A 69,491-nucleotide genomic window follows, 5' to 3' on the forward strand; every position below is an offset into this window, starting at 1 on the left:
AGGCTGAGGCAGGAGAATCACGTGAACCTTGGAGGCAGAGGCTGCAGTGAGCCGAGATCATGCCTTTGCACTCCAGCCCAGGTGACAGTATGAAACTTCGTCTCAAAAAAAGAAAAGAAAAGCTTACCTTACAGTTACTAGAAAGCATAATTAACTCATCTTATGGTTACTGTTCCCGGAACACTATATACCATTGCATTCCCATGCTTTTGCCTTCTGTCCAATGATCTACTTCTCTTCCAAAATTCCATTAAAATGTCACTTCTCCACCTTGACTGTCCTCTCTCCTCTGCTTATAATTTTTTTTTTTTTTTTAAAGACGGAGTCTTGCTCTGTCACCCAGGCTGGAGTGCTGTGGTGCGATCTCGGCTGACTGCAAGCTCTGCCTCCCAGGTTCACACCATTCTCCTGGCTCAGCCTCCTGAGTAGCTGAGACTACAGGCGCCCGACTAATTTTTTTGTATTTTTAGTAGAGACGGGGTTTCACCGTGTTAGCCAGGATGGTCTCGATCTCCTCACATCGTGATCCGCCCGCCTCGGCCTCCCAAAGTGCTGGGATTACAGGCGTAAGCCACTGCACCCGGCCTGTAATTTTTTAAAAAATAAAAAATATTTTATCTTGGTGCTATTTCAAAACGAGATACCAAAAGCAAGGCTGGTTTTACTCCGACATTTCTAACAATGTATTTTTAATGCTTTTTCCTCTCTTCAAAAATGACACACTTCCTTAAAAGTGAGTTTTACATTTCCATTCTAGAACAGTCACAGAGGCACAGGAAGTACTCAACAAACCCCAGCAGAATCGAGAGTTCCAGCATGCAGCTGACCACTCCCTATACCAAAAGCTGTTTCTGAAGTAGCACCAAGTTTGTTAGAGAAGGAGCAGAGCTACAAGTCCCAGAGCCAGGCCACAGAGGCAGACAGGTTCCTCCGAACTGGGTTGTGCTGGGAAGGCTGCTGCTGTTTACCCTGCCTGTCACAGACACAGCTACTGCTCTATGTCAGCTGTCAGAAACAGAACAGGTCTCCACACACAGAAAAACAAGGATGACCTCTGTTGCGGAAAAAGCAAAACACAGTAGCGTTGGGGAGCTTTACAGTAAGTTCTCTTGCAGAAAGGCAAGCTATAGAACAAAGGTGACAGACATGGTGAAACAGCCAATCAAACAGCTCTGTGGACAGGTTACTTACCTCTTATGACAGTTTGACCCCTTTCTCAGTTCTGTCCAATCTAAATCTTGACTTTGAATATAAAGGCCAGGACTGTTCCTATTTCCCAGCACAACGAACACCACAGCCATAGTTCTTATCGCTAGCTCTCATCTACACCTGATAATTATCTCACCTGTCTCCAATTGCTGACTACTAAGCGCTAACCTGATTAATCACCACAGGACATATTTATTGAGGACCAAACTTTAATATTTCAAGGGCACCCCAAATGAGTTACTAGTGGGGTTACATAAGCTTTCATTCATGCCACCAAACCAAGATTCATGAATTCTGAAAGTTAAAGTTGATTACCTCTTTGGATACATAAAAACAATATATTAAAGCATGTCACAAAGTGCAAAAAAAAAAAAAAAAAGAGGCATCCAGCAGATGAAAAATAGGCTCTTGGAAAAGCCCAAAGCAGCAGGCTGATTGTCCTAACAGGAGGACAGAGAAACTCTTTCTGTAGGAAATAAAGCTGCCTCAGCCAGAGAGAGATCCAGACATGGGTTTTGATGGATTCTTATTACAACCAAAGACAAGCTCAAAGAAAGTGGAAGTTCAGATTTCCCACGGGTGCAGTTGGATCTCGCATCCAAGAGAACGCTTGGTTGACTTCTCATATGTAGGCTGAGCAAGAAGCAAGCAGCAACACTTAGCCAGTGATTCTGATTCCAGGCTCACATCTGTGTGGTTGAGCTCTGAGCTCCTCGGGCAGGACAGCCTGGAATCGCTCCTGCACCAGCATTTCCACAGTCTGCTCCTTTGTGTGGATATCAGGTCTCAGCCACCGTCCAGCAAGGTCCTAGAGATGCCTGAGGACATCCCTGGGGCCAGCTGCATCCTCATAGCAGAACTTCCTGAATCTCTGCCAGGAGGCTTTCTAGCATGGTCTTAAAATCTTCAACAGAGTGTTCACTGAGGCTCTCTGGTGGGAGCCCAGAAGGCTCTCGTGGAACCTGGACCTGGAAAGCAGGTAGTAGGACAACTTCTGGCTCCTCAGTCCATCATTTCATTGGGTAGTGATATCATTTGATCATTCTGGACTTCTGTATTTCTTTGTGTCTCTGGGTACACTTCAGTCTCCATTCTGGAACTCTAAGAAAAAACGTTTCAGACTTCTAGGCACAAAGAGAAAAGTAAGAATCAGCAAAAACAGACCATAAAAGCTGTTAAACCACTCTGATCTCATGGATCTGGTCCAGACCCAGGTTCCATCAGCCTTCCAATCTTAACAGGGTTTCTTAATAAAGCTACTAGAAACTCTATTTTTGTCTTCTTCTTGGTAGATCAATTAACACAATTGAGAAAACATGACAGTGGTTTACCAAAATAAGAAATGTAGGTTCTCAAAGCCGATTGAAGAATACTGGCCTTGCTAGAGAATCGTGCATTCATTTTGTCTCTCACTATGAAGTATTTTACCTTACGTTGAAACAAGAATTGCATATGCACATGATTTGCTTGGAAGAGGGCTTTAAAATCATGGGTGTTTGCTTCCTCCAACCATTTTTTTTTTCTTTTTTGGAGACAGTGTCTTGCCCTGTTGTTCAGGCTGGAGTGCAATGGCACGATTTCGGCTCACCGCAACCTCCGCCTCCCAGGTTCAAGCAATTCTCCTGCCTCAGCCTCCTGAGTGGCTGGGATTACAGACACGTGCCACCACCTCCAGCTATATTTTGTATTTTTAGTAGAGATAGGCTTTCACCAGGTTGATCAGGCTGGTCTCGAACTCCTGACCTCGTAATCTGCCGCCATCGGCCTCCCAAAGTGCTGGGATTACAGGCATGAGCCACCAGGCCTGGCCCCTCCAACCATTTTTATATAACATTTGCTGTGTCTACAAAGCAATTTATGAAGAAGAGCTAAAAGAGGAGAATAAGGTCAGTTCATTTATATCTAATCTACTGACTTTCTACCTCCCTCCATCTCTTTCATCATGATTAAAGAATAGCAAACATTAACAAGTACTTCAAAGGAGCAGTGCACTGATTGCACCTGTGAATAGCCACTGCACTCCAGCCTGAGCAACACAGCAAGAGCTCTTAAAAAAAAGAAAAAGAAAGCCAGGCAAGGTAGCTCATGCCTGTAATCCCAGCACTTTGGGAGGCCAAGGTGGGCGGATCAACTGAGGTCAGGAGTTCAAGACCAGCCTGGCCAATATAGTGAAACCCCATCTCTACTAAAAATACAAAAATTATGGCCGGGCTCTGTGGCTCACGCCTGTAATCCCAGCACTTTGGGAGGCCAAGGTGGGTGGATCACCTGAGGTCAGGAGTTCGAGACCAGCCTGACCAACATGGAGAAACCCTGTCTCTACTAAAATTACAAAAATTAGCTGAGGATGGTGGCACATGCCTGTAATCCCAGCTACTCGGGAGGCTGAGGCAGAAGAATGGCTTGAACCCAGGAGGCAGAGGTTGCTGTGAGCTGAGATCGTGCCACTGTACTCCAGCCTGGACAACAAGAGCAAAACTCCATCTCAAAAAAAAAAAAAAAAAAAAAAGGTGGATCACTTGAGCCCAGGAATTTGAGACCGGCCTCGAAGGGGGTAACATGGCAAAACCCTATCTCTACAAAAAATACAAAAAAAAAAAAAATTATCTGGGTGTGGTGGCACATGCCTGTAGTCCCAGCTACTAGGGAGGCTGAGGTAGGAGAACCACCTGAGCCTGGGAGGTAGAGGCTGCAGTGAGCCGTGATCATGCCACTGCACTCCAGCCTGGGCAACAGAGTCCTCGCCTCCAAAAAAAAAAAAGAACCCAGATTAAGATCAAGAATGAAGCACCTCTGATCAGTATATGAGACTTGTCAAAATCCTAACAGAGTACACTTCCAACCCTTTGGATATTTGAGAGCTCCAGGATTATCAAACCAGCTATAGTCGTTGGCGGGGGGGTGTGGGGGGGGCAAATTAAATACCTGTAAAATGTCAGAAAAAAAGTGTTTGCTTCATTTGGGCTAGGGCCCCAGTTCAAAAGAGGAGTTATTTATAGGAAAACACATCCTATGTTAATTAACTTTAAAACAAGAGACAGAGTTCAAATAACAGAAATGACTAAATTAATTCTCACATTAGGGTACAGCCCCATGACGCAGTCACTTTTCAAGGATCATCATTTTCTTTTATTTATTTATTTATTTATTTACCCAAATGTGTTTTTAATTATAGCATTAACAAAGATAAAGCAAAATCAGGGAAGTACAAAATAATTACATGCGAGTCTAACAAAATAAACATCATTTGTTCTTAGATTCTATGTACTTCCTCTAAACCTGCTGTTTTTCCAAATATTGGACCTTTTCCTCTTTACTAGTTTTCTTTTTTTTTTTTTTATGAAGTATTTATTGATGATTCTTGGGTGTTTCTCGAGAGGGGGATATGGCAGGGTCATAGGATGATAGTGGAGAGAAGGTCAGGAGATAAACACATGAACAAAGGTCTCTGGTTTTCCTAGGCAGAGGACCCTGCGGCCTTCTGCAGTGTTTGTGTCCCTGGGTACTTGAGATTAGGGAGTGGTGATGACTCTTAAAGAGCATGCTGCCTTCAAGCATCTGTTTAACAAAGCAATCTTGCACCGCCCTTAATCCATTTAACCCCGAGTTGACACAGCACATGTTTTAGAGAGCACGGGGCTGGGGGAAAGGCCATAGATCAACAGCATCCCAAGGCGGAAGAATTTCTCCTAGTCAGAACAAACTGGAGTCTCCTACGCCCACCTCTTTCTACACAGACACAGCAACAATCTGATCTCTCCTTTCTTTTTCCCACACATCCCCCCCTTCTTTTCAACAAAACCGCCATGGCCCACTCCCGATGGTCGCTGTCTCTTCGGAGCTGTTGGGTACACCTCCCAGACAGGGTGGCCGGGCAGAGGCGCTCCTCACCTCCCAGACAGGGCAGCCGGGCAGAGGCGCTCCTCACTTCCCAGACGATGGGCGGCCAGGTAGAGGCGCTCCTCACCTCCCAGACGGGGCGGCTGGGCAGAGGCGCTCCTCACTTCCTCCCAGACAGGGTGGCAGCCAGGCAGAGGCGCTCCTCACCTCCCACACAGGGCGGCCGGGCAGAGGCGCTCCTCACTTCCCAGACGGGGCGGCCGGGCAGAGGCGCTCCTCACTTCCTCCCAGACGGGGTGGCGGCCGGGCAGAGGCGCTCCTCACTTCCCAGATGGGGCGGCCGGACAGAGGTGTTCCTCACCTCCCAGACGGGGCGGCCGGGCAGAGGCGCTCCTCACTTCCTCCCAGACGGGGCGGCCGGGCAGAGGTCCTCCTCACCTCCCAGACGGGGCGGCCGGGCAGAGGCGCTCCTCACCTCCCAGACGGGGCGGCCGGGCAGAGGCGCTCCTCACCTCCCAGACGGGGCGGCCGGGCAGAGGCGCTCCTCACATCCCAGATGGGGCGGCCGGGCAGAGGCGCTCCTCACATCCCAGACGGGGCGGCCGGGCAGAGGTCCTCCTCACCTCCCAGACGATGGGCGGCCGGGCAGAGGCGCTCCTCACTTCACAGACGGGGCGGCCGGGCAGAGGCGCTCCTCACTTCCTCCCAGACGGGGTGGCGGCCGGGCAGAGGCGCTCCTCACTTCCCAGACGGGGCAGCCGGGCAGAGGCGCTCCTCACTTCCCAGACGGGGCGGCCGGGCAGAGGCGCTCCTCACTTCCCAGACGGGGCGGCCGGGCAGAGGCGCTCCTCACCTCCCAGACGATGGGCGGCCGGGCAGAGGCGCTCCTCACCTCCCAGACGGGGCGGCCAGGCAGAGGCGCTCCTCGCTTCCCAGACGGGGTGGCGGCCGGGCAGAGGTGCTCCTCACCTCCCAGACGGGGCAGCCAGGCAGAGGCGCTCCTCACTTCCCAGATGGGGCGGCCAGGCAGAGGCGCTCCTCACTTCCTCCCAGACGGGGTGGCGGCCAGGCAGAGGCGCTCCTCACCTCCTAGACAGGGTGGCCGGGCAGAGGTGCTCCTCATCTCCCACACGGGGTGGCCGGGCAGAGGTGCTCCTCACTTCCTCCCAGATGGGGTGGCAGCCGGGCAGAGGCACTCCTCACCTCCCAGATGGGGCGGCCGGGCAGAGGAGCTCATTTTCTTTTTTTTTTTTGAGATGGAGTCTTGCTCTGTTGCCCAGGCTGGAGTGCAGTGGCACAATCTCGGCTCACTGCAACCTCTGCCTCCCAGGTTCAAGCAATTCTCCTGCCTCAGCCTCCTAAGTAGCTGGGACTACGGTGCGTGCCACCAGGCCCAGCTAATTTTTTTTGTATTTTTAGTAGAAATGAGGTTTCACCATGTTAGCCAGGATGGTCTCGATCTCCTGACCTCATGATCCGCCCGCCTTGCCTTGGCCTCCCAAAGTGCTGGGATTACAGGTGTGAGCCACCGTGCCCGGCCCATTGTTTTCTTTAATACTTTCTTCCCTCAAAGAACTAATCCCCTCCAGACATATAATACATAGCAGGAGAGTTGACATTTAAAATCCCTCCTACCTCAGAGAATCTCTCAAATCCGTTTCCTGGGCAACAATTGACAGAAGCCAACAATCACTAATGCTGACTAGCTGCTGCCGTGCACCCAGCACCTAGTCATCCCTTCTCTAAAGGTTCCCTGACCCATTTCTTAGGAGACTTTAATTGATTCTAGACCCAGCAGCTTGGATATTCTTAGGAGTACACCAGTTCTTCTCATATTATCTTGGTTTTTGCTCAGTTAATAAGGTGTGCTCATCCCCCAAAGTAAGCTGTTGCTAACCTAGGGTGGTGAGTAGGGAAAAGCAGAATCACTTAGGGGTGACTTGGACTAAAATATTTCGTCCAAGAAAGGTTGGATGAAACATTGTGGGAAAGCAAAATCTTGGGAACGACCTAAGTGACCATCAACATGGAAATGATTGAAGTACAGTCAACCACTCAGTGGTGCCGCCATGTAAAAAATGAAGCAGGCTTATGAGTACTGGTAAGAAAGCTGTCCATATCACAACATGACTAAGGTCCCGACCGATGTATAGTATGACCCCCCCATCTTAGGAAATTAAAAATACATACATACAGGCAAATAAAACCTGATATATCCAAATAATAGAAAGTTATCAAAGAAATTAATTGTATTTACTTCTGAAGGGCAGAAACAGTAGAAGGGGGAAACACTTTTCATTTTACATCTTTCTGCATTGTTTTCCAACTACACACGTGTATTACTTTTATAACAACTCAAGAGGAAGAAAACTTCTCAGGCTTTCCCCTCCTGCCCAAAAACCTTTCTGAGTGAAAACCCCTAACCCACTTAGGAAAACACCCTTTTATTACTTCTTCTAGCTCCCAGCACCCAACGTCTTTACAACCCAGGTTTCTAGGAACAGACTGTCAGTGGGCCTTTTTCTTTGTTTTTTTTTTTTTTGAGACAGTCTCACTCTGTCGCCCAGGCTGGAGCGCAGTAGTGTGATCTTGGTTCACTGCAACCTTTCCGCCTTCTGGGTTCAAGCAATTCTCTGCCTCAGCCTCCCGAGTAGCTGGGATTACAGGCACCCACCACCACACCTGGCTAATTTTTATGTTTTTAGTAGAGACGGGGTTTCACCATGTTGACCAGGCTGGTCTCGAACTCCCGACTTCGAGTGATCCACCCGCCTCGGCCTCCCAAAGTGCTGGGATTACAGACGTGAGCCACCACGCCCGGCAGTCAGTGGGCCAATTCTTAAGGCTGGCTCCTAAAGATGAACCAGCACCACAATTTATCCGTCTTATAAATCCTATCAGCTTCAGAAGACGACTTACCAAACACAAACTTATCCTCACCAGTTAATAACTCCTTTTCTTTGCTCAAAAACCCAGTGACAAAAAAATAACTCCAGGCCAGGCACAGTGGCTCATGCCTGTAATTCCAGCACTTTGGAAGGCCGAGGCGGGTGGATCACTTGAGATCAGGAGTTCAACACCAGGCTGGCCAACATGGTGAAACCGTCTCTACTAAAAATGGAAAACATTAGCCAGGCGTGGTGACATGCGACTGTAATCCCAGTTACTCGAGGGGCTGAGGCAGGAGAATCACTTGAACCCATGTGGCGGAGAAGGTTGCAGTGAGGCAACATCGCGGCACTGCAACTCCGGCCTGGGCATCAGAGCGAGACTCCGTCTCAAAAAAAGAAAAATAACTCCAGTGCACTGCGCCCTTACTTCCTATCTAACATTGTGCCGAATGTTATACATAGATCTTCCTCCGTATGATCCTTAGTTCAGGATCATAAACTCTTGATAAATTACTGCCCCAGGAACCTCCAGTGACATCAACCGCTGCTACTATTTTTGGAATTCTGCCGCCCAGACACCCCACACTGCATTCCTTCACAACTGATCCTCCCGATAGCCCATGGGGTAGACACTGTTATTTCCATTCACAGATAACGAAGTGAGGCTCGGAGGGAGGGGACTTGCCCAAAGCCACAAGGATGAAAGGTAGTGCGATGACTCAACCGATAAAAATAATCCCGGTTGTGGTGGGGGGAGCTGAGCCCGACTCCTCCCACTATGCTGCCACGGCTCCGAAGGCCTAGCCCGAGTGCGGAAGTGGGCTTCTAGGGTTCCAGGACGAGGTCCACCTCCAGAGCTGCAGTGAGGTCCAAGTCAGCCCGAGAAGCCAGCAGGTCCCACATTTCAGTCATTTCCCTACCCCAAAAGCAGGGACTCCCCACTCCTGGGGCAAGCAGCCACTGTGGCCGCGAGCAAGCGTACGCGGGGTAGGAAGAAGGAAGGGGACAGGGGGAACGTTCACCTACGCAGCTGCCACCTCGGAGGACAGGGGAGCGGGTGACGAGGGAAGATCAGGATAATACCCTAACTCCCACAAATGACTCCGGGAAAGGGAGACCACCACTCCCCGAGCTTTGGAGCGCCGCGGGGGAACCGGAAGTCATTCCCCGCCCGGAAGTTAAAAGGAGGGGCGTAGGTTGGAAGGAGGGGCGCCGGGTCTCTCTAGTCTCCGCGGTACTCCGCAGCTTCATGGTTTTAACTCTTGGTGGTCTTTTGACCGTCCTCAGTCCTTACCGTGCGGAGTTTTGGATACATTCTAAGCAGCTTTTTCGCTCCGGAGAAGTTATTTGTCTTTCTGAGCCGCAGTTTGCCCAACTGCAAAATGGAAAGAAATGAAGCAGGAATTAAGATACTCTAGGAGCTCGCCCACAGCTGAGTCAGGGCCCCATTCTGAGGTTACACCCTTAAGCCTTTGCACCACTCGAAGGAAGGAAACCAAGAGAGAGGGGTGGGTGGCTGCTGTTTGGAGACAGTGGTCCTTGTATTGGCGCCCAGCGGAATCACTCCAGATGAGTCAGTGGATACAGTCTATAGGTCCCACCTCATTGGACGCAAACAGCAGTGGGCATATGGCCGTGGGGAGTTGATACAGCCTGTCCGGGGTGGGACTCTGTGTGTATGGGAGGCTAAATCTCAGCAGGACTTTTCCAGTTGCTACCAGACTACGCGCTGTCGCCTGATGGTTAAGAACTGAAGCTTTAGCCGTGCGCGGTGGCTCACGCCTGTAATCCCAGCACTTTAGGAGGCAGAGGCGGGTGGATCACCTGAGGTCAGGAGTTCGAGACCAGCTTGACCAACAAGGTGAAACCCAGTCTTTACTAAAAATACAAAAATTAGCCGGGCGTGCTGGCAGGCGCCTGTAGTCCCAGCTGCTCGGGAGACTGAGACAGGAGAATTGCTTGAACCCGGGAGGCGGAGGTTGCAGTGATCCGAGATTGCACCACTGCACTCCAGCCCGGACGAGGGAGCAAGACTCCATCTCAAAAATGAAGCTTTGAAGTCATACTGATCTGGTTTGCGTCTGATCACACAGGTTCAATGACACAGCCGGCTAGAGGAAGCAGAGATGCTAACCACTGCATCCGCGATCTTAACCCTGAAGGGGAGGGATTGAGCTGTTAGAGAGAGGTACTCAGTTGACTTATCCCTCCCTCTCTTTCCAGCTGGCGTATCCGAATGGGCTGAGCTACCGGATTAAGAGGGACACCCCAAAGCCCCCATTGCTGGGTTATTGCTCCAGAGCCAATGTCCTTGGGGAAAGGAAGATATGCCCTTTGTCTCCACTGCACTGCTGGTCTGTAAACTCCTAGACGGCCAGCTGGTGGTTCACAAACCAGGACTCCTTGCTCTGGCCCTACTCCTACCTACCAGAATGACCGTGAACCCTTCCCCACTCACTCCTACAACCAGGTTTCCATCTCCTCTCTCAGCTTAGGTTTCCCTAACTGTAAAATAAAAGGGTTGGACTAGGTTAAGGACTTCCAGCTGTTTCTCTCTCCCATACTCTAAGTTTCCTTAGGAATGCTTCAGAAAACAGCAGGGGTTGGGGCAAGGATGCCGTTTGAGCCCAGAGCAACTCCAATTTCATAGGTACATAAATTTATGTGAAAGTATATACGTTTAGGCTTGTGTAAGATTATTTTATCATCCCAGGTAAAATTCAGCCTTTGTACTTCATCTTTCCCCACCCTCCTCCTCACTCAGTTTGCTCCAAGAACACTGACCTTCTGGTTATTTTGCAAATCTGACAAACTCATCTTCACCTCTTTTTCTTTTTCTTTTTTTTTTTTTTTTTGAGACGGAGTTTTGCTCTTGTTGTCTAAGCTAGAGTGCAATGGTGTGATCTCGACTCACTGCAACCTCTGCCTCCCGGATTCAAGCGATTGTCCTGCCTCAGCCTCCCGAGTAACTGGGATTACAGGCACGAGCCACCACACCCGGCTAATTTTTTGTACTTTTAGTAGAGACGGGGTTTTGCCATATTGGCCAGGCTGGTCTCCAACTCCTGACCTCAGGTGATCCCCCCACCTCAGCCTCCCAAAGTGCCGGGATTACCGGTGTGAGCCACCATGCCTGGCCTTTTTTTGAGACAGAGTCTCATTCTGTCACCCAGGCTGGAATGCACTGGCATGATCTCGGCTCACTGCAACTTCCACCTCCTGGGTTGAAGTGATTCTCTTGCCTCAGCCTCCCAAGTAGTTGAGATTACAGATTTACACAACCGTGTCCAGCTAATTTTTGTATTTTTAGTAGAGACAGGGTTTTGCCATTTTCCCCAGGCTGGTCTCGAACTCCTGACCTCAAGCGATCCACCCACCTCGGCTTCCCAAAGTGCTGGGATTACAGGCATGAGCCATCGCACCCGGCCTCATCTTCACTTCTTTTGCTGATCTCTGCTTGCAGTGCTCTTTCCTGAGATCTGTTCACCCAGGTTCCAGTTCAACTGTAGCGTCTCCTTTTCTGCCCACCTCCTCTATCCCCCGACCCTGGGCACCCTTCCAATTCCTTTATAACCTGTTACTTTGCTTTTGTGATTACCTAGTTATTTTCTATCTCGTCCACTAGAGGCAGGGTCCACAAAGCTAAGGACCTTGTCTGCCCTGTCACCACCATGACCCCAGTACTTAAAACTGAGCATAGGCCAGGCGCGGTGGCTCACGCCTGTAATCCCAGCACTTTGGGAGGCCGAGATGGGCAGACCACAAGGTCAGGAGACTGAGACCATCCTGACTAACACGGTGAAACCTCGTCTCTACCAAAAATACAAAAAAATTAGACGGGCGTGGTGGCGAGTGTCTGTAGTCCCAGCTACTCGGGAGGCTGAGACAGGAGAATGGCGTGAACCCGGGAGGCGGAGCTTGCAGTGAGCCAAGGTCACACCACTGCACTCCAGCCTGGGCGACAGAGCAAGACTCCATCTCAAAAAAAAAAAAAAAAGAAAAACTGAGCATAGGAGCCAGGCACAGTGGCTCACGCCTATAATCCCAGCACTTTGGGAGGCCGAGGCAGGCGGATCACCTGAGGTCAGGAATTTGAGACCAGCCTGGCTAACATGGTGAAACCCCATCTCTACTAAAAATACAAAACTTAGCTGGGCATGGTGGCAGGCGCCTGTAATCCCAGCTACTCAGGAGGCTGAGGCAGGAGAATTGCTTGAACCTGGGAGGCGGAGGTTGCAGTGAGCTGAGATTACGCCATTGCACTCCAGCCTGGGTGAGAAGAGTGAAACTCCATCTCAAAAAAAAACAAGTAACAACAACAACAACAACAACAAACTAAGCATAGGCTGGACAAACACTGAATGAATGAATCAATGAGTGAGTAAAGGAACACAGCAGCTGGGCGTGGTGGCTCACACCTGTAATCCCGACACTTTTGGAGGCTGAAGCAGGAGGATCCCTTGAGCCCAGGAGTTTGAGACCAACCAAGGCAACATAGTGAGACCCATCTCTACAGAAATTTTTTAAAAATCAGTCTGGTGTGGTGGTGCACATCTGTCATCCCAGCTACTTGGGAGGCTGAAGTGGGAGGATCACTTTAGCCTGGGAGATTGAGGCTGCAGTGAACTGTGATTGAGCCACTGCACTCCAGCCTGGGCGGATAGAACAAAACTCAGTCTCAAAAAAAAAAAAAAAAAAAAAATGGTCTGGGCATGGTGGCTCACACCTGTAATCCCAGTACTTTGGAAAGCTGAGGCGGGTGTATCACCTGAGGTCAGGAGTTCGAGACCAGCCTAAGCAACATGGTAAAAACCCATCTCTACTAAGAATACAAAATTAGCTGGGTGTGGTGGTGCATGCCTGTGACCCCAGCCACTTGGGAGGCTGAAGCAGAAGAATTGCTTGAACCCGGGAGGCAGAGGTTGCAGTGAGCCAAGATTGTACCACTGCACTCCAGCTCGGGCAACAGAGTGAGACTCCATCTCAAAAGGAAATAAAAAAAGAGAAAGCCTGAATTTTGTGACAAATCCAATCTGATAAAGACCACTAGGGATATAGCTGTAGTTTAACAAAATTAGGCTTATTAACTTGTTGTAGCAAGAGAGACAACACACCAGAGAAACTGTGGAGGGTCTCACCAAACAAAGGAAGAAATGGGATTATCATAGGATTTGGGGGAGGTTGGAGTTTAGGTGAAATTGAAATGAAGCCGTGTTGATAGGTGCAAAGCAAAGCTGGCAATGTGTAAAGGGGTTAACATCTGGCGTGGGCTGAGAATCAGACTCAGAGTCTTGTTTCCTTGGACGCCACAAAGGTAAGACAAATATAGACTAATGTGTCCAAAAACCCTTTATCTGAAGCTCTGCATCTGGGTAGATACAGGCTATGTCTCTGTATCAAACCTGGCTCTTCTGACCCACTAGAGAAGACTGGGATGTTCTGCTCTCACTGATGTGATTTCAAACAGCAAAGTTTCTGGCAGTCTCTGATTTTAGAGAATGAGATTTCTTTTCTTTTTTCTTTTTCTTTTTTTTTTTTTTTTTAGGTGGAGTTTCACTCTTGTCACCCAGGCTGGAGTGCAATGGTGCGATCTCGGCTCATTGCAACCTCTGTCTCCTGGGTTCAAGCAATTATCCTGCCTCAGCCTCCCGAGTAGCTGGGATTACAGGTGCCTGCCACCACGCCCAGCAAATTTTTGTATTTTAGTAGAGATGAGGTTTCACCATGTTGGCCAGGCAGAGAACGAGATTTCTCAGCACTGTCTTTTTTTTTTTTTTTTTTTTTCTTTGAGACAGTCTCGCTCTGTGGCCCAGGCTGGAGTGCAGTGGCGTGATTTTGACTCACTGCAACCTCTACCTTCCTGGTTCAAGCAATTCTCCTGCCTCAGCCTCCACAGTAGCAGGGATTACAGGCATCCACCACCACGCCCAGCTAATTCAGCCTCCCAAAGTGCTGGGATAGCACTACATCTTTGATGTTAATTGAGAAAAGAAAGTTTGACAGATTCACCTTTTTTTTTTTTTTTTGAGACGGAGTTTTGCTCTTGTTGCCCAGGCTGGAGTGCAATGGTGTGATCTCGGCTCACTGCAACCTCCACCTCCCAGGTTCAAGCGATTCTCCTGCCTCAGCTCCCTAGTAGCTGGGATTACAGGCATTTGTCACCATGCCCAGCTAATTTTGTATTTTTAGTAGAGATGGGGTTTCTCCATGTTGGTCAGGCTGGTCTCGAACTCCCGACCTCAGGTGACCCGCCCACCTCGACCTCCCAAAGTGCTGGGATTACAGGCATGAGCCACTGTGCCTGGCCTCACCTTTTTTTTTTTTTTTGAACAGAGTCTTGCTCTGTGTCCCAGGCTGGAGTGCAGTAGCATGATCCTGGCTCACTGCAACCTCCACCTCTCAGGTTCAAGCGATTCTCCTGCCTCAACCTCCTGAGTAACTGAGACTACAGGTAAGTGCCACTACACCCAGCTAATTTTTAAATTTTTAGTAGAGACAGGGTTTCACCTTGTTGGTCAGGCTGGTCTTGAACTCCTGACCTCAAGTGATCCACTTGCCTCGGCCTCCCAAAGTGCTGGGATTATAGATGAAAGCCATTGCGCCCAGCCCAGATTCACATTTGATCTCAATCATCTGACCTATGTCCAGAATATATAAAGAATTCTACAAACCAGCCAGGCGCGGTGGCTCATGCCTGTAATCTCAGCACTTTGGGAGGCTGAGGCAGGCGGATCACGAGGTCAGGCATTCAAGACCAGCCTGGCCAACACGGTGAAACCCCGTCTCTACTAAAAATACAAAAATTAGCCAGGCGTGGTGGTGGGCACCTGTAATCCCAGCTACCCAGGAAGCTGAGGCAGGAGAATCGCTTGAACCCGGGAGGTGGAAGTTGCAGTGAGCCAAGATTGCAGCACTGCACTCCAGCCTGGGTGATAGAGTGAGACTCCGTCTCAAAAAAAAAAAAAAAAAAAAAAGGAATTGAAGTATTGACATTGTGCCTTCTTGAAAAATGCATTGTTGGCTTTTCACGATTTAGAAATCAAAAGTAAAAAATTATTGGCCTTGACATTCTAATCATTATTCAAAGAATTAAGTTATTGACTATATGGGTTTTAAAAGACTTGAATTGTTAAGACTTGGAGATTTGAACAAAGGAAAATTGAATTGTTGGCAGTTTTAGGCAAGATTCCCTGACTCTCTGCTGCCCATGTGTGGAGAGAACTGGGTCATCACAGCTCCCAGCCTCCCTCTGAGGATGAGTAGATGTCCCTTGGGGGCCCGCTGGCCAGCCACATTATGAAATTACATATATCCCACTGCCTTTTACTCTGAAACTATTTTGGAGAATTATCCAAGGGTTCCTCCTGACTCATTGGGAGTAAGTGGACACTCAGCCTTTGCAACCCTACTGTGCCTTGGCAACGCCTGACATTTACATGTCACCAGGCACTGTCTGTCTGACTCAATAACAATGATTAATGTGTGTGGTTTCAGAACTTCCTCCCCACCTCCCAGCACCCTCATGATGCGGAAGTCTCTGCTCAGCTTGACTCTATTTCTTCCCTGCTCTCACTCTGCCCTTGCCATACCAGTTCTCAGGCTTTGCAAGACCTGGAGCGTGCAGGCAGATCACCTGAGGTCAGGAGTTCAAGACCAGCCCGGCTAACATGGTGAAAGCCCGTCTCTACGAAAAATACAAAAAAATTAGCCAGGCACAGTGGCGCGTGCCTGTAATCTCAGCTACCTGGGAGGCTGAGGCAGGAGAATCACTTGAACCCAGGAGGTGGAGGTGGCAGTGAGCCGTGATTACGCCACTGCACTCCAGCCTAGGAGACAGAGTGAGACTCCATCTCAAAAAAAAAAGAGCTGGAGTGAGAGTAAGGACTGGAAGAGAGTTGTAGGGGAGGGCTGAGATGCCAGAAGTGGTTTGGGAGAAAAATGGGGCTAGTTTGTAATGTGTGGGGGCAGCGGATGGGAAAAGAAAAAAAAAGAGAATTTGAAGGAGTATTGTTGATAGAATCACTTTGGAGAGCAATTTGGCAATTGGTAAAGTTGAAAATGAGCATGTCCTCCCAGTTAGCACGTCTATTTCTTGGAATATACCCTAGAGAAACTCTCCCACATGTGCACCAGGAGACATGTCCAAGGCCATCCACTGAAGCACCGTTTGCAATCACAAAAAATTAGCTCTGCTTTAAATATCCATGAGGAAGGAATAAAGAATAATAAAAATTTAGGCAATGGGATATGCTACAAACAGCAGCAATGAACTAGAGATATATAAAACAGCATGGATAGACCTCAAAAACACAACATTAAGACCGGGCGGGGTGGCTCACACCTATAATCCCAGCACTTTCGGAGGCTGAAGCAGGCAGATCACTTGAGGTCAGGAGTTCGAGACCACCCTGGCCAACATGGTGAAACCCCATCTCTACTAAATATACATATATATATATAAAAAATATATAAATTAGCCGGGCATGGTGGTGGGCACCTGTAGTACCAGCTACTCAGGAGGCTGAGCCAGGAGAATCACTGGAACCCGGGAGATGGAGGTTGCAGTGAGCCGAGATGGCACCACTGCATTCTGGCCTGGGTGACAGAATGAGACTCCATCTCAAAAAAAAAAAAAAAAAAAAAAAAAACGCACAACATTGAGTGAAAGAAGCAATTTGCAGGACAGTCCATACAGCATGAAGCTGTGCATGTATTTTTAAAAACCAAAATAATGCAATATATTGGTTTTGGATATTTATATATATGATAAAAATATAACAGGACAGAATAGAAGGACAAACACCAAACTCATATTATCAGTCAGGATAGGTTAGGTCCATGCCTCTGTGATAAATAACACCCAGTCTTAGTGGCTTATAACAGAGTTTATTTCATGGTTGGGCTACATGTCCATCAGGGGTTAGCAGAGTCTCCAGTTCATATCTCACTCTGGGACCAGGCTGACCAGCAACAACCAGATGTCATGGCAGAGAGAATGAGAGCCTGACAAATTGCTTTGTCTCTCAATATTTCACCTTGGCAAGCCTAATGGCCAGACCCAACTTTTTTCTTTTTTTTCCCAGGTAGACAGGGTCTCACTCTGTCACCCAGGTTGGAGTACAGTGTGTAAGCACCACTCACTGAAGCCTCAACCTCCCAGGCTGAAACAATTCTCCCACTGTAGCCTCCTGAGTAGCTGGAACTACAGTTAGATGCCACCATGCCTAGCTAATTTTTTTATTTTATTTTTAGTGGAGACGAAGTCTCATTATGCTGTCCAAGCTGGCATCAAACTTCTGGGCTCAAGCAATCCTCCTGCATTGGCCTTCCAAAGTGTTGGCATTACAGGCATGAGCCATCCCATCCAGCCAAGGTGATAGATGTATTATTATTTTCTTTAAGACAGAATCTCCCTCTGTCACTCAGGCTGGAGTGCAGTGGCATTATCACAGCTCACTCAATCCTCAGTGTCCTTGGCTCAAGCGATCCTCCTACCCTCAGCCTCACAAGTAGCTGGGACTACAGGCATGTGCCACCATGCCTGGCTAATTTTTTACTTTTTGTAGAGACGGTGTCTCACTATGTTGCCCAGGCTGGCCTTGAACTCCCAGGCTGGTCTTGAACGCCGAGGCTCAAGTGATCCTCCCACCTTGGCCTCCCAAAGTGCTGGGATTATAGGTATGAGCCACTGTGCCTGGCCCAAACCTAACTTTCAGGGGGCAAGAAAGAAGTATCCTATTATGTGCCCAAAAGCAAAAGCAATAATTGATGGATAAAAACCCTGTGTCCATCATGGTGATGACTTTTGGGGAGAACACAAAGGTGCTTCCACTTTAACTGTGAAAACTGAAAATAAAATCCTAAGCCCTCAACCACTGAATGGGCCTCCTCTTGGCCAAGAGGACCCCAAAGAAACCTTAAAATTTGAGTTCCCAGCCATAACAGGATGGGAGGTCAGACACACCTCGTTAGACTTCCTTTTGGTGGTGTAGACACAACTGACCAGCATTAATGTTAAAAATTAGGCCGGGCACTGTGGCTTATGCCTGTAATTCCAGCACTTTGGGAGGCCAAGGTGGGCGGATCACCTGAGGTCAGCAGTTTGAGACCAGCCTGGACAATATGGCAAAACCCAATCTCTGCTAAAAATACAAAAAATTAGCCGGGCGTGGTAGCCCATGCCTGTAATCCCAGCTACATAGGAAGCTGAGGCAGGGGAATCACTTGAACCCAGGAGGCAGAGGTTGCAGTGAGCCTAGATCGCGGCATTGCACTCCAGCCTGGGTGACAGAGTGAGACTCCATCCCCCACCCCCCCTAAAAAAAATTAATGTTAAAATAGAGATCATACAACTGACAGAACAGATTCTCAGTGGCAGTAAGATACCAAATTATAACAAGAGCTAAGGTCATGCCAGATAAGGGTTAAGACATCTACACTTAAAAAATAAACTATGTTCTAACTGCCACAAGATTTTTCTTTCTCTTTTTTTTTTTTTGGAGACAAGGTCTCAATCTGTCACCCAGGCTGGAGTGGTACAGTGGTGCAATCACAGCTCACTGCAGCCTCAACCTCTCGGGCTCAAGTGATCTTCCCACCTCTGCCTCCCAAGTAGCTGGGACTACAGGCATATGCCACAACACCCAGCTAAGATGGGGTTTTGCCATGTTGCCCAAGCTGGTCTCAAACCCCTGGGTTCAAGCAGTCCTCCAGTCCTCCTACCCTAGCCTCCCAAAGTGCTGGGATTATAGTCATGAGCCACGGTTCCCAGCTGCCTGAGATTTTTCCTTTTCTCTAGCAGCTCAACAAGCACTGGCCTTGAGATTAATATTAAAACAACTGCAGCTCATCCAGCACCAGACCCTAACAGACCCCCTGCTCCTGCTCCAAAGCCATAACTACAGCTTTGATTGGTCAGGACACAGATTTCAGTAACTTTCTCCTGATAAAAAGACCACGGACCATGGACTGGTTCTGTCTGGTTTACAGAAGCTGCACTTGAGTGCCTTCATGTTCCTGCTTCACCTTTTGATGTACAGGGTCTTGTTTTCATGCTTAAAAAAAAGAGGTGGGGTCCAGGCTGGAGTGCAGTGGCTATTCACAGGTGCAATCATAGTGCACTGCAGCCTTGAACTCCTAGCTTCAAGCTATCCTCCTGTCTCCACCTCCTGAGTAGTGGGGACTACAGGCACATGCCACCATGCCCAGCAGTAATGCATTTAAATGTCAAATCTCCACCCCACAGTGAACATGGGACACATGTCACATATGTTTGTTCAGTACACATGTGTCAGGACCCCCTTTGTTAATATTTACAGCTCCTTCTTTTTTTTTGAAACAGAGTTTTGCTCTTGTCACCCAGGCTGGAGTGCAATGGCACGATCTCAGCTCATTGCAACATCTACCTCCCAGGTTCAAGCAATTCTCCTGCCTCAGCCTCCCGGGTAGCTGGGATTACAGGCGCCCACCACCACACCTGCCAATTTTTGTATTTTTTAGTAGAGATGGGGTTTCACCATGTTGGCCAGGCTGGTCACGAACTCCTGACCTCAAGTGATCCACCTGCCTCAGCCTCCCAAAGTGCTGGGATGACAGGCATGAGCCACTAGGCCCAGCCCACAGGTCCTTCTATAACCTATTGAATATGTATGTTTAGCCAACTCTTTCAGCTTCAAGCTTCCACTCCAATCCCTCCTCCTTTGGAGTGCCTGTTTCTGGTCTTTGCAGGAGGCTACACTTCCCAGCCTGTCAGCATGGCCACCATGCAGGCTATAACCCTTTATAAGATATAAAATCTCCTTTCCAAATTTATAGATCCTGGCCAGGCACAATGGCTCACGCCTGTAATCCCAGCACTTTGGGAGGCCAAGGTGGGTGATCACTTGAGGCCAGGAGTTCGAGACCAGCCTGGGCAACATGGTGAAACCTCGTCTCTACTAAAAATACAAAAATTAGCTGAGTGTGGTGGTGTGCACCTGCAGTCCCAGCTGCTTGGGAGGCTGAGGCAGGAGAATTGCTTGAACCCGGGAGGCAGAGGTTGCAGTGAGCTGAGATCATGCCACTGCACTCCAGCCTGGGTGACAGAGTGAGACTCCATCTCAAAAACAAAAAAAATCAGCCGGGCATGGTGGTGGGTGCCTGTAAACCCATTTTCTCGGAAGGCTGAGGCAGGAGAATCGCTTGAACCTGGGAGGCGGAGGTTGCAGTGAGCCAGGATTGTGCCACTGCACTCAAGCCTGGGCGACAGGCTGGATCTAAAAAATTATAGATCTCTTGATTTTTTTTAGTAAATGATTGTAATTAATAATTTTTAGAATATGAAGCAAAATGTGAAATTTGTTAATTCTGAAGGGAGGATACCTATCTGAGTCTCTGCTATATTATTCTCTATGTTGCATCTTTTTCAGTTGTAGCTGAAAGTATAAAGGGAGGCTACAAATGGGCCATTAGTATTAAAGTCATTTGTGTGTGTCCTTGCTGGGACAATCTTTCCTTTCATGGTGTTCAAAGAGAAATATGAGGAAAGAGATTCCTTTGTTTTTTGTTTTTTTTTTTTTTGAGAGAGTCTTGCTCTGTGCCCAGGCTGGAGTACAGTGTCACAATCTCAGCTCACTGCGGCTTCTGCCTCCTGGACTCAAGTGATTCTTCCACCTCAGTCTTCCGAGTAGCTGGGACTACAAGTACACACCACCACACCTGGCTAATTTTTATATTTTTTGTAGAGATGGGGTTTTACCATGTTTCCCAGGCTGGTCTCAAACTCGTGGGCTCAAGTGATCCACCCACCCTGGCCTCCCAAAATGCTGGGATTACAGGTATGAACCACCAGGCCCAGCCAGACTCCCTTGTTTTATGTTGCTTTTGTCTGTGTAACAGCATTCTTTTTTTTTAAGAAGGAGTTTCGAACTCATGACCTCAGGTGATCTACCTGCCTCAGCCTCCCAAAGTGCTAGGATTACAAGCATGAGCTACTGCACCTGGCCAGCATTCTTTCTTTCAAAACTCAACTGTTTGCTGGGCTCTGGGCTCGTGTGCAGCATTGTGTGTACCTGTGTGTGTATACCTGTATACCTGTGTGTACCTGTGTGTGTGTGTACCTGTGTGTGTGTCTTCTCCCCGCTGCAGCAAGGGCTCTTCCTAGGGTTGCCTGACTTGACTCTATTTTTCCAGCCCTGAACTTGCCACAAGACAGGTACCTAATACATGTTTAATGAATGACCCTGATATGCTCATGACATAACCATGTCCCCACCCAAATCTCGTCTTGAATTGTAATCCCCATAATCGCCATGAGTCAAGGGAGAAGGTAATTGAATCATAGGGTGTTTCCCCCATGCTGTTCTCATGATAGTGAGTGAGTTCTCACCAGATCTAATGGTTTTCTAAGGGGCTCTTCCCCCTTTGCTAGGCAATTTTCCTTCCTGCCGCCTTGTAAAGAAGGTCCCTTGCTTCCCCTTCATCTTCCACCATGATTGTAAGTTTCCTGAGGCCTCCCCAGCCATGCTAAACTGTGAGTCAATTAAACTTCTTTCCTTTGTAAATTACCCAGTCTCAGGCCGTTCTTTATAGCAGTATGAACACAGACGAAGAGAGCTATCTTTAAATAATGAGCCACCTCAGGGCAGGAACCATGTCTCCTTACCCCTCTGAGCCCTCCTCTAAAACAAGGAATAAGTGTTTGTTGAATGGACGAATAACCAAAGCCCCCAGCCCATCAATGGAAGCAGAACACACATTGTCCTTCCCACTCTACCATGAGCCTCCTGAGGGGCTGGCAGGGTCTGTTTACCTGCAGATTTTTACCACGTTTATATGCCTGCATTGAAAAGCTACTGACTTAGGTGTGACTATATACTAAGGCGACCAACTTGTCCCATTTTTCCTGGGACTTTCCCAGTTTTAGCATTAAATGTCCAGTGTCTTCACTCCTGAAGTTCCAGGCAAACCAGGATGGTCAGGTCACCGCAGAGCAACTCCCTTCTCTCCCAGCATCATTTTTCCCTCATCTTCATATGAAAGGGTTGGACCTGGTCCTGTCTCTGCATATGAGATCTAAGATTTTAGGAACAGGCCAGAGGTGAAGAGGTGAGTCAACAAAGAAAGATTCAACTTGGAATTTTCTGAGAGATCTTTATTCTTTATTCAGGATGTGGGATCGATCAGCACTGCCAGCTGGGCCTTGGTTCTAGTGGCTTGCAATGGTCTGGAAAAGTTGGGGGGGCAGACAGAATAGTCAATTTAGGAGCACAGGTTCTGGAGTCAGATGAAACTGGGTTCAACTTCCAGCCCTGCTGTGTGACCCTGGGGGAGGGATTGACTTCTGTGAGCCTCAGTTTCCTCCTCTATGTAGTAGGGATAGAACTTACCTCATGGGGGGGTTCTCGATTAAATTGTTAACTAAGATTCACTCTACAATGCCCAGCATAAATTTAGATGGGATGTGTGTGTGTATATATATATATATATATATATATATGTGTGTGTGTGTGTATATACACGTGTGTGTGTATATATATATACGTGTGTGTGTGTGTGTATATATATATACACGTATCTGTGTATATATATAAACAAAATATATATATTTTGGGGTTTTTTTTTTTTTTTTTGAGATAGAGTCTCACTCCGTTGCCCAGGCTGGAGTGCACAATCTCAACTCACTGCAACCTCCACCTCTTGGGTTCATGCCATTCTCCTGCCTCAGCCTCCCAAGTAGCTGGGACTACAGGCATACGCCACCATGGCTGGCTAATTTTTGTATTTTTAGTAGAGACGGGGTTCCACTGTGTTAGCCAGGATGGTCTCAATCTCCTGACCTCGTGATCTGCCCACCTCAGTCTCCCAAAGTGGTGTGATTACAGGTGTAAGCCAGGGCGCCCGGCTTTTTTTTTTTTTTTTTTTTTTTTTAAGATGGAGTCTTGCTCTGTCACCCAGGCTGGAGGGCAGTGGCACGATCTTGGCTCGCTGCAACTTCTGCCTCCCGAGTTCAAGCAATTCTTCTACCTCAGCCTCTGAAGTAGCTGAGATTACAGCCATGCACCACCATGCCCGGCCAATTTTTTTATATTTTTGTAGAGACAGGATTTCACCATATTGGCCAGGCTGGTCTCGAACTCCTGACCTTGTGATCCGCCTGCCTCGGCTTACCAAAGTGCTGGGATTACAGGTGTGAGCCACCGTGCCTGGCCTTATATATATATATTTTTAACATGGGTCAGGGAACCAAGGGATTAAATGGTCTATAAATCATCACTGTTTTTTTGTTTATTTGTTTTGTTTTTGTTTGTTTTTTTGTTTTTGAGATGGAGTCTTGCTCTGTCACCCAGGCTGGAGTGCAGTGGTGTAATCTCGGCTCACTGCAACCTCCACCTCCCAGGTTCAAGCAGTTCTCCTGCCTCAGCCTCCTGAGTAGCTGGGACCACAGGCATGCACCAACACGCCCCGCTAATTTTTTGTATTCTTAGTAGAGACGGGGTTTCACCATGTTTGCCAGGCTGGTCTTGAACTCCTGACCTCAGGTGATCCACGCGCCTCGGCCTCCCAAAGCGCTGGGATTACAGGCATGAACCACTGCACTTGGCCAGAAATGTTTTTTTTAATGGAAGGCTTCATGACTTTGCATGTCATCCTTGCGCAGGGGCCGTGCTAATTCTGTATCATTCCAATTTTAGTATATGTGCTGCCAAAGCAAGCACTACTGTTTTATTTTATTTATTTTATTTTTTTTAAGAGAGAGGGTCTTGCTGTGTTGCCCAGGCTGGAGTACAGTGGCTATTCACAGGTGTGATCCTACTACTTTTCAGCATGTGAGTTTTAACCTGCTCTGTTTCTGACCTGGGACAGTTCACCCCTCCTTAGGCACCTGGTGGTCCCCACTCCCAGGAGGTCACCACGTTGATGCCAAACTTGGTGCAGAACCAGATGGGTATAGCGCACTACAGCCCAGAACTCCAGGGCTCAACCGATCCTCCTGCCTCAGCCTCCCAAGTAGCTGGGACTACAGGTGGGCATCACTGCACCCAGCTAGCTATTACTTTTTTTTTTTTTTTTTTTTTTTTGAGACGGAGTCTCACTCTGTCACCCAGGCTGCAGTGCAGTGGTATGATCTCGACTAACTGCAACCTCTGCCTCCCAGGTTCAAGCAATTCTCTGCCTCAGCCTCCCGAGCAGCTGGGATCACAGGCACCCACGACCACGCCCGGCTAATTTTTGTATTTTTAGTAGAGACAGGGTTTCACCATCTTGGCCAGGCTGGTCTTGAATTCCTGACCTCGTGATCCACCTGCCTCTGCTTCCCAAAGTGCTGGGATTACAGGCATGTCTACACCGTGCCCAGCTATTGCTCTCTTTCTTTTTTCTTTTTTTTTGTTTAGCTATTACTGTTATCACAAGCGTTATTAGTCCTCTCTGATCACCCATCCCCAGATGAAGTCTGGGGCCTGGACTCCCCTCTCTTGGCTCTCATCAGACTGCATCATTATCGTTCATGTAATCACCTGTCCCCCACCAGGCAGCCTCTTGTCTGGCATGTCTCTCTATCCTCCCTGACAAGAGAGGACAAGACCAGAGGAGATACTTCATAAATACTTGTTGAAATAAGGAAGTTCAGCTGTAGTTCCAAGTGCCACCCAGAAACCATCAAGTTCCTGGGGTCACACTGTATCAGAAAACATCCCTAAGCCTTTCTGGAATGTCCCCAAGGGCCCTTCCCCACTGAGCTTCCAGGATCCTTTCAGGCTGTCCCCAGGATCCAATGTTTCTCATCTGTCACCTCTCAGAGGAGCCACCACCCTGAAGCCCTCCTGGCCGCCCTGCCCTCCTCACCTCCTCAATCCAGTCGATGAAGGCCGATATTCGAGTGAACACTGTGGGCTTCCAGATGAAGTTGCAGCCAAAGGCAGAAACAAAGCTGGTCACACCATGGACCTGCCAGCCACCATCCTCTGTGGGGCAGTTGAGGGGTCCTCCAGAGTCACCCTGGAACGGTCAGAGAGGAGTGGGTGGCTGAGCCATGTCTGAGGTTTAGGGAACTGGTTCTGAACTCTAGGGATTTCGAGAAACTCCGACATTACTTGACTCCTCTGAGCCTTAGCTCGCTCATTTTCTTTATTATTATTTATTATTTTTATTTTTTTAGATGGAGTCTCTCTCTGTTGTCCAGGCTGGAGTGCAGTGGAGCTAGCTTGGCTCATTGCAACCTCAGTCTCCCGGCTCCTAGGTTCAAGTGTTTCTCCTGCTTCAGCCTCCTAAGTAGCATTACAGTAGGATTACAGGCACCTGCCACCACACCCAGCTAATTTTTGTATATTTAATAGAGATGGGATTTCACCATGTTGGCCAGGCTAGTCTCAAAGTCCTGACCTCAGGTGATCCACCTGCCTCGGCCTCCCAAACGGATTATGGATGTGAGCCACCACGCCCAGCCAGCTGACTCATTTGTGATAGGGAATAGTAGTATCTGTCCAAGAGCCTAGGGAATTACATGAGATGATGCACGATCTTGGCACGATATCCAGTAGAGAAGAAGCACTCGATAAACATAGTTCTTAATAGTAGCACCATAGTTAGTTATTAATTCATACTCAATTACAATACAATGAGGGTATTTGATAGTATTCTTTTTTTTTTCTGAGTCAGTGTCTCGCTCTGTAGCCCAGGTTGGAGTGCAGTGGCGCGATCTCGGCTCACTGCAAGCTCCGCCTCCCAGATTCACACCATTCTCCTGCCTCAGCCTCCCGAGTAGCTGGGACTACAGGCACCCACCACCACGCCCGGCTAATTTTTTGTATTTTTAGTAGAGACGAGGTTTCACCGTGTTAGCCAGGATGGTCTCGATCTCCTGACCTCATGATCCGCCTGCCTGAGCCTCCCAAAGTCCTGGGATTACAGGCGTGAGCCACCGCACCCGGCCTTTTTTTTTTTTTTTTTCTTAGACAAGGTCTTGTCCAGGAAAGTGGCTCACATCTGTAAACACAACACTTTGGAAGGCCAAGGCAGGAGGATCACTTGAGTCCAAGAGTTAGAGACAAGCCTGGGCAACATGGTAAGACTTCATCTCTACAAAAAATTTAAAATTTAGCTAGGCATTGTGGCACACACTTGTACTCCTGGCTGCTTGGGAGGCTGACGTGGGAGGATTGAGCCCAGGAAGGCAAGGCTACAGTGGGCTGTGATGGCATTACAGCACTCCAGCCTGGGCAACAGAGCAAGATCCTGTCTCAAAAAAAAAAAAAAAGACAACGTCTTGCTCTGTCGCCTAGGCTTGAGTGCAGTGGCAAAAATCATAGCCCACTGTAAGCTTGAACTCCCAGGCTCAAACAATCCTCCCACCTCAGCCTCTCAAGTAGTTGGGACTACAGGCGGGTGCCACCATGCCTGACTAAAAAAAGTTTTTTTGTAGATGGGCATCTCACTATGTTACCTAGGCTGGTCTCAAACTCCCAGCCTCAAGCAATCCTCCCGCCTCAGCCTCCCAAAGCACTTGGATTATAGGCAGGAGGGACTGTGCCCAGAACAATGATGGTATTCTTAACGTTTAATCATAACTTCACAACCACAGAGTTGACCTGCGTTAGAGGTCATGGGACCAGTATCTCCTGCTGTGCTGCTGCGGAAGCCTGAGGACCAGGGACAGACAGTGACTTGTCCCAAGTCATGTCAGTGTGTGAGCTGAGACTGCAACCTGGGGGTCCTGACTCCCAGGCCTGGGCTCTGTGTCTGGACTGCGCTGATTTCCTCCAAGTCCTGCCTGGCCTGGAGGCTGAATGGAGCAAGCGGGCAAGATTCTTCCTTCACCTTCCAGGCAGTTGGCCCCATTCCAAGGTCCTGCACACCCAGCACCACCTCGGGCAGGTAAGAGCTGACTCACATTGCATCCGGAGCGGAGGAACCCTCCAGCACACACCATGGTCGTCTTCACAGTAGAACCCCACCAGTTCCACCTGGAGCAGTGCTTATAGTCTACCACGGGCAGCAGGGCCTCCTGCAGCTTGTCTGGGAGTGGCCCGTTGGCTGCAAGGATAAAAAGCACCGAGTCAGGGGTCTGGGGGCACAGGGCTAGGAGCCCCCGAGGAAGGGGGCATTCAAGGCACACAGTTCTTCTGCCCTGATGAGGACTCTCCTCCCACCCGCTAAATGGTCCTGCATGCTTTGTGCACCATTACACCCCCAGCACGTGGCACATAGGAGGTACCAAAACATGTGCAATTGAACACATTCGTGTTTTGGAGGTTGGTGGGAGAAGGCTGCAGCTGGAGAGAAATGGGAGAAAAGTACAAGGTCTGGTCTTGGTGTTACCTTCAACCTGCAGCCCCCAGGCCCTGTCTTTCTGCCACTGTCTCGGTGGCCAGCTAGAGAAGTCAGCACGTACTATAGAGACGGCCCCAGCCGGTGATGTAGCAGGGTGTCTTGTTGGGAAGGATGTCACCAGCAGGAGGGAGTGAAGCGAGCTGGACGGCGTCTCCCAGCTGGGCGCTGCGTGAGAGCTTGATGAGGGCGATGTCATTGCTGGGAAGGAGGGAAGTGTCACAGGGCCTGGTCCTCCAGCCCGCCCATGTCCTACCTTCCAGCCATTGCTTCAGGCTATTCCGCCTCTGAGATGCCCCAGCTCCTTTACCCTCCAAATCCACTCTTTCATCATCATCATCATTATTATTATTGAGACAGAGTCTCGGTCTGTTGCCCAGGCTGTAGTGCAGTGTCCCAATCATAGCTCACTGCAGCCTCCTGAGCCAAGGGATCCTCCTGCTTTCACCTCCTGAAGTGCTGGAATTACAGGCATGAGCCACTACACCTGGCCCAAATCATTCTTAAGGCTGAGCAATTTTATTTATTTATTTATTTATTTTTGAGCCAGAGTCTCGCTCTGTTGCCCAGGCTGGAGTGCAGTGGCATGATCTTGGCTCACTGCAGCCTCCACCTCCCGGGTTCAAGCAATTCTCCTGCCTCAGCCTCCCGAGTAGCTGGGATTACAGGCTCACATCACCACGCCTGGCTAATATTTGTTAAGATTTTTTCATACACTTGAAGGGCATAAGATTGTCTCCTTGGCCTTCACAACCACCCGGGAAGCCCAACTTCATAGTCACCTTTTGACAAATGGCAAAACTGAGGCCCAGAGAAGGCCAGTGACTTCCTCAGGCCATACAGAGAGTTAATGCCAGAGCCTGACTCTCAGCCCAGTGCTCCTACTTTTGTGCATAGTGCTGGGAGCCCTGGAGGCACTGGGTGAGCCATCTATTGAATGGAGAAACCCTTGGATTTGGGGGAAGGGTGCCAGAGGAACCCTGAGCTCTGAAGCCACTAGCCAAGTGGCCTTGGGGGAGTTCCCGCCCCTCCCTGAACTCTGCCATCCCCTCTGTAGGGAGACAGGTTTGGTGGTGATGGTCCTTAAAGGCTGTGCTAGCTTTAGCCCTCAGTGTGTGGGACCTGGGCACAGGCTGCTGGACTCAGCTCCCCTGTCCCTACGTCCCTACACATAGTTGGAGCCTACTCAGACTTGGCTGTGGGTCATGGAGGGACAAGTAGAGTAGCCTCTGGGTTCCAGACCGGAGCATTCACTCACCCACAGGCCACACACGAGCGGTTCCAGAGTGGATGCACAAACAGCTCGTCAGAGTTGATGGGGATCACCTGCTCGGGGCCCTCCTTCACAGCACGGTCGTACTCGCCCAACACCACCTGATAGGTCAGGTTGCTCCTGCGGGCGGAGGTGAGGTCAGTCTGGGCCTGACTGGCTACCTCCCTCCTTCCCCATCATCACCCACTCTCCCTGGCTGCCTGGGGCCACGGGCAGGGACAGGGTAGAGAACTCACGAGATGCAGTGGCCCGCAGTCACAACCCAGTCGGGGGCGATGAGGCTGCCGCCACAGGTGTGGTGGAAGCTTCCGCTGTTCTCATACTGCAGGGAAACCTGGTGGCCCAGGAGGAAAGGGCCTCAGTGGGCTGGGCCCCACCATGAGAGTTGCCACCAATGGCTGTACAGGCTGTGCACTGTGCAACTCCAGAGGGCGCCATTCGCACAGAAAACAAGAGCACCCTCTGAAACGTGCAGCGCACGACCTGCGACCTGTGCAGCTGCCCGTGGTGGCCCTGTCACTTTTCCATGGGGGTCATATTCTGATTCTCCAAAGCCTCCCCGCACCAGGACTATGACCTTCCTGGGGACCCCAACATTCTCTACCTTCTGTCTCTTGAGAGCCCTTGAAGGCCCTCTGTTCTATCACACACCCCTCGCCCCGTGACTTTTTTTTTTTGAGATGGAGTTTTGCTTTTGTTCCCCAGGCTGGAGTGCAGTGGTGGCAATCTCAGCTCATTTCAACCTCCGCCTCCCGGGTTCAAGCGATTCTCCTGCCTCAGCCTCCAGAGTAACTGGGATTACAGGCACCTGCCATCGTGCCTGGCTAATTTTGTATTTTTAGTAGACACGGAGTTTCACCATGTTGGCCAGGCTGGTCTCAAGCTCCTCACCTCAGGTGATCTGCCCACCTCGGCCTCCCGAAGTGCTGGGATTACAGGTGTGAGCCACCACACCCAGCCCCCCTGACTCTTTTGAACCTCAGCTCTTTCAAGGCCTCTTGAGCCTTCTGAAACACAGCTCACCCTGATGAGTTCTTTGCCTCTCTTCCCATTTCCTACACATTCTGATTTTCAAAAGCTCCCTCTAGACCACGGTTAGCAAACTGTGGACAGTGGGCCACGTCAGGCTTCTGGTCTGTTTTTATAATAAAGATGTCCTGGAAATAGTCACATTCATTTCTGTATTGTTTGTGTCTGCTTTCGTACTACCTGGCACAGTCAAGTCATTACTATCCAAACCATCAAATAACCTAAAATATTCATTCTCTGGCCCTTTACAGAATAAGCCTGCTGACCTTCTCCAATAAAACTTCCCATAATGATGGGAATGTTCTATATCTTTGCTGTCCAATATGGTAGCCACTAGCCACATGTGACTATTGAACATTTGAAATGTGGCAAGCAGGCCAAGCATGGTGGATCACGCCTATAATCCCAGCACTTTGGGAGGTCAAGACAGGAGGATCACTGGAGCTCAGAAGTTCGAGGCAGGCCTGGGCAACATAGTGAGACCCCATCTCTACAAAAATATATAAAAATTAGCTGGGTGTGGTGGTGCATGCCTGTAGTCCTAGCTACACAGGAGGCTGAGGTGGGTTGATTGCTTGGACCTAGGAGGTAAAGGCTGCAGTAAGCTGAGATCACACCACTGCACTCCAGCCTGGGCAACAGAGCAAGACCCTGTCTCAAAAAAAAAAAAAAAAGAAAGAAAAGAAAAGACAAAAAGAAATATGGCAAGCACTGAGGAACTGAATTGTTAACATTTTTAATGCGAGTAAATTTCAGCTGGGCACAGTGGCTCACACTTGTAATCCCAGCACTTTGAGAGGCTGAGGCAGGTGGATCACCTGAGGTGAGAAGCCCCAGACCGGCCTGGCCAACACAGTGAAACCCTGTCTCTACTAAAAATACAAAACTAGTTGGGCTTGGTGGTGCGTGCCTGTAATCCCAGCTACTTGGGAGGCTGAGGTAGGAGAATTGCTTGAACCCGGGAGGCTGAGGTAGGAGAATTGCTTGAACCCGGGTGGCAGAGGTTGCAGTGAGCCAAGATCGTGCCATTGCACTTCAGCCTGGGCAACAAGAGTGAAACTCTGTCTCAATAATAATAATAATAATAATTTAATTTATTTTTTTTTTTTTGAGACAGAGTCTCACTCTGTTGCCCTGGGCTGGAGTGCAGTGGTGCGATCTCATCTCACTGCAACCTCCACTTCCCAGGTTCAAGCAATTCTCCTGCCTCAGCCTCCTGAGTAGCTGGGATTACAGGCATGAGCCACCGCACCCGGCCTAATTTAATTAAATTTAAATAGCCACAGCACATCAAGTCCAGCCTTCTGAGCTTCCCTCCACTGGCCTTACAAGACCCCTCACTCCCTTATTGCTTTCAGACCTCATAGCCCTGTTGTATCATCCTAGGAATCTAGAAATGAGTCTCTCAAAATCTCACTTCTTCAACACAGTGCCTGAAATTCCACCATCAGTGTGCCAACTCCTTGAGTTAAGCATTACCTTCACCCCTGATTCCACTTTTAAGTTGCAAATAGCCCAGTGAGGGTTACAGATGGAATGGGCAAAACCTCCCTGTGAAGTAGATGGTCCAAGGGCTGCCTGGTCTTTGGAAGCTGAAGTGGACATTGCAAAGAGAACAATGGTGTCAAGGCTGGATGCTGTGCCATTAGAGCTTAGGGTCCAGAGCCCATGGTGGGAATGAGGACAGCTGGTATTGCTCTTACCTGCCAGGGCCAGCTGTAGGGGACCGCATCCTCACCATGGACAACGCGGCTGGAAGGGTGAGAGGAAGGTGGGCCATAGCCTGAGGCTAGAGGGGAGAAGGAGAGTTGTCAATCAGCTGGAGGGTCCCCAAAAGCAAAGAGGAGGCCAGGGTCCCAGTCCAAGCTGTGCCTTCAACTGGCTGTGTGACCGCATGCAAGCCCCTTTCACCCTCTGGACATCAGTAACCACCTATGAACAGTGAACATTTAAACTACAGCAGGGCTTTCCAGAATCCCAGAAGTCTAGGGATAGAGATTAAAATGTGGCCTCCTTCATTGGGAGGACTGAAGAGCTTGATACACTTAGAACAATGCCTGGCCCTCAATGAGCCCTCAAAAAGTGATAGCTATTTTCATACAGAGTGGAGGCTTTAAAGAAGGACTTCCTGGGTTCAAAGTGCAGCTCTGGGCTGTGTGTGGTGGCTCACACCTGTAATCCTAGTGCTTTGAGAGGCCGAGGCGGGAGGATCACTTGAGCCCGGCAGTTTGAGACCAGCCTGGGCAACATAGCAAGACCTCATCTCTAGAAAAATAAAGTACAATAAAATAAAGTAGCCAGGTATGGTGGCATGTGCCTGTAATCTCAGCTACTCAGGAGGCTAAGGGGGTAGGATTGCTTGAGGCCAGGATTTTGAGACCATTCTGGGCAACAAAGCAAGACCCCATCTCTATAAAAAAAAAAAAAAGCAAAAAATAAAAACATTAAGTGCAGCTCTGCCTTTTGTACTATGATAAGCTACTTTACTTCCCTGAGGGTCGGTAAAATGGGGATAATGATAATACTGATCTCCTAAGTCTGTTGTGAGAATTACATGAGAAAATATAAGAAAAACCCTAAACATTTTGCCTGGCGCATAGTAAGCACTCAATCAATGTTATCTGTTACCATTATTGTCAGTCAAGGGAGGCTGCTTGGAAGAGGTGGCCCTGAGCTGGAATGTAATATGGCAGAGAGACCAGGGAAAGGCCAGAGCATAGAATATGGAGCCAGGTAGGGGGGTGAGAGGAGAGTTGGAGTGGTAAGTAGAACTGTGGAAATTCTAACCCAAGACGCCCAACCACACAGCCCAAACTCTTAACCGTTTGACTTTGTTTACTGCCCCCATCAAGGACTTCCACCACCGCCCTTGGGGGTCTTTCTCCATCCACGGCTTCCCCTCCACTCTCCTGCTCCATCATAAGCTGAAAGCCCCCACAGTCATGCCCCCGGGTACAAGCTGAGACCCCCTCCTGTGGAACCAGGCGTAGGGTGTCATGGGACTCAGAGCGAGTGGTAGATTTCAAGGATTCCTAGTCCAGGGCAGCCCAGAGAGCACACACACAGGTTGGGGTCTTACCAACGGCCACAAGGAGGAGGGAACTGAGCAGCCGGAGCATCATGAGTTTTGAGATGATAGGAAAAGGGCACAGAGCCTGGGGCTCTAATATAGGGCAGAAGGTAAGCAGGGGGGCTGATTGGGCCCCACTCCCAATCCAACAGGTGGTGGAACTCCAGGTCTCCCATGGTCCAAGGCCACAGTCCTCACCCAGTGCAGATGGAGGAGTGACAGCCAAAGGAAGGACCTAGCGTTCCCTCCAACAGGTGGCTGCACAGGTGGTGTGGAATGGCCAACTGATAACAGGAGTTCAGGAAGAAAAGCTCATGTCAGGACAAGACCTCCTCTTTCCGAAGGAACAGGGGCACTGGAACTGGGCAGACCAGGTTTCAATCCTGGTTCTGCCACCTCCAAGCTCTGCGACTTTGGGCACATGGCTTAACCTCTCTGAGTCTCAGTTTTTTCCTCTCTAACATGAGATTCATATTAGTACCCACCTCCACAAAAAAATTCTTGTTGAGCACTTTTTCTCTATGTATCAGGCACTGTTCTAGGGGATACAGCTGTGAAAAATACATGGTCTAAGCCCTTCTAGAGTTTGAGTCTAGGCCAGGAGCGGTGGCTCACACCTGTGATCCCAGCACTTTGGGAGGCCAAGGCGGGAGGATCACTTGAGGTCAGAAGTTGGAGACATGGTGAAACCCTATCTCTACTAAAACTACAAAAACTAGCCAGGCATGGTGGTGGGCACCTGTAATCCTAGCTACTGGGAGGCTGAGGGAGGAGAATCGCTGGAACCTGGGAGCGGAGAGGCAGAGGTTGCAGTGAGCCGAGATCATGCCACTGCACTCCAGCCTGGGCCACAGAGCAAGACTGTCTCAAAAAAAAAAAGAAAAGAAAAGAAAAGAAAATGAAACATAGGTGATTGGGGTAGGAATGGGAGTAAGTCATTTAGATGGGGGGACAGGGAAAGTGACATTTGGGCTGAGGAGGTCATATCTGATGGAGTCCTGAGGATAAGTAAAAGCCAGCCACGGGAATCCCCGAAAGAAACGCACTCTGAAGGGAGGGGACAGCAGGTGCGAAGTTCTGGAGGCTGTAATGGGCTTGGCTTGTTCAAGGAAAGGGAGGCCAGTGTGACAGGAGCTTGGTAGTCAAAGTAGAGAGTGGTGGGAGATGGGGTCAAAGAGCAGGCGACTCCGAAAGCTGAATTCACAGGTGATCCAGCAGTTTCCCTCCTAGGTCTACAACGTGAGGATACCTTACACACGTGCTCCAGGAGGTGTGGATGAGATTGTTTGCCACAGCCCCTGTTCTCAAACCTCAACAGCAAAGACCTAGAAACAACTCCCACGTCCATCAAGGTTCACAGGTCAATATGTGTAGCATATTCACACAATAGATTTTTTTTTTTTTTTTATAGTGGTGCAATCTTGGCTCACTGCAACCTCCACCTCGCGGGTTCAAGCGATTCTCTTGCCTCAGCCTCCCTAGTAGCTGGGATTACAGGCATGCACCACCACGCCCGGCTGATTTTTGTATTTTTAGTAGAGATGGGGTTTCACCATGTTGGCCAGGCTGGTCTCCAACTCCTGACCTCTGATGATCCACCCACCTCGACCTCCCAAAGTGCTGGGATTACAGGCATGAGCCACTGCACCTGGCCAGACGGGGCAATTTAAATGGATCCCTCCTGGCGGAAAGTCAGGCATCTTGCTGGACAGGTTTTCTTTTAGGAGTGAACCCCCTCCAATCACACCCTAGCCACTCTGATAGCCTGGGTTCGTGGAACGTGTGTGGACACAAGGGAAGCAGCTGTGAAAATCCTCCATACTGTGATAAAAATAGCCATGCCCTCCCCTGTCCTCTGTTCCCTATGCGCCCGGACATGTTTGTTTGCTCAGCTTGAAAGCTCTGAGCCATTCCCCAGACCCTACGCCAGGGAAGAAGGAGGGAGGGGCCCAGGAGGTGGCTGGGGAGAGAGAGGGTTAGGTCCGATAAGCCCAGATTCCACTGCAGAGTGTCTGAAACCCACAGGACCTAAAACGCGATCTAATCCAACCACTTACATCTGACAGAAGGGAAAATGACGGCCCAGAGAAAAGCCAGGACTTGCTCAAGTCTCCCTGGTTTGTCACTGCTTAGCCTGGTGAAGGGTAGCCCACGGGCACGGGGAGGGTCCACTCTCCCTCCCCCAATTTCAAACGAGAAGCCTTCCCAGCTTCTTACCCAGGTGAGTTTGAGCAAGTCCCAGCCTGTCTGTCGGCTCTGCTGGGTCCCCAGGGAGAGGGGCTCCCTGAGGCCAAGTGTCCCATCACAACCCCTGCCTGATTGGTCACTTCAAGGCCTCATGGACTGTCACTGGCTGTTGCACGGCTGATTAACTCTCTGAGGGTTTTCTGGCCTAGGAGTAGCTTGAGTGAAATCCCGGAAGATGAACCTCTTCCCAACACCTGCCCCCCAAGAGGGAAGATGGAGGGGTTAGATCTACTTTAGGCCTCAGCCCGAAGCAAAGCAAGCCATTTCCTGAATGGGAGGTGGAGGTTAGGTCGGAGAGTATGGACAATTAGGAGGTCAGTCTGGCAAGGAGACGGAGGGCAGAGAAGCTGGGGAGGGGACGGAGGGCAAGCTGGTGAGCCTTTTTCCTGGGACTGGGGGAGTTCCGTTCTTTCTAGTTGCCACCCCATAGGAAGCTCTTTGAGGGTCAAAACTTTATCTTATTCATCTTTGGATTCCCAGTACCTAGAAGGGAGCCTGGCACATGGTAGGTTTTCAACAGCATTTATTCAAGGAGGCAACAAATGAATGAAGGAAGGGAAAGGACTCTTCAAATGCCCTCGTCTTCCTACCCTGAAAGCACGGTTGAGCCTGATATTCATGCAGGGTGCACCTGGAGGGTGTCCCCTCTGTGTGGCCTGGAAAAGCGCAGCAGCATGGGTGGTGTCCTGATGGGCACATTCTAGAGATATTAATAGATGTTTGATGATAAATGGACCCACTAGAACGCAGCCCCATGGGGCGGGGGGTTTTGTGTGCTTTGTTCACTGCTGTGGCCTCAGCTCCCAGAATATAATCCCGTGGGTACTCAGTGAAGAACTAAAGGTCAGATGGGATTGGAAAATATGAGATCAAACAAAGTTCAAATTGTCCTTTCCTACAGGACTTCTCAGAGCCTTTAATATGCCAATGTTCACAGTGAATCACACACAGTGGTCCTAAGTCCGGGACTCTGGTGCCTTATTGCCCTGTGGTTTCTGTGAAAATAAGATATTTGAAATCTAAGCTGTTGGAACTTTAAAATACCTTAGACTTAAGGGAATCAGATTATGGGACCTGAGTAATATAAACAGGACGCCATAACTTTTGTTTGTGTTATCGATTAGCTTTTCCTTACCTACATTGTTTTATAAAATGTTGTAAATGACTAAAGGGTGACAGGGCAGACTGTTTCCCTCTTAACTGTCAATCTTCATTATAGATTAACTTCCTTCTTCTCTCTCACACAAAGACTTCATGACTATCACATTACCTAAGATAGAATGTTAAATACACAAATTGGAAAGGAAAGTAAAAGAAACTGTATGGAAAAGAAGACAAATTTTAACTAGCTGTATTGTTGTAACTCATAAACCAGCCTGGTATAGAAATGTTATAGTCCTACTAAATTTGTTTTCTGCCTGTATGAGCAAGATCATAATTTTTTTTTTTTTTTTTTTTGAGACGAAGTCTCGCTCTTGTCCCCCAGGCTGGAGTGCAATGGCAAGATCTCGGCCCACTGCCACCTTCACCTCCCGGGTTCAAGCGATTCTCCTGCCGTCAGCCTCCCAGGTAGCTGGGAATTGAGGCACCTGCCACGAAGCCAGGCTAATTTTTGTATTTTTAGTAGAGGCGGGGTTTCACCACCTTGGCCAGGCTGGTCTCAAACTCCTAACCTCAGGTGATCCGCCCACCTCGGCCTCCCAAAGTGCCGGGATTACAGACACCTGCCACCACACCGGGCTAATTTTTTTTTTTTTTTTTTTTTTTTAGATGGAGTTTCGCTCTTGTTGCCCAGGCTGAAGTGCAATGGCGCAATCTTGGCTCATCGCAACCTCCGCCTCCCGGGTTCAAGCGATTCTCCTGCCTCAGCCTCTGGAGTAGCTGAGATTGCAAGTATGTGACAACACGCCCAGCTAATTTTGTACTTTTAGTAGAGATGGGGTTTCTCCATGTTGGTCAGGCTGGTCTCAAACTCCGGACCTCAGGTGATCCACCCCCCTCGGCCTCCCAAAGTGCTGGGATTACAGGTGTGAGCCACCATGCCCAGAACTTTTTTTTTTTTTTTTTTGAGACGAGTCTTGCTCTTGTCACCCAGGCTGGAGTGCAATGGCACGATCTCGGCTCACTGCAACCTCTGCCTCAGCCTCCCAAGTAGCTGAGATTGCAGGTATGTGCCACCACGCCTGGCTAATTTTCTACTTTTAGTAGAGATGGGGTTTCTCCATGTTGGTCAGACTGGTCTCAAACTCTGGACCTCAGGTGATCCAGCCCCCTCGGCCTCCCAAAGTGCTGGGATTACAGGTGTGAGCCACCATGCCCAGCTTTTTTTTTTTTGAGACGAGTCTTGCTCTTGTCACCCAGGCTGGAGTGCAACGGCATGATCTCGGCTCACTGCACCCTCTGCCTCCCAGGTTCAAGCAATTCTCCTGCCTCAGCCTCCCGAGTAGCTAAGATTACAGGCACCCAGCTAATTTTTGTGTTTTTAGTAGAGACGGGGTTTCACCATGTTGGCCAGGCTGGTCTTGAACTCCTGACCTCGTCATCCACCCACCTGGGCCTCCCAAAATGCTGGGATTACAGGTGTGAGCCACTGTGCCCTACTTTTTTTTTTTAAGAGTGACAGTGTCTCACTCTGTAGCCTAGGCTGGAGTGCAGTGTTGTGATGATAACTCAGAGCAGTCTCCAACTCGGGATCATGCTATCCTCCCACCTCAGCCTCCTGAATAGCTGGGTCTACAGGTTCACATCACCACACCTGGATCCAAGACCTTAAATTTTTTTTTTTTTTTTTGAAGTGGAGTCTCACTCTATTGCCCAGGCTGGAGTGCAGTGGCACGATCTCGGCTCACTGCAACCTCTGCCTCCTGGGTTCAAGAAATTCTCCTGCCTCAGCCTCCCGAGTAGCTGGGGTTACAGGCATGCACCACCACTCCTGGCTAATTTTTTGTATTTTTAGTAGAGATGGGGTCTCACCAGGTTGGCCAGCCTGGTCTCAAACTCCTGACTTCAAATGATCTGCCCGCCTCAGCCTCCCAAAGTGCTGGGATTACAGGCGTGAGCCACCACATCGGCGAGACTTTAACTTTTAACTTTGGAGTACTTACTCCTTTTCTCTGGAGCCCATGTTTCTGGATGACTATTCTCAGATTTTTGCTGGAATAAACTCTTGAAAACTGGATTCTGATCTCTTTGATGAGTACAGGTCAACATTCCCCAGCTACCAGCCCCACCTGTCTCAGATGGGACAGCAGCACCAGGGATGGGGAAGGAGGCCCTGCAGGTGCCCCACCTGTGGTACAAAGAAGCCACCATGGGAACCCAGGGCTAGGACAGTACGCAGGTATCTCTTGTCCCAGGGAAGGCATCACCCCAGCTGGGATCCAAGGAGGTTACTGAGCAATGGCAGTGGGGACAGGCACAGCCCGTTCCCCACAGCCAGTGCCATCCCTTCCCGGTGTTACAGGAAAGGGGTCCCAATCCAGATGCCAAGAGAGGGTTCTTAGATCTTGTGCAAGAAAGAATTCAGGGCGAGTTCATAGAGTAAAGTGAAAGCAAGTTTGTTAAGAAAGTAAAGGAATAAAGAATGGTTACTCCATAGACATGCCCATTTTTATGGTTATTTCTTGCTGATGTGCTAAACAAGGGGTGGATTATTCATGCCTCCCCTTATTTTAGGCCATATAGGGTAACTTCCTGACGTTGCCATGGCATTTGTAAATTGTCATGGTGCTGGTGGGAGTGTAGCAGTCGGGACGACCGGAGGTCACTCTTATCGCCATCTTTGTTTTGGTGGGTTTTGGCCGGCTTCTTTACCGAGACCTGTTTTATCAGCAAGGTCTTTATGAGCTGTATTTTGTGTGGCTCTCCTATCTCATCCTGTGACCTAGGATGGCTTCTCCGTAACTGGCTATCTGTCTGGGAATGTAGCCCACGTCTCAGCCTCATTTTACCTAGCTCTGTCGCTCAGGCTGGCGTGCAGTGGCGTGATCTCGGCTCACTGCAGCCTCCGCCTCCCAGGTTCAAGCGATTCTCATGCCTCAGCCTCACCAGTAGCTGGAACTACAGGCACGTGCCACCACACCCGGCTAATTTTTATATTTCTGTACAGACCTCATTTTGCCAGGTTGGTGAGGCTGGTCTCGAACTCCCGACCTCAGGTGATCTGCCCGCCTTGGCCTCCCAAAGTGCTGGGATTACAGGCTGAGCCACTGCGCTCAGCCTGACTGGTGTACTTATATAAAGGGGAAACTGGGACACAGAGAAACCGTGGAGAGGGAAGGTGGCCATCTACAAGCCAAGGTGAGGGAACAGAAACTTTGCTCGTAGCCCTCAGAAGGAAACAAGCTGCTAATACCCTGATTTCCTTCTTCTGGCCTCAGGATTGTGAGATAATCAATTTCTGTTGTTTAAGCCACCCAGTTTGTGATACTTTGTTCTGGCTTCCCTGGCATTAAAAGTGACGGCAAAAACTGCAATTACACTTTTACACCAATCTAAAAATAGAGCATGAAATGGCTCCTCCAGGACAACCACATTCCAGATGAAGAAAAGGGAAGGGGAGAACTTCACCTTTACACGGTCAACCTGAAATTTGCACGCATCTCTTCTGCCACAGCCAGAAATCAGCACAAGGCCTCACCTGGCTTTCTGGGAGACAGGCAAGCATGGTTTCCATTCTGCACAGCCCCTGGACACAATAAAAAGTCCTCTTATCAAGCAGGGTGCAGTGGCTCACGCCTGTAATCCCAGCACTTTGGGAGGCTGAGGCGGGCAGATCACGAGGTCAGGAGTTCAAGACCAGCCTGGGCAAAATAGTGAAACCCTGTCTTTACTAAAAATACAAAAATTAGCCAGATGCGGTGGTACACACCTGTATTCCCAGCTTCTTGGGAGGCTGAGGCTGCAGAATTGCTTGAACCTCAGAGGCAGAGGTTGCAGTGAGGTCGTGCCACTACACTCCAGACTGGGTGACAGAGCAAGACTCTGTCTCAAAAAAAAGAAAAAGAAAGAAAAGAAAAGGAGAGCCAATACTGGGGACAGCCACAGGCCTCTGCCACAAAATACAAATATTTTCAGATGCAAACAACAGGACACTCTGCCTAAGTGAAACAATTAGGATTTTTTTTTTTTTTTTTTAGGTCTCACTCTCTCACCCAGGCTGGAGTGCAGTGGCATGATGAGAGCTCACTGCAGCCTCAACCTTCCTGAATCAGGCGATCCTCCCACCTCAGCCTGCCGAGTCGCTGGGACTGCAGGCATGCACCACCACGCCCAGCTAATTTTAAAATATTTTTTGTAGAGAGAAGGTTTCGCCATGTTGCCCAGGCTGGTCTCAAACTATTGAGGTCACGTGATCTGCCTGACTCGGCCTCCCAAAGTGCTGGGATTACAGATCTGAGCCACCATGCCTGGCCACAAATAGGAAATGTACAATCTCACAGGACTTCACTTTAAGTGGAGAGGCAGGGGAGCTGAAGAGAGGTGCACCCCAGCTCAGGCTTAGGATTTCTGCCGTTCCCCTGGCTCTGCCCCACACCGGCTGCTGGCTTCCTCCTCAGGATGGAAGACCGCCTTTGTCGGTCAGAGTCAAACCAGAAAACAGAAATCTCAAGTATTTGAAGTACAGGGAATTTAATCTGGGGAACTGGCTGTCTCGGTGAGGGAGGTGCAGAGAAGCCAGCAGGGAAGATGTGGGAACCCAGAGATTAGTACAGCTCCCTCCCAAGATGGTAGGACAGAGAGAGGAGATGCTGGCAGCTGGAGCCCAGGAGCAGAGGTCACCTTGCAAAAGCTGGGCCCAGCCCAGGCATGTCTGGTGGGAGCCGTGGAGGAAGTATAGGGAGAGAAGTACCTTTTGGAGGACGGGAGGGAGGTTTCTCTCTCCCTCCTGCCTTTCAGTCTCCCACTGGAAGGGGGAGAAGCCTGCTGTCATAGGTGCCTGGGAAATCCAGCCTGCCCCTGCCCAGCCACGATACAGCAAGGAATAAATCTAAGCACTGGAGCTTCTCTGGGAGGGGAGCAGAGAAGTGGGGCTGGAGATTCCCGCAGGGCAGGCACACAAGGCCACAGGGGGCCTTGGAAGGGTTTTCCACAGGAGAACATGATCCAGCTTATGTCTTGAAGCGTGTCTCTGGCTGCTGAGTGGGAAACGGTTTGAAGAGGAGCCAGAATGCCATCAGGGAGGCTAGTGTGGGTTCTGCAGAGGTTCTCCAGGTAACCAGGGTGGGGGCAGTGGAGGAGCGGATGGGCTGAGGTCAAGGGAGGTTTTCAAGAAAGACAAAATCTGAGTCCAGGTGCGGTAGTTCACACCTGTAATCCTAGCACTTTGGGAGACTGAGGTAGGTGGATCACTTGAGCCTAGGAGTTCAAGACCAGCCTGGGCAATGGGATGAAACCCCATCTCTACAAAAAAATACAAAAATCAGCTGGGCATGGTAGCATGCACCTGTAGTCCCAGCTACTTGGGAGGTTGAGGTGCGAGGATCACTTGAGCCTGGGAGGTCAAGGCTGCAGCAAGCAGTGATGGGGCCACCGTACTCCAGCTGGACAACAGAGCGAGACTGCGTAGAAAAAAAAAATTTTTTTTTAAAGAAATTCAGATGTATTTGGCTTTGAAAAATAAATAAATAAATACAATTTCTTTTCTTTTCTTCTTCTTCTTCTTTTTTTTTTTTTTTTGGAGAGGAGGTCCTTTCTGTTGTGCCGGCTGGAGTGCAGTGATGCGATCACAGCTCACTGCAACCCTCCGCCTCCCAGGTTCAAGCAGTTCTTCCACCTCAGCCTCCTGAATAGCTAGGACTACAGGCACGCGCCACCATGCTCAGCTAATTTTTTGTATTTTTATTAGAGACGGGATTTCGCCATGTTGGCCAGGCTGGTCTCGAACTCCTGGCCTCAAGTGACCCACCTGCCTCAGCCTCCCAAAGTGCTGGGATTACAGGCATGAGCCACAGTGCCCAGCCATAAATACAATAACCTTTTTAAAAGAAAATTTAGTACTTTGTTGATTTAAAGAAAATTATCCTTGGTATTTTAGTGCGGAAATACATCAAAGCATGACTGTAACTATCTTAAAAGCGGATATTGTGATGTGGTATCAGGACATCTGGACATCCTGCTGTTAGAACTATGTTCTACCTGCCACAAGATTTTTTTTTTTTTTTTTTTTTTTTTTGAGACAAGGTCTCAATCTGTCACCCAGGCTGGAGTGGTACAGTGGCGCAATCACAGTTCACTGCAGCCTCAACCTCTCGGGCTCAAGTGATCTTCTCACCTCTGCCTCCCAAGTAGCTGGGACTACAGGCATATGCCACAACACCCAGCTAATATGGGGTTTTGCCATGTTGCCCAAGCTGGTCTCAAACCCCTGGGTTCAAGCAGTCCTCCAGTCCTCCTACCCTAGCCTCCCAAAGTGCTAGGATTATAGGCATGAGCCACCGCTCCCAGCTGCCTGAGATTTTTCCTTTTCTCTAGCAGCTCAACAAGCACTGGCCTTGAGATCAATAATATTAAAACAACTGCAGCTCATCCAGCACCAGACCCTAACAGACCCCCTGCTCCTGCTCCTGCTCCAAAGCCATAACTACAGCTTTGATTGGTCAGGACACAGATTTCAGTAACTTTCTCCTGATAAAAAGACCACAGACCATGGACTGGTTCTGTCTGGTTTACAGAAGCTGCACTTGAGTGCCTTCATGTTCCTGCTTCACCTTTTGATGTACAGGGTCTTGTTTTCATGCTTAAAAAAAAGAGGTGGGGTCCAGGCTGGAGTGCAGTGGCTATTCACAGGTGCAATCATAGTGCACTGCAGCCTTGAACTCCTAGCTTCAAGCTATCCTCCTGTCTCCACCTCCTGAGTAGTGGGGACTACAGGCACATGCCACCATGCCCAGCAGTAATGCATTTAAATGTCAAATCTCCACCCCACAGTGAACATGGGACACATGTCACATACGTTTGTTCAGTACACATGTGTCAGGCCCCCCTTTGTTAATATTTACAGCTCCTTCTTTTTTTTTTTTGAAACAGAGTTTTGCTCTTGTCACCCAGGCTGGAGTGCAATGGCACCATCTCAGCTCATTGCAACATCTGCCTCCCAGGTTCAAGCAATTCTCCTGCCTCAGCCTCCTGAGTAGCTGGGATTACAGGCACCCACCAACACACCTGCCTAATTTTGTATTTTTTAGTAGAGACGGGGTTTCACCATGTTGGCCAGGCTGGTCACAAACTCTTGACCTCAAGTGATCCACCTGCCTCAGCCTCCCAAAGTGCTGGGATGACAGGCATGAGCCACTAGGCCCAGCCCACAGCTCCTTCTATAACCTGTTGAATATGTATGTTTAGCCAACTCTTTCAGTTTCAAGCTTCCACTCCAATCCCTCCTCCTTTGGAGTGCCTGTTTCTGGTCTCTGCAGGAGGCTACACTTCCCAGCCTGTCAGCATGGCCACCATGCAGGCTGTAACCCTTTATAAGATATAAAATCTCCTTTCCAAATTTATAGATCCTGGCCAGGCACAGTGTCTGACACCTGTAATCCCACCACTTTGGGAGGCCAAGGTGGGTGATCACTTGAGGCCAGGAGTTCGAGACCAGCCTGGGCAACATGGTGAAACCTCGTCTCTACTAAAAATACAAAAATTAGCTGAGTGTGGTGGCGCGCGCCTGTAGTCCCAGCTGCTTGGGAGGCTGAGGCAGGAGAATTGCTTGAACCTGGGAGGGAGAGGTTGCAGTGAGCTGAGATCATGCCACTGCACTCCAGCCTGAGCGACAGAGTGAGACTCCATCTCAAAAACAAAAAAAACCAGCCGGGCATGGTGGTGGGTGCTTGTAGTCCCAGCTGCTCAGAAGGCTGAGGCAGGAGAATCGCTTGAACCTGGGAGGCGGAGGTTGCAGTGAGCCAGGATTGTGCCACTGCACTCAAGCCTGGGCGACAGGCTGGATCTAAAAAATTATAGATCTCTTGATTTTTTTAGTGAATGATTGTAATTAATAATTTTTAGAATATGAAGCAAAATGTGAAATTTGTTCATTCTGAAGGGAGGATACCTATCTGAGTCTCTGCTATATTATTCTCTATGTTGCATCTTTTTCAGTTGTAGCTGAAATTATAAAGGGAGGCTACAAATGGGCCATTAATATTAAAGTCATTTGTGTGTGTCCTTGCTGGGACAATCTTTCCTTTCATGGTGTTCAAAGAGAAATATGAGGAAAGAGATTCCTTCGAATTTTTTTTTTTTTTTTTTTTTTTGAGACAGAGTCTTGCTCTGTGCCCAGGCTGTAGTACAGTGTCACAATCTCAGCTCACTGCAGCCTCTGCCTCCTGGAGTCATGATTCTTCCACCTCAGTCTTCCGAGTAACTGGGACTACAAGTACACACCACCACACCTGGCTAATTTTTATATTTTTTGTAGAGATGGGGTTTTACCATGTTTCCCAGGCTGGTCTCAAACTCGTGGGCTCAAGTGATCCACCCACCCTGGCCTCCCAAAGTGCTGGGATTACAGGTATGAACCACCAGGCCCAGCCAGACTCCCTTGTTTTATGTTGCTTTTATCTGTGTAACAGCATTTTTTTTTTTTAAGAAGGAGTTTCGAACTCGTGACCTCAGGTGATCTACCTGCCTCAGCCTCCCAAAGTGCTAGGATTACAAGCAGGAGCCACTGCACCTGGTCAGCATTCTTTCTTTCAAAACTCAACTGTTTGCTGGGCTCTGGGCTCGTGTGCAGCATTGTGTGTACCTGTGTGTGTATACCTGTATACCTGTGTGTACCTGTGTGTGTGTACCTGTGTGTGTGTCTTCTCCCCCCTGCAACAAGGGCTCTTCCTAGAGTTGCCTGACTTGTCTCTATTTTTCCAGCCCTGAACTTGCCACAAGACAGGTACCTAATACATGTTTAATGAATGACCCTGATATGCTCATGACATAACCATGTCCCCACCCAAATCTCATCTTGAATTGTAATCCCCATAATCGCCATGAGTCAAGGGAGAAGGTAATTGAATCATAGGGTGTTTCCCTCATGCTGTTCTCATGATAGTGAGTGAGTTCTCACCAGATCTAATGGTTTTCTAAGGGGCTCTTCCCCCTTTGCTAGGCAATTTTCCTTCCTGCCGCCTTGTAAAGAAGGTCCCTTGCTTCCCCTTCATCTTCCACCATGATTGTAAGTTTCCTGAGGCCTCCCCAGCCATGCTAAACTGTGAGTCAATTAAACTTCTTTCCTTTGTAAATTACCCAGTCTCAGGCAGTTCTTTATAGCAGTATGAACACAGACGAAGAGAGCTATCTTTAAATAATGAGCCACTTCAGAGCAGGAACCATGTCTCCTTACCCCTCTGAGCCCTCCTCTAAAACAAGGAATAAGTGTTGAATGGATGAATAACCAAAGCCCCCAGCCCATCAATGGAAGCAGAACACACATTGTCCTTCCCACTCTACCATGAGCCTCCTGAGGGGCTGGCAGGGTCTGTTTACCTGCAGATTTTTACCACGTTTATATGCCTGCATTGAAAAGCTACTGACTTATGTGTGACTATATACTAAGGCGACCAACTTGTCCCATTTTTCCTGGGACTTTCCCAGTTTTAGCATTAAATGTCCAATGTCTTCACTCCTGAAGTTCCAGGCAAACCAGGATGGTCAGGTCACCGCAGAGCAACTCTCTTCTCTCCCAGCATCATTTTTCCCTCATCTTTATATGAAAGGGTTGGACCTGGTCCTGTCTCTGCATATGAGATCTAAGATTTTAGGAACAGGCCAGAGGTGAAGAGGTGAGTCAACAAAGAAAGAAAGATTCAACTTGGAATTTTCTGAGAGATCTTTATTCTTTATTCAGGATGTGGGATCGATCAGCACTGCCAGCTGGGCCTTGGTTCTAGTGGCTTGCAATGGTCTGGAAAAGTTGGGGGGGCAGACAGAATAGTCAATTTAGGAGCACAGGTTCTGGAGTCAGATGAAACTGGGTTCAACTTCCAGCCCTGCTGTGTGACCCTGGGAGAGGGATTGACCTCTGTGAGCCTCAGTTTCCTCCTCTATATAGTAGGGATAATGATAGAACTTACTTCATGGGGGGGTTCTTGTTTAAATTGTTAACTAAGGTTCTCTCTACAATGCCCAGCACAAATTTAGATGGGATATGTGTGTGTTTGTGTGTATGTGTGTGTGTGTGTGTATATATACATATGTATGTATGTATGTGTATATATATAAACAAAATATATATTTTTTGGTGTTTTTTCTTTTTTTGAGACAGAGTCTCACTCTGTTGCCCAGGCTGGAGTGCAGTGGCACGATCTCAACTCACTGCAACCTCCATCTCTTGGGTTCATGCCATTCTCCTGCCTCAGCCTCCCAAGTAGCTGGGACTACAGGCGTACGCCACCATGCCTGGCTAATTTTTGTATTTTTAGTAGAGACGGGGTTTCACCGTGTTAGCCAGGATGGTCTCAATCTTCTGACCTCATGATCTGCCCACCTCGGCCTCCCAAAGTGGTGGAATTACAGGCATGAGCCACCATGCCTGGCCTTTTTTTTTTTTTTTTAAGATGGAGTCTTGCTCTGTCACCCAGGCTGGAGGGCAGTGGCGCGATCTCAGCTCACTGCAACCTCTGCCTGCCGAGTTCAAGCAATTCTCCTACCTCAGCCTCCCAAGTATCTGAGATTACAGCCATGCACCACCACGCCTGGCCAATTTTTTTATATTTTTGTAGAGACAGGATTTCACCATATTGGGCAGGCTGGTCTCCAACTCCTGAACTTGTGATCTGCCTGCCTTGGTCTACCAAACTGCTGGGATTACAGGCGTGAGCCACCTTGCCTGGCCTTATATATATTTTTTTTAAACATGAGTCTGGGAACCAAGGGATTAAATGGTCTATAAATCATCACTATTACTGTTTTTTGTTTGTTTATTTTTGTTTTTGAGATAGAGTCTTGCTCTGTCACCCAGGCTGGAGTGCAGTGGTGTAATCTCGGCTCACTGCAACCTCCGCCTCCCAGGTTCAAGCAGGTCTCCTGCCTTAGCCTCCTGAGTAGCTGGGACCACAGGCATGCACCAACACGCCCCGCTAATTTTTTCTATTCTTAGTAGAGACGGGGTTTCACCATGTTGGCCAGGCTGGTCTTGAACTCCTGATCTCAGGTGATCCACACGCCTCGGCCTCCCAAAGTGCTGGGATTACAGGCATGAACCACTGCACTCGGCCAGAAATGTTTTTTTAATGGAAGGCTTCATGACTTTGCATGTCATCCTTGCGCAGGGACCGTGCTAATCTCTGTATCATTCCAATTTTAGTATATGTGCTGCCAAAGCAAGCACTACTGTTTTATTTTAATTTTTTTAACAGAGAGGGTCTTGCTGTGTTGCCCAGGCTGGAGTACAGTGGCTATTCACAGGTGTGATCCTACTACTTTTCAGCATGTGAGTTTTGACCTGCTCTGTTTCTGACCTGGGACAGTTCACCCCTCCTTAGGCCACCTGGTGGTCCCCACTCCCAGGAGGTCACCACGTTGATGCCAAACTTGGTGCAGAACCAGATGGGTATAGCGCACTACAGCCCAGAACTCCAGGGCTCAACCGATCCTCCTGCCTCAGCCTCCCGAGTAGCTGGGACTACAGGTGGGCATCACTGCACCCAGCTAGCTATTACTTTTTTTTTTTTTTTTTTTTTGAGGTGGAGTCTCACTCTGTCACCCAGGCTGCAGTGCAGTGGTATGATCTCGACTAACTGCAACCTCTGCCTCCCAGGTTCAAGCAATTCTCTGCCTCAGCCTCCCGAGCAGCTGGGATCACAGGCACCCACCACCACGCCCAGCTAATTTTTGTATTTTTAGTAGAGACAGGGTTTCACCACCTTGGCCAGGCTGGTCTTGAACTCCTGACCTCATGATCCACCTGCGTCTGCTTCCCAAAGTGCTGGGATTACAGGCATGTCTACACCGTGCCCAGCTATTACTCTTTTTTTTTTTTTTCTTTCTTTTTTGTTTAGCTATTACTGTTATCACGAGCGTTATTAGTCCTCTCTGATCACCCATCCCCAGATGAAGTCTGGGGCCTGGACTCCCCTCTCTCGGCTCTCATCAGACTGCATCATTATCGTTCATGTAATCACCTGTCCCCCACCAGGCAGCCTCTTGTCTGGCGTGTCTCTCTATCCTCCCTGACAAGAGAGGACAAGACCAGAGGAGATACTTCATAAATACTTGTTGAAATAAGGAAGTTCAGCTGTAGTTCCAAGTGCCACCCAGAAACCATCAACTTCCTGGGGTCACACTGTATCAGAAAACATCCCTAAGCCTTTCTGGAATGTCCCCAAGGGCCCTTCCCCACTGAGCTTCTAGTATCCTTTCAGGCCCTCCCCAGGATCCGATGTTTCTCACCTGTCACCTCTCAGAGGAGCCACCACCCTGAAGCCCTCCTGGCCGCCCTGCCCTCCTCACCTCCTCAATCCAGTCGATGAAGGCCGATATTCGAGTGAACACTGTGGGCTTCCTGATGGTGTTGCAGCCCAAGGAAGAAACAAAGCTGGTCACACCATGGACCTGCCAGCCACCATCCTCTGTGGGGCAGTTGAGGGGTCCTCCAGAGTCACCCTGGAACGGTCAGAGAGGAGTGGGTGGCTGAGCCATGTCTGAGGTTTAGGGAACTTGTTCTGAACTCTAGGGATTTCGAGAAACTCCGACATTACTTGACTCCTCTGAGCCTTAGCTCGCTCATTTTTTTTTTTTTTTAGATGGAGTCTCTCTCTGTTGTCCAGGCTGGAGTGCAGTGGAGCTAGCTTGGCTCATTGCAACCTCCGTCTCCCGGCTCCCAGGTTCAAGTGTTTCTCCTGCTTCAGCCTCCTAAGTAGCTGGGATTACAGGCACCTGCCACCACACCCGGCTAATTTTTGTTTATTTAATAGAGATGGGATTTCACCATGTTGGCCAGGCTAGTCTCAAAGTCCTGACCTCAGGTGATCCACCTGCCTCAGCCTCCCAAATGGATTATGGGTGTGAGCCACCACGCCCAGCCAGCTGACTCATTTGTGATAGGGAATAGTAGTATCTGTCCAAGAGCCTAGGGAATTACATGAGATGATGCACGATCTTAGCATGATATCTAGTAGAGAAGAAGCACTCGATAAACATAGTTCTTATTAGTAGCACCATAGTTAATTATTAATTCATACTCAATTATAATACAATGAGGGTATTTGATAGTATTCTTTTTTTTTTCTGAGTCAGAGTCTCGCTCTGTTGCCCAGGTTGGAGTGCAGTGGCGCGATCTCGGCTCACTGCAAGCTCCGCCTCCCAGATTCACATCATTCTCCTGCCTCAGCCTCCCAAGTAGCTGGGACTACAGGCGCCCGCTACCACACCCGGCTAATTTTTTGTATTTTTAGTAAAGACGAGGTTTCACCGTGTTAGCCAGGATGGTCTCGATCTCCTGATCTCGTGATCTGCCTGCCTGAGCCTCCCAAAGTGCTGGGATTACAGGCGTGAGCCACCGCACCCGGCCATTTATTTTTTTTTTCTTTAACAGACAAGGTCTTGTCCAGGAAAGTGGCTCACATCTGTAAACACAACACTTTGGAAGGCCAAGGCAGGAGGATCACTTGAGTCCAAGAGTTAGAGACAAGCCTGGGCAACATGGTAAGACTTCATCTCTACAAAAAATTTAAAATTTAGCTAGGCATTGTGGCACACACTTGTACTCCTGGCTGCTTGGGAGACTGACGTAGGAGGATTGAGCCCAGGAAGGCAAGGCTACAGTGGGCTGTGATGGCATTACGGCACTCCAGCCTGGGCAACAGAGCAAGATCCTGTCTCAAAAAAAAAAAAAAGACAACGTCTTGCTCTGTCGCCTAGGCTTGAGTGCAGTGGTAAAAATCATAGCCCACTGTAAGCTTGAACTCCCAGGCTCAAACAATCCTCCCACCTCAGCCTCTCAAGTAGTTGGGACTACAGGCGGGTGCCACCATGCCTGACTAAAAAAAGTTTTTTTGTAGATGGGCATCTCACTATGTTACCTAGGCTGGTCTCAAACTCCCAGCCTCAAGCAATCCTCCCGCCTCAGCCTCCCAAAGCACTTGGATTATAGGCAGGAGGGACTGTGCCCAGAACAATGATGGTATTCTTAACGTTTAATCATAACTTCACAACCACAGAGTTGACCTGCGTTAGAGGTCATGGGACCAGTATCTCCTGCTGTGCTGCTGCGGAAGCCTGAGGACCAGGGACAGACAGTGACTTGTCCCAAGTCATGTCAGTGTGTGAGCTGAGACTGCAACCTGGGGGTCCTGACTCCCAGGCCTGGGCTCTGTGTCTGGACTGCGCTGATTTCCTCCAAGTCCTGCCTGGCCTGGAGGCTGAATGGAGCAAGCGGGCAAGATTCTTCCTTCACCTTCCAGGCAGTTGGCCCCATTCCAAGGTCCTGCACACCCAGCACCACCTCGGGCAGGTAAGAACTGACTCACATTGCAGCCAGAGCGGATGTCCCCTCCAGCACACACCATGGTCTTCTTCACGGAGGAACCCCACCAGTTCCACTTGGAGCAGTGCTCATAGTCCACCACGGGCAGCAGGGCCTCCTGCAGCTTGTCTGGGAGTGGCCCGTTGGCTGCAAGGATAAAAAGCACCGAGTCAGGGGTCTGGGGGCACAGGGCTAGGAGCCCCCGAGGAAGGGGGCATTCAAGGCACACAGTTCTTCTGCCCTGATGAGGACTCTCCTCCCACCCGCTAAATGGTCCTGCATGCTTTGTGCACCATTACATCCCCAGCACGTGGCACACAGGAGGTACCAAAACATGTGCAATTGAACACATTCGTGTTTTGGAGGTTGGTGGGAGAAGGCTGCAGCTGGAGAGAAATGGGAGAAAAGTACAAGGTCCGGTCTTGGTGTTACCTTCGACCTGCAGCCCCCAGGCCCTGTCTTTCTGCCACTGTCTCGGTGGCCAGCTAGAGAAGTCAGCACGTACTATAGAGACGGCCCCAGCCGGTGATGTAGCAGGGTGTCTCATTGGGAAGGATGTCACCAGCGGGAGGGAGTGAGGCGAGCTGGACGGCGTCTCCCAGCTGGGCGCTGCGTGAGAGCTTGATGAGGGCGATGTCATTGCTGGGGAAGAGGGAAGAGTCATGGGGCCTGGTCCTCCAGCCGACCCAAGTCCTACCTTCCAGCCATTGCTCCAGGCTATTCCGCCTCTGAGATGCCCCAGCTCCTTTACCCTCCAAATCCACTCTTTCCTCCTCCTCCTCCTCATTATTATTATTGAGACAGAGTCTCGGTCTGTTGCCCAGGCTGGAGTGCAATGTCACAATCATAGCTCACTGCAGCCTCCTGAGCCAAGGGATCCTCCTGCTTTCACCTCCTGAAGTGCTGGAATTACAGGCATGAGCCACTAACCCTGGCCCAAATCGTTCTTAAGGCTGAGCAAATTTTTTTTTTTTTTTTAAGTCAGAATCTCGCTCTATTGCCCAGGCTGGAGTGCAGTGGCATGATCTTGGCTCACTGCAACCTCGGCCTCCTGGGTTCAAGTGATTCTCCTGTCTCAGCCTCCCGAGTAGCTGGGATTACAGGTGCATGCCACCACGCCTGGCTAATTTTTGTTTATTATTTTTAGTAGAGACGGGGTTTTGCCATGTTGGCCAGGCTGGTCTAGAACTCCTGACCTCAGGTGATCTGCCCTCCTCGGCCTCCCAAAGTGCTGGGATTACAGGCATGAGCCACCGCGCCCAGCCAAGGCTGAGCAATTTTAAGAAGCCCTTGGCTCACTCTGACCCTTGGCCTTCAGAATTGTCCTCTCCTTTGACCCTTTAACCCTCACAGTTCAGCTGTATCAGAATCACCTGGAGGGCTTGTTAAAACAGATGGCTGCAGATCACGAGGTTAAGAGATTAAGACCATCCTGGCTAACATGGTGAAACCCCGTCTCTACTAAAAATACAAAAACAATTAGCTGGGCTTGGTGGCGGGCACCTGCAGTCCCAGCTACCCAGGAGGCCGAGGCAGGAGAATGGTGTGAATCCGAGAGGCGGAGCTTGTAGTGAGCCGAGATTGCGCCACTGCACTACAGCCTGGGTGACAGAGCGAGACTCAGTCTCAAAAACAAAACAAAACAAAACAAAAACAGACTGCTGCATCCCACCCCAGTTTCTGACGCAGTGGATCTTGGCTAAGGCCCAATAATTCACTTTTTTTTTTTTTGAGACAGAGTATCGCTCTGTTGCCCAGGCTGGAGTGCAATGGCACAATCTCAGCTCACTGCAACCTCCGCCTCCTAGGTTCAAGCAATTCTCCTGCTTCAGCCTGCGGAGTAGCTGGGATTGTAGGTGCGCGTCACCACACCTGGCTAGTTTTTAAATTTTTAGTAGAGATGGGGTTTCACCATGTTGGCCAGGCTGGTCACGAACTCCTGAGCTCAAGTGATCCACCCACCTCGGCCTCTGGCAGTGCTGGGATTACCGTGCCTGGCCAATAATCCACATTGCTGCAGGTTCCCAGGTGATGCTGATACTGCCAGCCCAGGTACCACATTTTGAGAACCACTGCCCTCTGTCTTCACCTGCCTGCATGTCACTCCAGTCCTTTTGTCTGGGTCTCCCTTTTCTCTCTACTCACCCCAGAAGCCCTGTGAAGATGGGTTGAGGTTTCCATCATATTGTGCTTCACTCCTATACTGCATTTGCAGGAGTTCTGCACCCATCTTTGACCCTCTCGCCAGAAAAAACGGGGCCATTCAGACTCAAGAATTTTTCATATGGCCGGGCGCGGTGGCTCACGCCTGTAATCCTGGCACTTTGGGAGGCCGAGGCAGGCAGATCACAAGGTCAGGAGATCAAGACCATCCTGGCTCTAACACGGTGAAACCTCGTCTCTACTAAAAATACAAAAAATTAGCCAGGCGTGCTGGCGGGCACCTGCAGTCCCAGCTACTCGGGAAGCTGAGGCAGGAGAATGGTGTGAACCCGGGAGGCAGAGCTTGCAGTGAGCCGAGATCGTGCCACTGCACTCCAGCCTGGGCGACAGAGCGAGACTCCATCTCAAAAAAAAAAATTTTTCGTACACTTGAAGGGCATAAGATTGTCTCCTTGGCCTTCACAACCACCCGGGAAGCCCAACTTCATTGTCACCTTTTGACAAATGGCAAAACTAAGGCCCAGAGAAGGCCAGTGACTTGCTCGGGCCATACAGAGAGTTAATGCCAGAGCCTGACTCTCAGCCCAGTGCTCCTACTTTTGTGCATAGTGCTGGGAGCCCTGGAGGCACTGGGTGAGCCATCTATTGAATGGAGAAACCCTTGGATTTGGGGGAAGGGTGCCAGAGGAACCCTGAGCTCTGAAGCCACTAGCCAAGTGGCCTTGGGGGAGTTCCCGCCCCTCCCTGAACTCTGCCATCCCCTCTGTAGGGAGACAGGTTTGGTGGTGATGGTCCTTAAAGGCTCTGCTAGCTTCAACCCTCAGTGTGTGGGACCTGGGCACAGGCTGCTGGACTCAGCTCCCCTGTCCCTACGTCCCTACACATAGTTGGAGCCTACTCAGACTTGGCTGTGGGTCATGGAGGGACAAGTAGAGTAGCCTCTGGGTTCCAGACCGGAGCATTCACTCACCCACAGGCCACACACTTGGGGTTCCAGAGTGGATGCACAAAGAGGTCCCCAGAGTTGATGGGGATCACCTGCTCGGGGCCCTCCTTCACAGCACGGTCGTACTCGCCCAACACCACCTGGTAGGTCCGGGAGCTCCTGCGGGCGGAGGTGAGGTCAGTCTGGGCCTGACTGGCTACCTCCCTCCTTCCCCATCATCACCCACTCTCCCTGGCTGCCCGGGGCCACGGGCAGGGACAGGGTAGAGAACTCACGAGATGCAGTGGCCCGCAGTCACAACCCAGTCGGGGGCGATGAGGCTGCCGCCACAGGTGTGGTGGAAGCTTCCGCTGTTCTCATACTGCAGGGAAACCTGGTGGCCCAGGAGGAAAGGGCCTCAGTGGGCTGGGCCCCACCATGAGAGTTGCCACCAATGGCTGTACAGGCTGTGCACTGTGCAACTCCAGAGGGCGCCATTCGCACGGAAAACAAGAGCACCCTCTGAAACGCGCAGCGCACGACCTGCGACCTGTGCAGCTGCCCGTGGTGGCCCTGTCACTTTTCCATGGGGGTCACATTCTGATTCTCCAAAGCCTCCCCGCACCAGGACTATGACCTTCCTGGGGACCCCAACATTCTCTACCTTCTGTCTCTTGAGAGCCCTTGAAGGCCCTCTGTTCTATCACACACCCCTCGCCCTATGACTTTTTTTTTTTTTGAGATGGAGTTTTGCTTTTGTTCCCCAGGCTGGAGTGCAGTGGTGGCAATCTCAGCTCATTTCAACCTCCGCCTCCCGGGTTCAAGCGATTCTCCTGCCTCAGCCTCCAGAGTAACTGGGATTACAGGCACCTGCCATCGTGCCTGGCTAATTTTGTATTTTTAGTAGACACGGAGTTTCACCATGTTGGCCAGGCTGGTCTCAAGCTCCTCACCTCAGGTGATCTGCCCACCTCGGCCTCTCCAAGTGCTGGGATTACAGGCGTGAGCCACCGCGCCCAGCCCCCCTGACTCTTTTGAACCTCAGCTCTTTCAGGGCCTCTTGAGCCTTCTGAAACAGCTCACCCTGATGAGTTCTTTGCCTCTCTTCCCATTTCCTACACATTCTGATTTTCAAAAGCTCCCTCTAGACCAGGGCTAGCAAACTGTGGACAGTGGGCCACATCAGGCTCCTGGTCTGTTTTTGTAATAAAGATGTCCTGGAAATAGTCACATTCATTTCTGTATTGTTTGTGTCTGCTTTCGTGCTACCTGGCACAGTCAAGTCATTACTATCCAAACCATCAAATAACCTAAAATATTCATTTTAGGCCCTTTACAGAATAAGCCTGCTGACCTTCTCCAATAAAACTTCCCATAATGATGGGAATGTTCTATATCTTTGCTGTCCAATATGGTAGCCACTAGCCACATGTGACTATTGAACATTTGAAATGTGGCAAGCAGGCCAAGCATGGTGGATCACGCCTATAATCCCAGCACTTTGGGAGGTCAAGACAGGAGGATCACTGGAGCTCAGAAGTTCGAGGCAGGCCTGGGCAACATAGTGAGACCCCATCTCTACAAAAATATATAAAAATTAGCTGGGCGTGGTGGCGCATGCTTGTAGTCCTAGCTACACAGGAGGCTGAGGTGGGATGATTGCTTGAACCTAGGAGGTCAAGGCTGCAGTAAGCTGAGATCACACCACTGCACTCCAGCCTGGGCAACAGAGCAAGACCCTGTCTCAAAAAAAAAAAAAAAAGAAAAGAAAAAAAGAAATATGGCAAGCACTGAGGAACTGAATTGTTAACATTTTTTTTTATTTTATTATTATTATACTTTAAGTTTTAGGGTACGTGTGCACAACGTGCAGGTTTGTTACATATGTATACATGTGCCATGTTGGTGTGCTGCACCCATTAACTGGTCATTTAGCATTAGGTATATCTCCTAATGCTATCCCTCCCCCTTTCCCCCATCCCACAACAGTCCCCAGTGTGTGATGATCCCCTTCCTGTGTCCATGTGTTCTCATTGTTCAATTCCTACCTATGAGTGAGAACATGCGGTGTTTGGTTTTGTGTCCTTGCGATAGTTTGCTGAGAATGATGGTTTCCAGTTTCATCCATGTCCCTACAAAGGACATGAACTCATCATTTTTTATGGCTGCATAGTATTCCATGGTGTATATGTGCCACATTTTCTTAATCCAGTCTGTCATTGTTGGACATTTGGGTTGGTTCCAAGTCTTTGCTATTGTGAATAGTGCCGCAATAAACATACGTGTGCATGTGTCTTTATAGCAGCATGATTTATAATCCTTTGGGTATACACCCAGTAATGGGATAACATTTTTAATTTAAGTAAATTTTGGCTGGGTGCAGTGACTCACACCTGTAATCCCAGCACTTTGAGAGGCTGAGGCAGGTGGATCACCTGAGGTCAGAAGCTCCAGACCGGCCTGGCCAACACAGCGAAACCCTGTCTCTACTCAAAATACAAAATTAGCCAGGCTTGGTGGTACGTGCCTGTAATCCCAGCTACTTGGGAGGCTGAGGTAGGAGAATTGCTTGAACCCGGGTGGCAGAGGTTGCAGTGAGCCAAGATCGCGCACTTCAGCCTGGGCAACAAGAGTGAAACTCTGTCTCAGTAATAATAATAGTAATGATAATTTAATTTAATTTTTTTTTTTTTTGAGACAGAGTCTCACTCTGTTGCCCGGGGCTGGAGTGCAGTGGTGTGATCTCGTCTCACTGCAACCTCCGCCTCCCGGATTCAAGGGATTCTCCTGCCTCAGCCTCCTGAGTAGCTGGGATTACAGGCGTAAGCCACCGCACCCAGCCTAATTTAATTAAATTTAAATAGCCACAGCACATCAAGTCCAGCCTTCTAAGCTTCCCTCCACTGGCCTTATAAGACCCCTCACTCCCTTATTGCTTTCAGACCTCATAGCCCTGTTGTATCATCCTAGGAATCTAGAAACGAGTCTCTCAAAATCTCACTTCTTCAACACAGTGCCTGAAATTCCACCATCAGTGTGCCAACTCCTTGAGTTAAGCATTACCTTCACCCCTGATTCCACTTTTAAGTTGCAAATAGCCCAGTGAGGGTTACAGATGGAATGGGCAAAACCTCCCTGTGAAGTAGATGGTCCAAGGGCTGCCTGGTCTTTGGAAGCTGAAGTGGACATTGCAAAGGGAACAATGGTGTCAAGGCTGGATGCCGTGCCATTAGAGCTTAGGGTCCAGAGCCCACGGTGGGAATGAGGGCAGCTGCTATTGCTCTTACCTGCCAGGGCCAGCTGTAGGGGACTGCATCCTCACCATTGACAACGCGGCTGGAGGGGCGAGAGGAAGGTGGGCCATAGCCTGAGGCTAGAGGGGAGAGGAGAGCTGTCAATCAGCTGAAGGGTCCCCAAAAGCAAAGAGGAGGCCAGGGTCCCAGTCCAAGCTGTGCTTTCAACTGGTTGTGTGACCCCATGCAAGCCCCTTTCGCCCTCTGGACCTCAGTAACCACATATGAACAGTGAACATTTAAACTACAGCAGGGCTTTCCAGAATCCCAGGAGTCTAGGGATAGAGATTAAAATGTGGCCTCCTTCATTGGGAGGATTCAAGAGCTTGATACACTTAGAACAATGCCTGGCCCTCGATGAGCCCTCAAAAAGTGATAGCTATTGTCATACAGAGTGGAGGCTTTAAAGAAGGACTTCCTGGGTTCAAAGTGCAGCTCTGGGCTGTATGTGGTGGCTCACACCTGTAATCCTAGTGCTTTGAGAGGCCGAGGCGGGAGGATCACTTGAGCCCAGGAGTTTGAGACCACCCTGGGCAACATAGCAAGACCTCATCTCTAGAAAAATAAAGTACAATAAAATAAAGTAGCCAGGTATGGTGGCATGTGCCTGTAATCTCAGCTACTTAGGAGGCTAAGGTGGTAGGATTGCTTGAGGCCAGGATTTTGAGACCATTCTGGGCAACAAAGCAAGACCCCATCTCTACAAAAAAAAAAGCAAAAAATAAAAATATTAAGTGCAGCTCTGTCTTTTGTTCTATGATAAGCTACTTTACGTCCCTGAGGGTCGGTAAAATGGGGATAATGATAGTACTGATCTCCTGAGGCTGTTGTGAGAATTACATGAGAAAATATAAGAAAAACCCTAAACATTCTGCCTGGCGCATAGTAAGCACTCAATCAATGTTATCTGTTACCATTATTGCCAGTCAAGGGAGGCTGCTTGGAAGAGGTGGCCCTGAGCTGGAATGTAATATGGCAGAGAGACCAGGGAAAGGCCAGAGCATAGAATATGGAGCCAGGTAGGGGAGTGAGAGGAGAGTTGGAGTGGTAAGTAGAACTGTGGAAATTCCAACCCAAGACGCCCAACCACACAGCCCAAACCCTTAACCGTTTGACTTTGTTTACTGCCCCCATCAAGGACTTCCACCACCGCCCTTGGGGGTCTTTCTCCATCCACGGCTTCCCCTCCACTCTCCTGCTCCATCATAAGCTGAAAGCCCCCACAGTCATGCCCCCGGGTACAAGCTGAGACCCCTTCCTGTGGAACCAGGCGTAGGGTGTCATGGGACTCAGAGTGAGTGGTAGCTTTCAAGGATTCCTAATCTAGGGCAGCCCAGGGAGCACACACACAGGTTGGGGTCTTACCAACGGCCACAAGGAGGAGGGAACTGAGCAGCCGGAGCATCATGAGTTTTGAGATGATAGGAAAAGGGCACAGAGCCTGGGGCTCTAATATAGGGCAGAAGGTAAGCAGGGGGGCTGATTGGGCCCCACTCCCAATCCAACAGGTGGTGGAACTCCAGGTCTCCCATGGTCCAAGGCCACAGTCCTCACCCAGTGCAGATGGAGGAGTGACAGTCAAAGGAAGGACCTAGCCTTCCTTTCAATAGGTGGCTGCACAGGTGGTGTGGAGTGGCCAACTGATAACAGGAGTTCAGGAAGAAAAGCTCATGTCAGGACAAGACCTTCTCTTTCCGAAAGAACAGGGGCACTGGAACTGGGCAGACCAGGGTTCAATCCTGGTTCTGCCACCTCCAAGCTCTGCGACTTTGGGCACATGGCTTAACCTCTCTGAGTCTCAGTTTTTTCCTCTCTAACATGAGATTCATATTAGTACCCACCTCCCAAAAAAATTCTTGTTGAGCACTTTTTCTCTATGTATCAGGCACTGTTCTAGGGGATACAGCTGTGAAAAATACATGGTCTAAGCCCTTCTAGAGTTTGAGTCTAGGCCAGGAGCGGTGGCTCACACCTGTGATCCCAGCACTTTGGGAGGCCAAGGCGGGAGGATCACTTGAGGTCAGAAGTTGGAGACATGGTGAAACCCTATCTCTACTAAAACTACAAAAACTAGCCAGGCATGGTGGTGGGCACCTGTAATCCTAGCTACTGGGAGGCTGAGGGAGAAGAATCGCTTGAAACTGGGAGCGGAGAGGCAGAGGTTGCAGAGAGCCGAGATCATGCCACTGCACTCCAGCCTGGGCCACAGAGCAAGACTGTCTCAAAAAAAAAAACAGAAAAGAAAAGAAAAGAAAATGAAACATTGGTGATTGAGGTAGGAATGGGAGTAAGTCATTTAGATGGGGGGACAGGGAAAGTGACATTTGGGCTGAGGAGGTCATATCTGATGGAGTCCTGAGGATAAGTAAAAGCCAGCCACGGGAATCCCCGAAAGAAATGCACTCTGAAGGGAGGGGACAGCGGGTGCGAAGTTCTGGAGGCTGTGATGGGCTTGGCTTGTTCAAGGAAAGGGAGGCCAGTGTGACAGGAGCTTGGTAGTCAAAGTAGAGAGTGGTGGGAGATGGGGTCAAACAGCAGCTGACCCCAAAAGCTGAATTCACAGGTGATCCAGCAGTTTCCCTCCTAGGTCTACACCGTGAGGAAACCTTACACATGTGCTCCAGGAGGTGTGGATGAGATTGTTTGCCGCAGCCCCTGTTCTCAAACCTCAACAGCAAAGACCTAGAAACAACTCCCACGTCCATCAAGGTTCATAGGTCAATATGTGTGGCATATTCACACATAGATTATTATTTTTTTATAGTGGTGAGATCTTGGCTCACTGCAACTTCCACCTCGCGGGTTCAAGTGATTCTCCTGCCTCAGCCTCCCTAGTAGCTGGGATTACAGGCATGCACCACCACACCTGGCTAATTTTTGTATTTTTAGTAGAGACTGGGTTTCACCATGTTGGCCAGGCTGGTCTCCAACTCCTGACCTCTGATGATCCACCCACCTCGACCTCCCAAAGTGCTGGGATTACAGTAATGAGCCACTGCACCTGGCCAGACGGGGCAATTTAAATGGATCCCTCCTAGCGGAAAGTCAGGCATCTTGCTGGACAGGTTTTCTTTTAGGAGTGAACCCCCTCCAATCACACCCTAGCCACTCTGATAGTCTGGGTTCGTGGAACGTGTGTGGACACAAGGGAAGCAGCTGTGAAAATCCTTCATACTGTGATAAAAATAGCCATGCCCTCCCCTGCCCTCTGTTCCCTATGCGCCCGGACATGTTTGTTTGCTCAGCTTGAAAGCTCTGAGCCATTCCCCAGACCCTACGCCAGGGAAGAAGGAGGGAGGGGCCCAGGAGGTGGCTGGGGAGAGAGAGGGTTAGGTCCGATAAGCCCAGATTCCACTGTAGAGTGTCTGAAACCCACAGGGCCTAAAACACGATCTAATCCAACCACTTACATCTGACAGAAGGGAAAATGACGGCCCAGAGAAAAGCCAGGACTTGCTCAAGTCTCCCTGGTTTGTCACTGCTTAGCCTGGTGAAGGGTAGCCCACGGGCACGGGGAGGGTCCACTCTCCCTCCCCCAATTTCAAACGAGAAGCCTTCCTAGCTTCTTACCCAGGTGAGCTTGAGCAAGTCCCAGCCTGTCTGTCGGCTCTGCTGGGTCCCCAGGGAGAGGGGCTCCCTGAGGCCAACTGTCCCATCACAACCCCTGCCTGATTGGTCACTTCAAGGCCTCATGGACTGTCACTGGCTGTTGCACGGCTGATTAACTCTCTGAGGGTTTTCTGGCCTAGGAGTAGCTTGAGTGAAATCCCGGAAGATGAACCTCTTCCCAACACCTGCCCCCCAAGAGGGAAGATGGAGGGGTTAGATCTACTTTAGGCCTCAGCCTGAAGCAAAGCAAGCCATTTCCTGAATGGGAGGTGGAGGTTAGGTCGGAGAGTATGGACAATTAGGAGGTCAGTCTGGCAAGGACACGGAGGGCAGAGAAGCTGGGGAGGGGACGGAGGGCAAGCTGGTGAGCCTTTTTCCTGGGACTGGGGGAGTTCCGTTCTTTCTAGTTGCCGCCCCATAGGAAGCTCTTTGAGGGTCAAAACTTTATCTTATTCATCTTCAGATTCCCAGTACCTAGAAGGGAGCCTGGCACATGGTAGGTTTTCAATAGCATTTATTCAAGGAGGCAACAAATGAATGAAGGAAGGGAAAGGACTCTTCAAATGCCCTCGTCTTCCTACCCTGAAAGCACGGTTGAGCCTGATATTCATGCAGGGTGCACCTGGAGGGTGTCCCCTCTGTGTGGCCTGGAAAAGCGCAGCAGCATGGGTGGTGTCCTGATGGGCACATTCTAGAGATATTAATAGATGTTTGATGATAAATGGACCCACTAGAACGCAGCCCCATGGGGCGGGGGGTTTTGTGTGCTTTGTTCACTGCTGTGGCCTCAGCTCCCAGAATATAATCCCGTGGGTACTCAGTGAAGAACTAAAGGTCAGATGGGATTGGAAAATATGAGATCAAACAAAGTTCAAATTGTCCTTTCCTACAGGACTTCTCAGAGCCTTTAATATGCCAATGTTCACAGTGAATCACACACAGTGGTCCTAAGTCCGGGACTCTGGTGCCTTATTGCCCTGTGGTTTCTGTGAAAATAAGATATTTGAAATCTAAGCTGTTGGAACTTTAAAATACCTTAGACTTAAGGGAATCAGATTATGGGACCTGAGTAATATAAACAGGACGCCGTAACTTTTGTTTGTGTTATCGATTAGCTTTTCCTTACCTACATTGTTTTATAAAATGTTGTAAATGACTAAAGGGTGACAGGGCAGACTGTTTCCCTCTTAACTGTCAATCTTCATTATAGATTAACTTCCTTCTTTTCTCTCACACAAAGACTTCGTGACTATCACATTATCTGAGATAGAATGTTAAATACACAAATTGGAAAGGAAAATAAAACAGACTGTATGGAAAAGAAGACAAATTTTAACTAGCTATATTGTTGTAACTCATAAACCAGCCTGGTATAGAAATGTTATAGTTCTACTAAATTTCTTTGTTTTCTGCTTGTATGAGCAATATCTTAATTTTTTTTTTTTTTTTTTTTTTTTTTTTTTTTTGAGACGAAGTCTCACTGTTATCCCCCAGGCTGGAGTGCAATGGCAAGATCTCGGCTCACTGCCACCTTCGCCTCCCGGGTTCAAGCAATTCTCCTGCCCTCAGCCTCCCGAGTAGCAGGGATTACAGGCACCTGCCACCACACCGGGCTAATTTTTTTTTTTTTTTTTTTGAGACGGAATTTCCCTCTTGTTGCCCAGGCTCGAGTGCAATGGCGCAATCTTGGCTCATCGCAACCTCCGCCTCCCGGGTTCAAGCTATTCTCCTGCCTCAGCCTCCCGAGTAGCTGAGATTACAGGCATGTGCCACCACGCCCGGATAATTTTGTACTTTTAGTAGAGATGGGGTTTCTCCATGTTGGTCAGGCTGGTCTCAAACTCCCGACCCCAGGTGATCCAACCGCTGCAGCCTCCCAAAGTGCTGGGATTACAGGCGTGAGCCACTGCGCCCAGCTTTTTTTTTTTTTTTTTGAGACTAGTCTTGCTCTTGTCACCTAGGCTGGAGTGCAATGGCACGATCTCGGCTCGCTGCAACCTCTGCCTCGCAGGTTCAAGCAATTCTCCTGCCTCAGCCTCCCGAGTAGTTGGGGTTACAGGCATGCACCACCACGCCTGGCTAATTTTTTGTATTTTTAGTAGAGATGGGGTCTCACCAGGTTGGCCAGCCTGGTCTCAAACTCCTGACTTCAAATGATCTGCCTGCCTCAGCCTCCCAAAGTGCTGGGATTACAGGCGTGAGCCAGTGCATCCGGCGAGACTGTAACTTTTAACTTTGGAGCACTTACTCCTTTTCTCTGGAGCCCATGTTTCTGGATGACTATTCTCAGATTTTTGCTGGAATAAATTCTTAAAAACTGGATTCTGATCTCTTTGATGAGTACAGGTCAACATTCCCCAGCTACCAGCCCCACCTGTCTCAGATGGGACAGCAGCATCAGGGATGGGGAAGGAGGCCCTGCAGGTGCCCCACCTGTGGTACAAAGAAGCCACCATGGGAACCCAGGGCTAGGACAGTACGCAGGTATCTCTTGTCCCAGGGAAAGCATCACCCCGGCTGGGATCCAAGGAGGTTACTGAGCAATGGCAGTGGGGACAGGCACAGCCCGTTCCCCACAGCCAGTGCCATCCCTTCCCGGTGTTACAGGAAAGGGGTCCCAATCCAGATGCCAAGAGAGGGTTCTTGGATCTTGTGCAAGAAAGAATTCAGGGCGAGTTCATAGAGTAAAGTGAAAGCAAGTTTATTAAGGAAGTAAAGGAATAAAGAATGGTTACTCCATAGACATGCCCATTTTTATGGTTATTTCTTGCTGATGTGCTAAACAAGGGGTGGATTATTCATGCCTCCCCTTATTTTAGGCCATATAGGGTAACTTCCTGACATTGCCACGGCATTTGTAAATTGTCATGGTGCTGGTGGGAGTGTAGCAGTCGGGACGACCGGAGGTCACTCTTATCGCCATCTTTGTTTTGGTGGGTTTTGGCCGGCTTCTTTACCGCGACCTGTTTTATCAGCAAGGTCTTTATGAGCTGTATTTTGTGTGGCTCTCCTATCTCATCCTGTGACCTAGGATGGCTTCTCTGTAACTGGCTATCTGTCTGGGAATGCAGCCCACGTCTCAGCCTCATTTTACCTAGCTCTGTCGCTCAGGCTGGAGTGCAGTGGCGCGATCTCGGCTCACTGCAGCCTCCGCCTCCCAAGTTCAAGCGATTCTCATGCCTCAGCCTCACCAGTAGCTGGAACTACAGGCACGTGCCACCACACCCGGCTAATTTTTATATTTCTGTAGAGACCTCGTTTTGCCAGGTTGGTGAGGCTGGTCTCGAACTCCCGACCTCAGGTGATCTGCCCGCCTCGGCCTCCCAAAGTGCTGGGATTACAGGCTGAGCCACTGCACTCAGCCTGACTGGTGTACTTATATAAAGGGGAAACTGGGACACAGAGAAACTGTGGAGAGGGAAGGTGGCCATCTACAAGCCAAGGTGAGGGAACAGAACCTTTGCTCGTAGCCCTCAGAAGGAAACAAGCTGCTATATACCCTGATATCCTTCTTCCGGCCTCAGGATTGTGAGATAATCAATTTCTGTTGTTTAAGCCACCCAGTTTGTGATACTTTGTTCTGGCTTCCCTGGCATTAAAAGTGACGGCAAAAACTGCAATTACACTTTTACACCAATCTAAAAATAGAGCATGAAATGGCTCCTCCAGGACAACCACATTCCAGATGAAGAAAAGGGAAGGGGAGAACTTCACCTTTACACGGTCAACCTGAAATTTGCACGCATCTCTTCTGCCACAGCCAGAAATCAGTACAAGGCCTCACCTGGCTTCCTGGGAGACAGGCAAGCATGGTTTCCATTCTGCACAGCCCCTGGACACAATAAAAAGTCCTCTTAACAATCAGGGAGCAGTGGCTCACGCCTGTAATCCCAGCACTTTGGGAGGCTGAGGCGGGCAGATCACGAGGTCAGGAGTTCAAGACCAGCCTGGCCAACATGGTGAAACTCTGTCTCTTCTAAAAATACAAAAATTAGCCAGACGTGGTGGTGCGCACCTATGGTCCCAGCTTCTTGGGAGGCTGAGGCTGGAGAATTGCTTGAACCTTGGAGGCAGAGGTTGCAATGAGGTTGCGCCACTGCACTCCAGCCTGGGTGACAGAGCAAGACTCTGTCTCAAAAAAAAAAAAAAAAGAAGAAAAAAGAAAAAGAAAAGGAGAGCCAATATTGGGGACAGCCACAGGTCTCTGCCACAAAATACAAATATTTTCAGATGCAAGCAACAGGACACTCCGCCTAAGTGAAACAATTGGGATTTTTTTTTTTTTTTTTTTTTGAGACAAGTCTCACTCTGTCACCCAGGCTGGGGTGCAGTGGCATGATGGGAGCTCACTGCAGCCTCAACCTTCCTGACTCAGGCGATCCTCCCACCTCAGCCTGCCGAGTCGCTGGGACTGCAGGCATGCACCACCACGCCCAGCTAATTTTAAAATATTTTTTGTAGAGATAAGATTTCGCCATGTTGCCCAGGCTGGTCTCAAACTATTGAGGTCAAGTGATCTGCCTGACTCGGCCTCCCAAAGTGCTGGGATTACAGATCTGAGCCACCATGCCTGGCCACAAATAGGAAATGTACAATCTCACAGGACCCCACTTTAAGTGGAGAGGCAGGGGAGCTGAAGAGAGGTGCACCCCAGCTCAGGCTTAGGATTTCTGCCGTTCCCCTGGCTCTGCCCCACACCGGCTGCTGGCTTCCTCCTCAGGATGGAAGACCGCCTTTGTCGGTCAGAGTCAAACCAGAAAACAGAAATCTCAAGTATTTGAAGTACAGGGAATTTAATCTGGGGAACTGGCTGTCTCGGTGAGGGAGGTGCAGAGAAGCCAGCAGGGAAGATGTGGGAACCCAGAGATTAGTACAGCTCCCTCCCAAGATGGTAGGACAGAGAGAGGAGATGCTGGTAGCTGGAGCCCAGGAGCAGAGGTCACCTTGCAAAAGCTGGGCCCAGCCCAGGCATGTCTGGTGCAAGCCGTGGAGGAAGTGTAGGGAGAGAAGTACCTTTTGGAGGATGGGAGGGAGGTTTCTCTCTCCCTCCTGCCTTTCAGCCTCCCACTGGAAGTGGGAGAAGCCTGCTGTCATAGGTGCCTGGGAAATCCAGCCTGCCTCTGCCCAGCCACGATACAGCGAGGAATAAATCTAAGGACTGGAGCTTCTCTGGGAGGGGAGCAGAGAAGTGGGGCTGGAGATTCCCGCAGGGCAGGCACACAAGGCCACAGGGGGCCTTGGAAGGGTTTTCCACAGGAGAACATGATCCAGCTTATGTCTTGAAGCGTGTCTCTGGCTGCTGAGTGGGAAACGGTTTGAAGAGGAGCCAGAATGCCATCAGGGAGGCTAGTGTGGGTTCTGCAGAGGTTCTCCAGGTAACCAGGGTGGGGGCAGTGAGGAGAGGATGGGCTGAGGTCGAGGGAGGTTTTCAAGAAAGACAAAATCTGAGTCCAGGTGCAGTGGTTCACACCTGTAATTCTAGCACTTTGGGAGGCTGAGGTAGGTGGATCACTTAAGCCCAGGAGTTCAAGACCAGCCTGGGCAACGGGGTGAAAGTCCATCTCTACAAAAAAATACAAAAATTAGCTGGGCATGGTAGCATGCACCTGTAGTCCCAGCTACTTGGGAGGTTGAGGTGCGAGGATCACTTGAGTCTGGGAGGTCAAGGCTGCAGCGAGCAGTGATGGGGCCACCGTACTCCAGCCGGACAACAGAGCGAGACTGCGTAGAAAAAAAAAATTTTTTTTAAGAAATTCAGAAGTATTTGGCTTTGAAAAATAAATAAATAAATACAATTTCTTTTCTTTTCTTCTTCTTCTTTTTCTTTTTTTTTTTTTTTTTTTTTTTTTTTGGAGAGGAGGTCCTTTCTGTTGTGCAGGCTGGAGTGCAGTGGTGCAATCTCAGCTCACTGCAACCCTCCACCTCCCAGGTTCAAGCAATTCTTCCACCTCAGCCTCCTGAATAGCTAGGACTACAGGCACGCGCCACCATGCTCAGCTAATTTTTTGTATTTTTATTAGAGGTGGGATTTCGCCATGTTGGCCAGGCTGGTCTCGAACTCCTGGCCTCAAGTGACCCACCTGCCTCAGCCTCCCAAAGTGCTGGGATTACAGGCATGAGCCACAGTGCCCAGCCATAAATACAATAACCTTTTTAAAAGAAAATTTAGTACTTTGTTGATTTAAAGAAAATTATCCTTGGTATTTTAGTGCGAAAATACATCAAAGCATGACTGTAACTGTCTTAAAAGCGGATATTGTGATGTGGTATCAGGACACCTGGACATCCTGCCGTCATAGGAGTTTGCCTTGCAGGAATACTAAACCGCTTCCTTCGCCGGAAACATCTCATGGCCGTGAGTTGTGACTGGCTAGGAGTGTGTCTTGCTAGTTTGAAGATGCAGTTCATTTTATTATTTTATTATTTCATTTTATTTTTTGGGACAGAGTGTCACTCTGTCACCCAAGCAGGAGTGCAGTGGCAGGATCTCAGCTGACTGCAAACTGCCTCTCAGGTTCAAGCGATTCTCCTGCCTCAGCCTTCCGAGTAGCTGGAATTACAGGCGCCCGCCACCACACCCGACTAATTTTTGTATTTTTAGTAGAGAGGGCATTTCTCCATGTTGGCCAGGCTGGTCTTGACCTCCTGACCTCAGGTGATCCACCTGCCTTGGCCTCCCAAAGTGCTGAGATTATAGGAGTGAGCCACCACACCCAGCCACAGTTTATTTTAAAATGGTGTCAGCCTGACTCTCTTATTCTCTGTTTCCCTCACAGTGTCACCGTGGACCCAGGCTCTTGCCATTTTTGCACTCTGCCAACCTCAGTGTGTTGCCCGCCCTGGGCTGCCTCCTTCATCTCCCAGGAGAAGACTCTGAGACAGAATTTGAGCGCAAGTGATTTATGTGGGAGGAGATCCCAAGAAGCATGTGTAGGGGAGTGGGGAAGTGAGACAGGGAGGAGAGGGAAGCCAGAACAGGGGACGTTCATGGACAACTGGCACCCGATCCCACTAGGGAGCTCAGAGTCAAAGCCTCAGAGCTGCTCCATCTGAGGTGGGAATGCTGCCCATGCACCTCCATGCATGTACTCAGTGAACACCTAGTGTGCACAGGCAAGGACTACTCACACGCACTTCTCCGTAGCACCAGAGCATGCTTGTAGGCGGATAGCCTGTTGCATGGCAAGAGTGACATCATCATGAAATGAAACTGCCATGATGACCAATGTCTGACTCCGGCATACCACAGTGTTTTGCAGCAATTTTATTATTTTTTTAAGACAAGGTCTCGCTCTGTCACCCAGGCTGGAATGCAGTGGTGCGATCACTGCAGCCTTGACGCCCCCAAACTCAAGTGATCCTCCCACCTTAGCGTCCCGAGTAGCTAGAACTATAGTTGCACACCATCACACCTGGTTAATTTAAAAAAAAAAAAAAAATTGAGGCCGGGCGCGGTGGCTTACGCCTGTAATCCCAGCACTTTGGGAGGCCGAGGCAGGCAGATCACCTGAGGTTGGGAGTTCGAGACCAGCCTGACCAACATGGAGAAACTCTGTCTCTACTAAAAATACAAAATCAGCTGGGCATGGTGGCACATGCCTGCAATCCCAGCTACTTGGGAGGCTGAAGCGGGAGAATCACTTGAACCCTGGAGGCAGAGGTTGCAGTGAGCTGAGATCGTGCCATTGCACTCCGGTCTGGGCAATCAGAGCAAAACTCTGTCTCAAAAAAAAAAAAATTTGTATGTACAGAGTGTCACTGTCACATAGTGCTGGGATTATAGGCGTGAGTCACCATGCCTGGCCAGCAAGTTCTTAAATTCTGCGGCAAGTTATTAAGACAATGGCTGTAGCATAGATACCCCTTCATAAAAACGCTAATCACGACGCTGGGGCAGTGGCTCACGCCTGTAATCCTAGCACTTTGGGAGGCCGAGGTGGGCGGATCACGAGGTCAGGAGATCGAGACCATCCTGGCTAACACGGTGAAACCCCAACTCTACTAAAAATACAAAAAAATTAGCCGGGGCGTGGTGGTGGGCGCCTGTAGTCCCAGCTACTCGGGAGGCTGAGGAAGGAGAATGGCGTGAACCCGGGAGGCGGAGCTTGTAGTGAGCCAAGATCACCCCACTGCACTCTAGCCTGAGTGACACAGTGAGACTCTGTCTCAAAAAAAAAAAATGCTAATCACGGCCGGGACGTGGTGGCTTACGCCTGTAATCCCAGCACTTTGGTAGGCTGAGGCAGGTGGATCATGAGGTCAAGAGATCGAGACCATCCTGGCCAACATGATGAAACCCCATCTCCACTAAAAATACAAAATTAGCCAGGCATGGTGGTGGGCACCTGTAATCCCGGCTAATCGGGAGGCTGAGGCAGGAGAATTGCTTGAACCCGGGAGGCAGAGGTTGCAGTGAGCCGAGATCGTGCCACTGCACTCCAGCCTGGTGACAGAGTAAGACTCCATCTCAAAAAAAAAAAAAAAAAAAAAAAAAAGCTAATCTAGACTCCCCAGTGGTCTAGAGCTTCAGAATATCTGAGGCATGACCAGCTGCACATGTCTTTACCCTAAAAGCTTGCTATAAAAAGAATGTTTTCTGGAGGGTAGGTACAGGGGTGCACCATCTTGCAGTTGCTCAACAGTGTCGCTATGGATAGATCTCAAAAGCATTTTATTGAGTAAATGAATCTGCAACTTCTGTTTGCTAGTCCCTATTTTCTTTCTAATAAACTGGACTTGTCAGCCTCTTTCTTTGGCCTCTCAGCTCCGTCGGTCTTTGGTGGTGGTTTGCATAGGCCTGCTCACCACAGGACAATGATACACAAGCACAAACTCAGAATGTGCACCCGGGCACCCCTGTGTACAGACCCCTCCTGTGTACAACACCGGAGCACACACATCCATGATGCACACACACATGCCAGAGCACACACCCCATCCCCCCTTCCCTGTAAAACAAACATACATCTGTCACTGCTTCTTACTCTGGCCTTTGGCTTGGGCCTGACAAAGGCTAGGGCATTAGGCCGGGCGCAGTGGCTCATGCCTGTCTTCCCAGCACTTTGAGAGGCTGAGGTGGACGGATCACCTTAGGTCAGGAGTTTGAGACCTGCCTGGCCAATATGGTGAAACACCATCTCTGCTAAAAAATACAAAAATTAGCCAGGCATGGTGGCACACTCCTGT

At 49.4% G+C, this 69,491-nt stretch overlaps 3 protein-coding genes, 1 long non-coding RNA gene and 2 other non-coding genes across 6 annotated transcripts; 1 reads left to right on the forward strand and 5 right to left on the reverse strand.

The window, feature by feature from the left end:
* Positions 1–1,400: 1,400 nt before the first annotated feature.
* On the reverse strand, positions 1,401–5,908 carry LOC134759805 (uncharacterized). The gene is made up of 2 exons (XR_010136608.1): positions 5,488–5,908; positions 1,401–2,333 (listed from the first exon to the last, which is right to left on the reverse strand). It is a non-coding gene; the product is annotated as an uncharacterized LOC134759805 (long non-coding RNA).
* Positions 4,549–6,450, forward strand: LOC134759804 (ribosomal large subunit pseudouridine synthase B-like). Its single transcript, XM_063714477.1, has 3 exons — positions 4,549–5,399; positions 5,586–6,007; positions 6,043–6,450. The coding sequence occupies exons 1-3, from the start codon at positions 5,016–5,018 to the stop codon at positions 6,140–6,142; spliced, it is 906 nt and encodes a 301-aa protein (XP_063570547.1). The 5' UTR covers positions 4,549–5,015; the 3' UTR covers positions 6,143–6,450.
* Positions 6,451–22,050: 15,600 nt separating this feature from the next.
* Positions 22,051–32,687, reverse strand: CELA3A (chymotrypsin like elastase 3A). The gene is made up of 8 exons (XM_024236693.2): positions 32,627–32,687; positions 31,251–31,336; positions 28,755–28,852; positions 28,504–28,638; positions 27,310–27,446; positions 26,809–26,951; positions 24,765–24,917; positions 22,051–22,143 (listed from the first exon to the last, which is right to left on the reverse strand). The coding sequence occupies exons 1-8, from the start codon at positions 32,667–32,669 to the stop codon at positions 22,126–22,128; spliced, it is 813 nt and encodes a 270-aa protein (XP_024092461.2). The 5' UTR covers positions 32,670–32,687; the 3' UTR covers positions 22,051–22,125.
* On the reverse strand, positions 23,533–23,635 carry LOC129056647 (U6 spliceosomal RNA). Its single transcript, XR_008521283.1, has one exon. It is a non-coding gene; the product is annotated as a U6 spliceosomal RNA (small nuclear RNA).
* Positions 32,688–45,662: 12,975 nt separating the features above from the next.
* LOC129047270 (chymotrypsin-like elastase family member 3B) lies at positions 45,663–58,122 on the reverse strand. The gene is made up of 8 exons (XM_024250378.2): positions 58,062–58,122; positions 56,691–56,776; positions 53,700–53,797; positions 53,449–53,583; positions 50,821–50,957; positions 50,320–50,462; positions 48,302–48,454; positions 45,663–45,755 (listed from the first exon to the last, which is right to left on the reverse strand). The coding sequence occupies exons 1-8, from the start codon at positions 58,102–58,104 to the stop codon at positions 45,738–45,740; spliced, it is 813 nt and encodes a 270-aa protein (XP_024106146.2). The 5' UTR covers positions 58,105–58,122; the 3' UTR covers positions 45,663–45,737.
* On the reverse strand, positions 47,077–47,180 carry LOC129056646 (U6 spliceosomal RNA). Its single transcript, XR_002913164.1, has one exon. It is a non-coding gene; the product is annotated as a U6 spliceosomal RNA (small nuclear RNA).
* Positions 58,123–69,491: the final 11,369 nt, after the last annotated feature.

The sequence above is a fragment of the Pongo abelii genome, chromosome 1 (assembly GCF_028885655.2).
Source record: "Pongo abelii isolate AG06213 chromosome 1, NHGRI_mPonAbe1-v2.0_pri, whole genome shotgun sequence".
NCBI classification, from domain to species: Eukaryota; Metazoa; Chordata; class Mammalia; order Primates; family Hominidae; genus Pongo; species Pongo abelii.

Coding starts and splice junctions, on each gene's coding strand:
- LOC134759804 (XM_063714477.1), top strand. CDS start 5,016: ATGGCCCACTCCCGATGGTCGCTGTCTCTTCGGAGCTGTTGGGTACAC. Junction 5,400..5,585: donor GATGGGGCGGCCGGACAGAG/GTGTTCCTCACC, acceptor GCGGCCGGGCAG/AGGCGCTCCTCACATCCCAG. Junction 6,008..6,042: donor GGGGTGGCGGCCGGGCAGAG/GTGCTCCTCACC, acceptor GCAGCCAGGCAG/AGGCGCTCCTCACTTCCCAG.
- CELA3A (XM_024236693.2), bottom strand. CDS start 32,669: ATGATGCTCCGGCTGCTCAGTTCCCTCCTCCTTGTGGCCGTTG. Junction 28,639..28,754: donor ACTGCGGGCCACTGCATCTC/GTGAGTTCTCTA, acceptor CTCCGCCCGCAG/GAGCAACCTGACCTATCAGG. Junction 26,952..27,309: donor CGGCTGGGGCCGTCTCTATA/GTACGTGCTGAC, acceptor TTATCCTTGCAG/CCAACGGGCCACTCCCAGAC.
- LOC129047270 (XM_024250378.2), bottom strand. CDS start 58,104: ATGATGCTCCGGCTGCTCAGTTCCCTCCTCCTTGTGGCCGTTG. Junction 56,777..58,061: donor CCTCCTCCTTGTGGCCGTTG/GTAAGACCCCAA, acceptor TCTCCCCTCTAG/CCTCAGGCTATGGCCCACCT. Junction 50,463..50,820: donor CGGCTGGGGCCGTCTCTATA/GTACGTGCTGAC, acceptor TTATCCTTGCAG/CCAACGGGCCACTCCCAGAC.